The sequence below is a fragment of the Crotalus tigris genome, unplaced genomic scaffold (assembly GCF_016545835.1).
Source record: "Crotalus tigris isolate CLP2741 ecotype Arizona unplaced genomic scaffold, ASM1654583v1 scf7180000018097.2503214, whole genome shotgun sequence".
NCBI classification, from domain to species: Eukaryota; Metazoa; Chordata; class Lepidosauria; order Squamata; family Viperidae; genus Crotalus; species Crotalus tigris.
The window spans coordinates 901,702-971,134 of NW_024096820.1; the positions used below are offsets into that span (position 1 = coordinate 901,702).

General features: G+C 48.8%; 2 protein-coding genes and 1 long non-coding RNA gene across 7 annotated transcripts in view; 2 read left to right on the forward strand and 1 right to left on the reverse strand.

Annotated features, from left to right (window-relative positions):
- The first annotated feature begins 489 nt into the window (after positions 1-489).
- On the forward strand, positions 490-35,392 carry ERCC6 (ERCC excision repair 6, chromatin remodeling factor). 4 transcript variants are annotated; one of them, XM_039347657.1, is made up of 22 exons: positions 490-1,386; positions 2,448-2,893; positions 3,464-3,587; positions 4,781-4,928; positions 5,863-6,478; positions 13,229-13,357; positions 14,127-14,192; positions 16,211-16,369; positions 18,842-18,977; positions 23,706-23,876; positions 24,728-24,904; positions 25,292-25,408; positions 26,639-26,734; positions 28,223-28,441; positions 28,669-28,779; positions 29,217-29,336; positions 29,615-29,709; positions 30,116-30,261; positions 30,352-30,921; positions 32,252-32,429; positions 33,575-33,680; positions 34,729-35,392. In XM_039347657.1, the coding sequence occupies exons 2-22, from the start codon at positions 2,451-2,453 to the stop codon at positions 35,155-35,157; spliced, it is 4,356 nt and encodes a 1,451-aa protein (XP_039203591.1). In that variant the 5' UTR covers positions 490-1,386; positions 2,448-2,450; the 3' UTR covers positions 35,158-35,392. The 4 variants fall into 4 exon arrangements, with proteins under 4 accessions (XP_039203591.1, XP_039203593.1, XP_039203594.1 ...); XM_039347659.1 differs by having other exon boundaries at positions 490-817; XM_039347660.1 differs by having other exon boundaries at positions 490-664.
- LOC120309935 lies at positions 16,378-21,942 on the reverse strand. Of its 2 annotated transcripts, XR_005557227.1 has the most exons (4): positions 19,742-21,942; positions 18,982-19,581; positions 18,463-18,563; positions 16,378-17,815 (listed from the first exon to the last, which is right to left on the reverse strand). It is a non-coding gene; the product is annotated as an uncharacterized LOC120309935 (long non-coding RNA). The 2 variants fall into 2 exon arrangements; XR_005557226.1 differs by having other exon boundaries at positions 18,982-21,942.
- A 12,312-nt stretch (positions 35,393-47,704) lies between the features above and the next one.
- The window catches only part of DRGX (dorsal root ganglia homeobox), a 26,241-nt gene continuing 4,512 nt past the window's right edge, over positions 47,705-69,433 (forward strand). Inside the window, exons 1-7 of the mRNA XM_039347721.1 lie at positions 47,705-47,754; positions 50,344-50,456; positions 50,966-51,073; positions 53,121-53,239; positions 53,365-53,466; positions 56,599-56,771; positions 58,512-58,624. Coding sequence (XP_039203655.1) covers positions 47,705-47,754; positions 50,344-50,456; positions 50,966-51,073; positions 53,121-53,239; positions 53,365-53,466; positions 56,599-56,771; positions 58,512-58,624 — 778 coding nt within the window. The remainder of the gene's footprint in view (positions 47,755-50,343; positions 50,457-50,965; positions 51,074-53,120; positions 53,240-53,364; positions 53,467-56,598; positions 56,772-58,511; positions 58,625-69,433) is intronic.

A 69,433-nucleotide genomic window follows, 5' to 3' on the forward strand; every position in this document is an offset into this window, starting at 1 on the left:
TTCCCAGAGCCCGGAGGGGCTGGCGCGAGAGAGCCGCGCTGCTCGAGGATCGGAGCCCCGCCGACCCCGCTTCTGCCGCGGGCACTTCGTTGCCCGGCAACCCCTCCTTCCTCTCCCCCGGTGGGAGAATCCGGGCCGCTCTCCCTCCACGCGGGTCAATGGGGAGGGGCGCCGTGGGGGGAGAGCGGCCCTGCGCGTGGAGGGAGAGGAGTCCGATAACGACCTTCCAACCGGGCGGGCCCTCGGAGCCCAGCCCCCCCCCCCGCCCGAGAGCCGCCGCCAACGCCGGCCCTGAGCGCCGCTCAGCCGGGAAAACCCGGAAGGGAAAGAGCGGCTCCCCAGGCGCCTTCTACGGCCCCGCCCACCGGTAGGCGGAGCCCGGGCCCAGCCAATGGCCCACCCGCAAACCGGAACTCGGCGGCCTTCGCGCAGGCGCTCTGGTCGTTTTGTGGCTGGAGCGCGTGGCCCGCCGGAAGTCGAGGAGCCAAGGGGCGCATGCGCAGAGTCCTGCCGGGTGCCGCGGCTGGTTGAAAGCGGCCCTGGGATCGCGTAGGCCTCGCCGTTTCTTCTTCCTCCTCCTCCTCCTCCTCACCCCGAGCGGAGCGTCGCGGAGGACCTTCCCCGGGTTCCCCTTCGCTCCGACCCGGGGCTCTTCAGCTGCTCCGTAGGTGCCGCTTTCTTGGCCGCCTCGATCGTCGGCTCGCCTCCCGCTTCGGTGCCCGAGTGGCGACCGTCCAAGCGGGTCTTCCTTCGGGAGTCTGCCCGGCCGCCCCTGGCCCTGCGGCGGAGAGAGGCAGGAGGCGCAAGAGGAGGGCAGGTAGCTCTAGCAAGCGAGCCACGCCGCATTTGGGGCCCTTGAGGTGCCGGGCTGGAAAGTGGGCCCGCCTCGCAGGGCTGTTGTGCAGGGTTAGCCGTGGTCGTCTCCTTGAGTTGACCAGAATCTAACAATAGTAATTATTTATTTATCTATCAGATTTATAGCCTGTCCTCTTCGCCATCTGATAAGGATGCTTCTTCTACAATGGGGCTTTTTAGTTAGTGCTAATTTTTAAAAGACTTTGGGCAACTTTGAGTCGAACTAAGTAAAGGTGGGGTAAAAATCTCATCACCATCATCCCCGCCACCCTGGCAGAGTAATGGGTAGGATTAAGCTGGGTCGTTAGTTGGAGGGGTCTCTTGTGGAAGGGGCACTGCCTGTCAGGGCCTGGGCTGGAGGCGAGGGAGGAAGAGGAGAAGAAACAATTCCAGAGGAGGAGAAGGCTGGGATGCTCCACGCCTACGTTGGTGCCACCAAGGAATCTGTGCAGACTTGCCCAACAAGCCAACACACACACACCCACCGGGAGACTTTCATGCAGGGCAAACGCACCTGGTTCTGCAGCACAGGTACAGGTATTTTAAGAGCGGGTTGGGCAAAAGGGCCAAGGTGCTGCTATTCTGTAATTGCAAACATGGCAAAGGGGCAGGGGAGAATGGGTTATTGTATCCTGGAGACATTCTGAAATAAATGCTCACTTTGAAGGGCAATGCTCTATTTTTTAAGAAGGGGAAACAGTGTTCAGTATGAGGAATCTTGTGACATTATCCTTTCTGTGCATTTATAGGCAAATTTCTGAAATAACAAATACGGAGTGCTTGTTTCTCACATTACAACTTTAGTCATTTGTGTACATTAGGTCTGTAGTCCAGAGGTTAACAACATAACCAGATTCTCATTCCTGGCCTGGCGTCTCAAATTCATCATTGCTTGAGGCAATTTGCTCCCTAGTGAATAATGTTTCTGGAGTTAATTGTGTATCATGGTATATTATTTATTTTAAAATAAAATTAACTGGATGACAGTTTTCTCCTTTACATCAAATATGCCAAATATTAAGTTCTCTTAGCAATTCTGTAAGAGCAGGTGCTAGTGTGTTGATGTTTAAGGCTGCAGAACAGTGGTATATACTGAGATTGTAAACCTTCCCAATATGATGCTGTAGTGGCTGTTGGATGAAATTGGAGGTTAGATTAGGTTTTGAAGTTGTAAATGTACTACTTTTGCTGATTTTTGGCTTGTTCCATGAAAATTCAAAATTAGAGCAGTGTTTTAATATTTGAGGGGCTCCTACAAAGATAAGGGGGTCTAACTATTTTCCAAGTAAGGCAAGACGAGGAACAATGGATGGAAACTAACCCAGGAGAGAAGTAACCTAGAACTAAGGAGGAGTTTCCTAACCGTGAGAGCAATTAAACTTGCCTTCAGAAGTTGTGGGTGCTCCATCACGGGAGGTTTCCATGAAGAGGCTGGACAACCGTTTATCTGAAATGGTCCAGGGTCTCCTGCTCGAGCAGAAGGTTGGGCGAAGACCTCGGAGGTCCCTTCCAACTCTGCTACTCTGTGTTCTAGAGATTCTGCTCGAAATGCAAAATCCTAACCTGTCTTTTTTCCTTTTGCCTTTGAACAGAGGATGCCTGCCCAGAAGCTCCCGCCGGAAGGAAGCCTTCGAGCCCAGAAAGTGGGTGACGGCAGCAGCAGCAATGCCAGTAACAGCCGAGCAGATGACGCGAATAAGCCGGGGGGTGATTGGGCGGTCCATGAAGACCACCTGGAAGACCGCGGGAAGGGGCACGCCTCAGAGAGCAACGCGTCGTCGACGGGGGCTTCTTTGGGGACGCTCCGAAAGGGGCCCACGCTGCTCATTGACCGGCAGCAGATTCGGTCGGTGGCCCTCAGGGACCAGGCGCTTGAGCTCCGAGGCCTGGGAATCGAGGTCTACGACCAAGAGGTCTTGGAGCACGGAGTCCTTCGGCAGATAGACAAGGCAATCAGCGAAGCCGCTAACGTGGGCCCAGCCCAGGATGCTGCTGCTGCTGCTGAAACAGACGGCCAGGCGGAGTGGGAGGATGTGGGGTAGGTGAAAGGAGGTTTTACTGTGTGTCTGGGGGGGAGGGGTTGCTCTCGGTCGGAACCGGACAGGATGCTTGGAACGAAGCAGCTGCCTTGGAGAGCAAAGCCTCTGCTTCATCACTGGGTAATGTCTTCTGAAACTTTGCAGACGGGGGGGGGGGAGGCGTCTGTGCTGCTAATCGGCCTGTGGTGGATTCAGTCGCTGACTCCTGGCATCGTTTCAGCCTTTTTCCACCCTAGAGAAAATAATGATTTCAGACCATAAAATGCCACCTCCCTGGTAAGCAAATACTAAGAATACAATAATTCCAGTTCGTTTTGCCTAACATTGTGAAAATATTAAGGTGAAATTGCTGATTTGGATAAGTTGCATTGAATTCAGGGTGATAATAAATATTTTGTAAGCTGAAGTTTGCAGATCACCCTCTGGTCTCGCTACAAGAGCTCCATTATCAACATGGTAAGGCAGATTGTTGCTCCACAGAAATAAAAGCATGTTTGTATACCTTATTAATATATTTATGATCCACTTTTTAATCCAATTATTTTAATGTAGTTGTATTTTATTTTCAGGCCGTGTACATCCTCTCCAAAACCATCTGCTACAAACCATATGGAGCAAATTAGACCTCAGACTGCTGCTAATAAGGATAATAGTAGAAAACCGGATTCTGGGAAAGAACAAAACTGCAACAAAGTAATGGACAATTTACTGCTTGTTTATGACATTTGTTTTAATTATTTTTTGCTGTTATAATGATCCATTACAATACTTGTGGAAATGCATTTGAAATTTTAATTTTGTATACATAGTATCACTTACTGGTAAATAATAATTGGTGGCAGATTGTTTCTAATTCTGAAATCCTCACAAAATCAGCAGCTATTACCTGGTTTTGGGGTTAACTAAATGCTTAGAATACGCCCTGGTGAAAAGAAGTGATAAAGCCTTGTTCATCCGATCCTTAACATTTCCATTGAGAAGCGATTTTTCTAAATGTTTCTTGTTCTAGTTCTTCAGTCGTTGTGCATAAAGTCCTTCGCAAGTTGTAGTAGTGTAAAGTCATATATGCTCTGTCTTCATGAGTACCTGGCCGACCCCTAGGTTAAAAGACTGGACGCTTGGTCAGCTGCATCAAGGAAGATGCCGCGGTGCCGGTCCATGCTCAGAAGCGCCTAGAAGGAGTGAAAGATCAGGAAGGCTATTCTGAGAAAAAAAAGCCGCAATAGACAGCCTGGGGAAAAATCCTACAAAACGGGTTTTATATCTGTTAATTAAGAGGAGGAGGGGAAGAGGTAGTGAAACCGTTTATACTTGTCAGGAAAAAGGTGGAGGTGGCTTTCTTAGGGTTTTTTTCTTTCTTTCTTGACATGTTAATCTATTTTTCTTTTTAGCTTGCGTTAGCTTTTATTGCTATAGTGAAAGCTTTTAATAAAAAATATGATTAAAAAAAGAAATCCTAAAAAGTGGGTAGGAGGGGAAGGATTTCCTTGTGTCCTTAAAGCAAAAGTATGAGTGGCTTTCAACCTCTAATATGAGAAGAATTCTCCTATTAAAATGTGAATATTCAGGTTTATCTAATCGTATGTTTTTGCATTGTACATAGTAAATGTATATGTATTTTAAAAAAAACAAACCACTGGATTTCACAGCCATTTGAAAATGCTGCCCGTAGTAGTGAATGGGGAACTCTGTTGAACGAAGAACATTGAAAGCGTCTTGCCTTAAATCTGCCTACGGGGCCAGAAACATAGGTAGGGAGAGTAGCTTTTCCCCGTACATGTTACTGTATATTTTCCATTGCTGACATACAGACCCGTAGCAGACTTGCCGTGTGTAGAAAGAGGCTTTCCCCCACTCGGCTCGTACTAATTTTTTAATCATTTCAGGAGCAAGAGTTTAAAAAAATGAAAACGAAGCAAAAGCACCTTCAGAATGCTGGTGAAGAAGCAGGTCCTGATGACAATGGAAGAGCTGCTGCTGCAGTGGAAGAAGGCGAGACTGAGGAATCCAGGGATGAGTTTGGAGGCCGTGTTGGTACATGCTGGCTTTAAATGAAAGTTTGGTAGTTGAGTGCAAATGAATGCGCGAATATATTTCAGCGGATGGTTCTTTAGAGAGATTTAGCACTGTTTTAATTTTGCACACCTGCAAAATGGGGCCTCTGAGTACGCATGTGGGAATTTTTCACAAATGAAAGTCAATCTTGGGATGGCTCAGAAGGGAAGCTGTTTCCTCTGGAGACTAGAACATTGGTCTTAATAAATTGCAAGTGTTAATCAAATGAGCTGAGCTGTAGAAAATTGTTTAAGTTGACAAAAAGCATGATTGAAATATATTTTTCATCACAATACTATCTGTCAGCAGTTACCATTATGCAAAGTAGAATAACATTGTTTTAATGGAGCAATGTTTATCTTTTGAGTATTGGTGGTTATCTATGTATATTGAAATACATAAACACCCACTGGAGACTTGCAGAGAAAATACGGCTTTGCCTTTTAACAGTTAAAATAAAACTGAAGGTTTGAACACCAGGAGGGTTGTTGGGCAGAACAATCTGTCTGAAAAACTTCTAAGCCCACGGTGGGAAAGGGCCGCTTAGGCCTCTTACGTAGAGTTTGAAATGTCACGGGCAAAGGGTTAGCCAGCCCCGGCAGAGCAGAGCAGAGCAGAGCAGAGACAGGGAGGGAAGGAAATCTGTAGTCCTCCCTGGGTGATTAGTTGCCCTCCTAGACTTTTCTGGTCGATAGACACTTTTTAGCCGGAGTTTGCCTTTTGGTAATTCACATCCGTTATTTCCCAACCTCTTTCCCGGGATGATGGGAGGATGGTTCTTGCTCTGCTTCACGTGGATGGCTTTTCCAGCACGGACAGCGATTGCACTCACGACCCTCCCTTGCCCTGATTATTGTCGCTAGGGAGAGGAAATTCCGACGCAGGTCTTTAAAATGAGAAGTGTCTCTTTCAGCTCCCGGCCCTTCGTTCCTGGGGAGGATGCTGAGGTCAGCGCAGGAAGAGGCGGAATGGGAGAAGCTGATCCGAACCGGCCAGATGACTCCCTTTGGGACGAAGATGCCTCAGAAGCCAGAGAGGGGGAAGCCTCGCAGGGTGATGCTGAATGAAACTTCGGGTTTTGAAAAGCTCCTGGCAGATCAAGCAGAGCTCTTGCTGGAGAGGAAGAAAGCCCCGTCCCGCAAGGGAGGCCGGCCCGGAGCGCCCTTGCAGGGTCCTCGGGCCAAATCCCCCGTCTCTGTGGCCAAGGGCCAGAGGAAAGAGGGCCCATCCAAAGGTGGCAGCCCTCAGCAGCAGCAGCAGGCTCCCCGGCTGCCGGCCAAAGCCAAGCTCCCCTGGGGAGAGCAGGAGGGCTGGGAGGCCTCTGGGGAGGAGGAGGAGGGTGACGATGTGAATCCCGTCTCCTGGGAAGACTCCCTGAAGCAGGAAAGCCAGCATGGGACGGATGAGGAGTTCTTCCCAAGCTCTTCTGAAGGAGACGAAGGAGAAGGAGAAGTGGGCGTTACTAAGAAGCGGAGAATAAAGAGATACAACGATGATGGCAATGAAGACTACTACAAGCAGAGGTTAAGGTCAGTGCAAAACACATATTTATACTGTGGAAGGTCCAGATTATGGGTTAAATTACAGGGTTTAGCAACCACAGCTGGGACTGGCGACACAGTTGCCAAGTGGGGAATCATGCCAACACAACTCTGCTTGCAATTTTATTTCAGCTTTCTTTTTGTTTTCCCACTCCCCCGCCCCAGGGAATGCTCTCCCCAACCCTGGGATGATGATTATAATAAGGGAATTAATGCAGTCACTGGAAAGGAAGGAACTACTGTGCAGTGGGGAATATGGATTGAAGGAAGGCACTCTAGCATCATTTTCCTAGTACCCTTGCAGCTCCCTGCCCTGAGTAATCCCAGTAAACAGCCGAGGCTACCACATTCCTTTTGATACATATTCCCCAGGGTGTGCCTGCTTACTCTCTTGTAATTCTTTCATCTCCAATCTCGGGGGGGGGGGAGAGAAAAAACTAATGAGGCAGAGGAAAAATGCCTTAAAGAGATTGTGTGCCTGTTACTCTCTTGTAATCCTTTTCTCTCCAGTCTCTCTATTTCAGGATAGACCAAAGTATTATATTTTTAGTGGATGCTTCTGTCTCAAAAGTGTAATTAGTTGAACGTTTGTAGTAAATGCAAAGGCATAATTGTCATCTGGTGGTTACAAATTTGATATTATAAAAGAACTGCCCATCTTGGATAGACAAAGTTAGCCATTTTTATGTGCTTTTTCCTCTTCCATTCTTGCCTTTATTTGTTCAGAGACTCCAAAGTTCTTTGAATACTTATTTCAGTTGTGTGGTTCCAGTTATTAGAAGGTTATTGGAGCTCACAACCTTGGAATTTAAGTCCAGCTTGATAGATAATTGAAAGGTTATGCTCTAGACTTTTTTTTTTTTTAAAAAAAAAAAAAATCAAAATATGAAGTTTAATATTTTAAACTTTTAGTTCAATATTCCTTCTAAAATAACAAATAATAAATCAAAAGTCTTTTTGAGAGATTTTGCAAGGAATTAATACATACATTAAATGTAAAATATTTGTTATTTTATTAAAAGTTAGCTTTTTTCATTAAGCTAGCTTAATATTAAATCATTTTTAATTCAGTATTTCATCAAGAGTAATTTGTTTTGATTGAAAGTTTTAATACGATCCACATTTTAAATCCATTCCAGCAAATTTTTTTTAATAACATTAAGACTGTAGCAATTCATCCTTTGTAAAGTCATACGTTTCCTGCAGTTGCTGAAGTTACAATAAAAGCCTAAATGAATTTTAGATATCAGTAACTATAATTGCTGGGGGAACATTACATCTGAAGTGTCGTAGACTCTCACACGGCTGTTCTGGCTGTCAGCCGGCATCTGTCCACACGGCTGCCGTTGTGCTACAAACCCCCCCCCCGATGAACCCCGTTAAGGGAAATGCTCCTAGGTGATTAAAACCGGAGTGAAATTGCCAGCCAAATAGCATTTCCTCCTGCTTGCATTTTATTTCTTGATTATAGTTGATGAAAACAACCGGATGGAAGCCGGGTGGGCTTGGGTTGAGCCCTTCTCGAGGCTGTGTGGGGAATCCCACTTCCTTCAGAAGAAAGAAGGAGAATGAATTTTGCTTCCCACAGAGAAGCTTTCAGGATTGTGCTGGGGAGGGAGACGGTTCTTCATCATGATTAAAATATTACGATGGTGAAGCTTGACAGCCAGCTGGGTGTCTCCCCTGAACATCTGAAGCACGAGGCCAATTAAAAAACCGTGGTTCCAGGGAGACAGGTGGGAGACAAGCAAGGAGGAGAAAGGGCTCCCACGTGGCCCTGCGACAGACCCGTCCTGCCGTGGCCAGGAGGGGGCTGGGGGTGGGGCGGTTTCTGTCGCCACGTGTCAGGGTAGCCACTGGTGTCAGCCTGCGGTAGGTCTGATGTGGGGACTGCCTGTTTTATGATTTGCCAAATATCGAATATAGACTCCTAGGGATGGAAGTCTTCCAGTCCAGCCCATGGCTCAAGGCCGGAGTCCTTACTGCGCCCTGGACAAAGTTTTCCCTTTGCCCTGTGGCCACGGTCAAGAGAGCCGCTGAGGGGCTGGCTGGACAGAAGTTTGCCGCTTGGCTAAGCCCTCTTCTGTTTTTGGAAGAAGATGGATGATGCCCAAACATGTGCTGGTTGGAAGAAGAGCCTCTTTTTTAAGTAGTAGGAAATTTGTGTGTTGAATGGATACACTAGTATCCTAGCCTCTCTACTCACAAAGGACTATCTCCTTTTAAAGTTCTTTTGAACCTCTTTTAAAAGAAACACAATGCTTCAAGAGGCACCTAAATGTTGCATTTTAAGAGCTGGGTAATCCAAAAGACCAACAGCTTCATAAAACTCAGATTTGGAGTAGGAATCCAAATAGGCTTTCATTCCTAATTTTTAGTCATTTTTTGTTTGTTTGTTTGTTAAGTCGTGTAATTTTGATAGCATCATCTCAACTGCCAAGGAAGCAGCAATTAGACCGACCTAGTGGAAATCATAAACAGATCCGAAGACTAAATCGTTCTCTCGGTTTCCAAAATGATAATGATCATTAAGGGATTCTTGTCTTTTTGAAATAAAAAAGTATTGTCTTCTAGCAACATAAACTATATATAAACCCAGCTTGATTCCTGGGTATATTTTGAAACATCAACTAGTTCGTCTTTCTCTTGTTCTTGCAGTACATTAAAAATATAATTCTGCTTAATTCTATCCTTTTATAGCAATTTGACTAAATAATACGCTTTGTCTTGTTTATTGCCAGGTGTCTAATCACATGAAAATAGACAGCTGTGAAGGTTAGACACAGAAGATGATTATTGAAAGCATTATAAAAGTAGGAAGGAATCAGCTTCAGTAATGATTAATTAGTTTTAATTGTGGTTTTGGAATTTTTGATTCCTAGCATATGAATGATTGATTTATCATGTATGGTTTTGGTTATAATAATTATAAATTTTAACTTAAATTGTGGACTTGTACAATTGTACAGTGCTCAGTCCGTTGATTGTAATGATCTGTAAGGCCAATAAATAAATTTAAAACAGCCGTTTTGAGTCCAAAGAAATCATCCAATTATACTGAAATTATGCTGTTCCGTCCAGGAGTGTTCCAAACTTAAATGTGTTTCAACTTCTGGTGAGATTTGGGAGAATTCTTGAACCTAAAAGGACATTTTGAGTTTAAAACTTATTGTACACAATTATGCAATATTTTACAGTTAGAAAAAAAACTATTGATTGAAGAGTATTTCTCTTTGCCTGAATTAAATGCAGCAGTTGTCACAGAATTTTCCATAAGAAAGGGTTGATCAATACCCAAATAAAGTGCTGTTTTGATAAAGTAAAAAATAGAAATGATAGTTGTTGTTGTTGTTGTTAATAGCGAAGTCGTGTCCGACCCATCGCGACCCATGGACAACGTTCCTCCAGGTCTTCCTGTCCTCTACCATCTTCTGAAGTCCATTTAAGTTCACACCTACTGCTTCAGTGACTCCATCCAACCACCTCATTCTCTGTTGTCCCCTTCTTCTATTGCCCTCAATCTTTCCCAGCATTAGGCCCTTCTCCAGTGAGTCCTTCCTTCTCATTAGGTGGCCAAAGTATTCGAGTTTCAACTTCAGGATCTGGCCTTCTAAAGAGCAGCCGGGGTTGATCTCCTCTAGGACCAACCGGTTGGATCGCCTTGCAGTCCAGGGGACTCGCAGGAGTCTTCTCCAGCCCCAGAGTTCAAAGGCCTCAATTCTTTTGCGCTCAGCCTTTCTTATGGTCCAACTTTCACAGCCATACATTGCAACTGGGAAAACCATGGCCTGGACTATACACACTTTTGTTGGCAGGGTGATGTCTCTGCTTTTTAGTATGCTGTCTAGATTTGCCATAGCTTTCCTCCCCAGGAGCAAGCATCTTTTAATTTCTTGGCTGCAGTCCCCATCTGAGGTGATCTTGGAGCCCAGAAAAATAAAATCTGTCACTACCTCCATTTCTTCCCCATCTATTTGCCAGGAATTGAGAGGGCCGGATGCCGTGATTTTGGTTTTCTTAATGTTGAGTTTCAAGTCAACTTTTGCACTCTTCTTCTTCACCCGCATCAAGAGGCTCTTTAGTTCCTCTTCAAACAAGAACGTGAAGTTAAAAAAATGATGCTTCATTAGAAAGTAGTCAGATTTGAGATCCTGGTGCTTCAAACCTCTAAGATGTTATAAAGTGTGAAGTCCTTAGTAAATGTGTGTGTGTGTGTGTGTGTGTGTATGTATGTATGTATGTATGTATGTGTATGTATATATATATTCATAACGTAATTAACTGAGCTAAACCTTTTTGCTTATTTACACAGAGAAACAGTTCTTAACCCAGTGGCTCAGTTCAGACCCCCGGCCTAGGCCAAAAGCCTGCCCCTCCCTTTGGCTCTTCTTTTGGCTGGCGAGAACCGGCCAGGGTTTGAAATAAGTTCTGATGCTGCCTCTTAAAGCCCTTGAAAAGCCCCCAGCCCTGCGATGGCCGGGAGGAGCAGGGGGGCCCAAAGACGTGTGCAGAGAGCTCTCCTTGCTTGTCCCTGGTGGGCCTTGTGTTTATGAAGAAGGTGTTCAGCTCTCTTAAGTTAGGGAGTCTCAGGGAACACGGGGGGGGGATGCAAAATAAATAAATGTCATCCTATGAATTACTCGGTTTACATGCGTCATAACTCTGGGTGGCTCACAGACATCCCACGGCCACAAGCCCCAGCGACTAATAATCCCTGTTCCCTGAGCTCCAGGGCCATCTCAGCCCAGGGCTTGAGGGAGGAACTCAGTTATCAAGGCCTTTGGGAAGGCTGGGAGAGGGAGGGCTTGCCAAAGCAGCCCTTTGCTTCCCCTTCCCCCTCCTGTGCATTTCAGCTAGGACAGGGGTAGGCAACTTGGCTCTTTTATGACTGTGGACTTCAATTCCCAGAATTCCTGAGCCAGCTATGGTGTGCTGGCTCAGGAGTTCTGGGAGTTGAAGTCCACGAGTCATAAAAGAGCCAAGGTGGCGTACCCCTGAGCTAGGAGAAGGGGAGCCTGTGGGGGGGGGGGGCTTCGTTTTGCTTTTGCCTTGATGGATTTCTCCCGCCCATCCTCTGAATCTGAGCCTCCCTGGGCAGGGATTCACAGGAGGGGCGGCCGGTCCGATTCCCAGCTAGGCCCTCGTGGGCTCCCCTCCGAAAGAGGGTCGCCTTCCCCACAAGCGCAGAGTCACCCTTTGGACACGCCATGGTCTTGAAAAGAGGACAAACGTGTATTTTGAAATACCCCCCCCCCATATGTTACATTTTCAGTCATTAAAAAAAGCAACTCAAAATTTCAAAGCAGAAACCCCCCCCCCCCAAGATTTCTGTTTGCTTTTTGTCTCCCTGCAAACGTTCTCCTTTTGTCTTGGAAGAAATTGCTCTCTATGTTCCCTTCGTTCTGGCCCCAGGCCGGTTCAGACTGTACATGGAGAGTGAGGTGGAGATGTGTCTCTGATGCACCAGAGGGCACCCTCTCTCCTCATTCTCTGGAGAGTGTGGAACTTGGTTTTTTTTTTAATTAGAATTTATGCATGTTATGAGTAAAACTAGGAAATCAGTCTGCTCTTTCACCAAATACCTAGTTTCCACTGAATAAATTAATTTGAATTTTTATGAGAAATTATTTCTTGTTCCTCATGTAAGGGCAAAACTCTCTTATACATAGTACTTTTGTATTATGAGACAGTGTTAGTTCAAAGTAGGTTTCTCCCAGAGAACTCACTTGGCGTACAATAGTTAAGGCGCTGGACCAGGATGGGGCCACAGGAGTTTTAGTCCTGCTTTAGGGATGCAAGTCAGCTGGGGCCAGTCTCCCGGCCCTAGGGAGAAGGCAATGGCACGCCACGTCTGAAAACACTGCCAGGGAAACTCCACGGGTTTGTCACGTAGCTGCCAGGTCTTAAGACTGAGTCAAAAACCCACGTGAGGCACGGACGTCCCAGGGCCCATTTTGCTTCCTCGGCCCACCTCAGATCGCCATTCTCAACGTGATCGGGGCCCTGTTCACTTAAATGACCAGACTGTGAGGTCGGGCTGAAGGAGTTAAAAGTGTTTTCTGTCATTGGCACTAACTTAATTCAGCAGACATTTAGTAGTACATAATGGCATTTAAATTTAATAAATAAATAGTCACGCTGCCCAGAGTGGTTCAGGCAGCATGGCTACTATTTATTTGTTAAATTTATACGCCATTATAAATTTAAATCTATATGCCTGATCCGCTCTGGAGAGCAAAATGCCTCGGGCATGAAGTTGGGATGAATGGGAGGGTGGCAGGGATGGGAATGGGACAGGCAGGCTGTTATGGGGAAAGCCCCCAACCCTTCGCATCGGGTGGGTCGGTGTTGGCCACGTTCTGTCTCGCCTGGCTAAAAGGCCTCTGAGCCTGAACATCGATTGATGCAGAATATTTAGCTCCAGTTCCTTTTCCTTCAAGGAAAGATGGTCCTGTGGTGGCATGGATTCCCCAGCGGTGTCCTTCCGTTACTGGGCTTCATGGTTAACCTCTAGGCTGCTGCTTATTGTGGGTCTGGATATTGTAAATGTTGATTTGTTTGGCTTAAACGTTTGTCCATTTCCAGAGCAAGCCTGCTGTGCTCTGGGAACAGATGGTGATGATGATGATTACATAAAATAACCCTTTTCCCGTTTACTTTTTCTTCCCCGTGAGCTGCCTAAAGGATCAGGTTCTCTGACTTTAGTAGTGATGTGGTGAATTCTTACCGTGATTTCAGGAGGTGGCACAGAGAGCAGCTGAAAGACCGAAAAGGGCGCCGGAGCCAGGGCGAAGAGTCTGACGAAAGCGATGAGGAATTTCTGGAGGGTTTTAAAGTTCCAGGTTCCCTCTTCAAGAAGCTATACAAGTAGGTATACTAAAACTTGTTCTCAGAAGCTTTATTTTAAAAACCTCTTGCTTCTTTCCTAGGGCCAGAATAATTTTGGGGGAATCTTGAAGGACTGGAAATGGGGTTCTAGAAGAGCTCGCTGTCCCCGGTGGTTGCAGCTGTGGGTCCCCTCTGTCGAGCACAACCGCTCTGGTTAGCTTGGCCGTATTTAACAATAGTGGCCCGTGGTCTGAAGTATGTTTGAGAAGAGAGAAATATCAGAACATGGGAAATTCAGAAATGGGGAAAGCACTTTAAAATGTTAGGGGTTTGAAGAGTGGGACTTCATTTTATAGGTTGCCAAGGAATGGCTGAAGGTGGAGTCGTTGCAACCGGACTAATTTTGTTGTTGGTTTGAGAGGCTTTTTTCTGCTCATCCAGGCAGCTTCCTCGGTCAGCGCAAGCCAGTTAGGCAGAGAGAGTCGTTGGAGACCCTCTGCCACACCGACCTCAGGGAAGATCCCCCCCCCCCCAAATGCCTTGCAGGAGGGAAGCTCCTTGGATGGGCAGCAAAACGTCTCTCAAACTAGTAACAAAACAAAACGACTCCAGTGGCCACGACTGCTCCACCTTCAGACAACTCCAGCTGGATGACTGAGAATCTTCCATCAACATATTGTCAAGGAATATTGGGGGGGGGAGGGGAAGATAACTTAGCTGCTGTCTCTCCTTCGTTCTTTCATAAATGAAGGCTGTGCTGTTATTGACCAGCCTGTCGGGATTAGATTATTGGACTGGTCTTTCTTAGGAAACGATGTGTGCAACACCAGAGTTTTTCCCACATGAGGAAGGTGATCCTTGAGTATCATCAAAGGTATTTTAAACTTTTCTTTCCCCAAACCTTTGCGGTGCGAAGCAGAATTTTGGAAGTCGCTTCAGCGAAGACTGCCCCTGAAAGAGGGTGCAGGCACAAATAAATCACACCTCAGATAATGGGTGAAAGTTGCTGTCATATGTAAAGTCGTCCTATTAAGATTTATAATCAGTGTGTTTAATTTGCAGGTCCACCAGCCCTTATTTTTTCTGGTAAAGAAATGTTTCGTTTTGCAAAATATACGGAAGTGCTCTTTTGTTTATTTACTGCAGCCTGGACTGTATTTGTTGTGGAAAAGAGTACTGGTGGGTGAGAGAAAGTTACAAGAAACCAAAGCGGACCATGTTAGGTCCCTGGCTGGAGTGAGCGGCTGCAGATCCCTCTGCCCTGCCCTAGCGCTTTCAGGGATCGGGGCCCTCCTGACCTTCTGTTGACCGTCCCAGCAAGCCATGAGACGTACTCACCACAGTTGCCCTTCAGAGTCGTCAGATGAGACTTTCAGAGCTCTTGTCCTTGTTCCCACAAATTGTTCTTGATGGGCAGGGCAGAATTCGTGGAACCTCACTCTCCCTCCTGGCTGCCTGCTTCCCTCCTGCTAGAAATCCATATGGTTTCCCCCCAGCCCCCACCTGAAGGGCTCCCATTCCAGGTGGTCCTTGTGAGAAACGCCACTTGACACACTGCGCCTGGCTCACGTTTCCCCCTCTTTCGCTCTGTGTGTGTGTGTGTGTGTGTGTGTGTGTGTGTGTGTGTGTGTGTGTGTGTCATGGGCTCTCACTGTTGAGCCCGAGGGCAAAGATTGTCAGCGCCACAATCCCTTTTAACACAAGAGCCACTGAGGGGCGGGAGGGGAACGTATTTTAAGTAAATATGAAATAGATCTCTGTTTTCAAACTTCAGTTGATTAATTGATTGTTTTGGTCATGGGTTTGGAATTATTTACTTGCTTTAATCTGGAGAATTGCCTCTGTTTGGTAAATCTTCCCTTAAAATTTATTTACCAAGTAGGGGCCTCCTGCTTCTGCCTATTTTAATTCAGCTGAATTGACTTGGAACTTGTGTCAACACTTATTTCAGTGTTCTTTTTACCCCAAGCCTCCAAGGAGAAGCTTCATGGATGGTAAACCTTGATTTCCTAACCATGATTGCTGGTAATCCACACTTGCCTGGAATTGCACAACATGTTAAGCCCTAAATTGTGGTTTATATATATACTGCAGGGCCTGGACGTAAGCTTAGCTAAGGCCAAATAAACCACAATATGACTCAGCAAAATGTGGACTCAATTTTGTTCATAAACCATGTGATGTTTTAGCACATGGTTGGACACCCTGGGCCTCAAATTGTCATTTGACACACACTCTCTCTCTTCCCCCCCCCTTCTATCTCTTAACTGTTTGTTGATTTCCTGTCATTTTGATGCAAGAAATGGGTAAAAGGGAACTTACTTTGTAAATTAGAATTTACTGCACCTAAAATAAGAAAATATTAATGCCCCCCAAAACCCCTGAGGAAAAGCGGAAAAACTCAGCCCAGTCTATGTGATCCCCTCCATCCCTGCCACCTGTTTGTAACCCCCTTTCATCAAAAACATGTGGTCTGTCTGGAACCCAGCCATCCGCTTGCCATCGAAGTGCAATTAATAAAACATCATCTTAATTTGAAGAAACCCTTTTACCCGTTGTCCCTTCCTTTGAACAGACCGTGTGGCTGCTAGGAAGTCAAACGCTGTTGTGTTTCAGCACCTCCCCCAAACCGAGCAGGCTGCTAAAAACATGGTCCCTGCGGGTCCGATGAAAGACAGGAAGCCCTTGAAGGGTCACTCATATTAAACGTGAAATCGCCCTTTAAAGAAAAGCCTGTGTGTAATTCAGAGCCCTTTTAGCTGGCCACTGCGGCCCGCCTGCCAGACTCACGCGGATGCTGCGCTAGGAAAAGGCAGGTCGTGATGTCCAGCTGACCCGTCTTCCAACGGTCTCTCACGTTTGCTCTCTCTCCTCCGGCTTCCCTCCTTGCAGGTACCAGCAGACAGGTGTGAGGTGGCTGTGGGAGCTGCACTGCCAGCAGGTGGGGGGGATCCTGGGAGACGAGATGGGCCTGGGCAAGACCGCCCAGATAATTGTCTTCTTGGCAGGCCTCAGCTACAGCAGGATCAGGACGCGCGGCACAAATTACAGGCAAGTGCTCTTTCTCCAGACCGTCAGTCTGTGAAACCCCATTAATATTTCATTGGATGTATTGCCATAGAGAAGAAACACATTCATTATTAATGATATTTCAATTACAATATTTCTTTAATTCTTACTGGGGAACGTCAAAGCATTTTTTTTATGAGACAGTGGAGCTGGAGGGCAGGAAAAATTAAACATGTAACACTCTTAATGAATTCCAGGCATTGATGCTTCGTTTTGTAGCTGAGCCTCACCAGATACTAAGGGCCAATAATGCCCACGGATTGCTGGCCACATTAATAGTTTACATCCTATGGACTCTTCGCCTGGTTGTAACCCCTTTGGAAGTCATATTGCAGTTTTACATGTAAAGAGCGGCTCTGTGTTTATGATATTGATGCGTGTAGTTAGGCATGCTCCAGGTGAGAAGGTAGAATATATTTGATAATGCCAGCTTGAACGAATGCAAAATATAGTGTCAAATTCCTGTAGAACTGACGGCCTGCTTGCGAGATGGGTGGCGCTAGGAAATTCCTGGGAGTGGCCCCCCTTCCTCGCAGGCTGGTCTTGGCCCAGCTCTTTCTGCCTCTAGGGAAGGAAACCGGGCCTTCGTGATTAGCCAGGACTTTTCAGGTTGGATTAGGGATTTTAACTTTTTATCAGCTTAACAGTTTGGTTTTTTTAGTAGCCGGGCCTCGAAGCAGAAATGTGTTTGTTCTCTAGGCAGAAATTTGAACGTAAAATCAAATGAGTAATAATAAGGAGCCTTCTAGATCAGGTTTGTTGCTGATCGGTCCCGTGCTGCTGGTGTCCTCCTGCCCCTCCTCTCCCCCGTTTCCGTCCTCCTGAAGGACGAAGGGCGGGCGCCACGAGAGACACTGGCATTAATAATTCATGGAAGAGGATTTCCCGGGGGGGGGGAGGGAACGTATAGCGTGCACTGGGCACTGCAGACCAGCCAACTTCTGTAGATAGTTGCCCAAAGAAGTTTTCTGTGCTTTACTAGCCCAGTTTCTTGCCTTGTGACAAGATAAACTCCACTGGGGGCTGAGGAATTCTGGGAGTTGAAGTCGCCGTAGTTGCCCACCCCTGGGTCGGGTTCAAGCTGGCTTTGGAAAAGGCCAGGGGGACACGACACCTGATTGATGACTGAGGAAACCAAAGGATACCAATGCAAAGTCAGCAGGTGCTGCGTTGATTACATTGGCAATAAACAGTAAAAACATTGAAGATTAAGATAGCAAACCTCAAATCAGGAGAAGGCCGTCTGAAACATTTTGGTCTTCATGGTTTCCCAAAAAAATAAGAAAGAGGGATTGAACTTAATCTCTAGAGGGAAGCTCTTCTACGGTATTGATGCTGCTGCTACAGAAAAGGAATCCAGTTCAGATGTGTTGCAGGGAGGATGGAGGGCTCGGCAAGGAAGCTGCAGTTGTGGGCCACAAACAGTATCTGATGTGACATGGATAAGGAAAAAAAGAACAAACTCAATTATAATTTGCATCAATAGAAGCCCTCATTTCCACCCAGGAGGAGAAAAAGTGATTGTTGTGTCATAGTCTAACTACACATTTAGTATTTTGCCAAATTACGAGCATCATATCTTGGCGTGGAATTTAAAAAATTGCAGCAAGTTTTGAGAGGAGAAATTTATCTTAAAAAGCCGGGAACCTCCAATCCCAGAGCTTTTACAGGCCCTGAAACTTGTTTTGCTTGCACTGGATGGACAGGGTATAATTTCCTGCACTTTTTCATCCTTAAATCTCAGTGCCCCCCCCCCCACACAATAGGTGTATCCAGCAATTCGGGGGGGGGGCGGGGGGGTGGAAACCCTCAGTTTCTGAAAAGGGAACCCTGCTAGTCTAGTGGAAGGGCTGGTGGGTTCCCTTGAGGCCTGCCTCTGATCCCAATTCCTTTGTGCTCGTTCATCCTGGAGACGAACCGATGGAAGAAGAACAAAAAGTTTTATTTCTCATCCAAGAAGCTTCATCAGTTCTGATGAAGAACTGATGAAGCTTCTTGGATGAGAAGCAAAACGTTCTCTTCTTCTTCCTCAGGGGAAAAAAAACAGCCCAGTTGCCTTTTGAAGAAAAAAGCACCTTTGAGATTATCATTGGATGTGCCTAGGAAAAAGTCTTCCTGGTAAGTGCGTGCCGTACTTAAACGTGTCTGTTCCAAGACCTGACTAGGCAGCTGCGGTCTGTGAAAACAAAATTCAATTTTGCTTTAACTTTAGGAATGCGCAATGACTTTCAGTATACAGTTCAAACGTTTTAGCAACTTTCTGAAAGGACGGGCGTCGGGTATTTTCACTAATGTTTCTTTCCCCTAAAATGTTTAGTGAAAAGAAGTATGATAGGAACGCTCTTTATTTCTGATAAATTTGATAAGGCAATCGTTTCCTACAGTACAGAAGCGGTCATTTCATCTTTGAGCTGGGGCCCTTTTTAACCCTTGCGCTCCTCCCGTCTGCTCCAGGTACACAGGGCTGGGCCCCACGGTGGTTGTGTGCCCAGCCACCGTCATGCATCAGTGGGTGAAGGAGTTCCACACCTGGTGGCCGCCATTTAGGGTGGCAGTTTTGCACGAGACGGGCTCTTACGCTAATAAAAAGGTACCTGCTTTTTCATTATTCTGTGACTTCAGCCTTCCAAGCTCTCCTTGCCTTTATTACGTAGTCCCATATAGGAGCAGTTCTCATTTATTTCAAATATTGTATCATTATTCGTGAAGGCTGCTTGTGCATATTACCCATAAGCAGTCATTTAGCGGTTTCTTCTTTTTCCAAAGGGGGAGTGTGTACAGTCACAGCCCTCTGACCTGGAGGCGGGGTTGGCTTTACGCGTGGGCTGCTTTAAGACCCAGATGGCCGTGTGCCGGGTCCCATGAGGCAGGCCGTATTGAAGAGCTCACCGCCCGGGTGTAAGTCAGGCTATCAGAAAGAGCTTCTACAAGTCTCCCGCTTCCTTCCCTGGTCACTTCTCCAGAGGGGGCTTTGTCAGGACGCTTGACTGTTTGGTGTCAGTTTCACAGCCTTCAGAAGCTGCACAAAAAGCCAGGGTCGTTGGGCAGTGCCTTTCCACAGTCTCGGACTTTGGCTCCTTTGCTTCAAGCCTTGGTCAGTGAGGCCCTCTCTTTTGGCCGCTCTTTGTAACTTTCCCATAATCCCTGGGTGGAGGCATTTGCGGAGCTCCCTTATTAAGCCGTCCTTGAGATGTCTGGCGAAAAAGGGCATTTGTGAAGGGAATGCAAGAACAAGATGTTCAACAAAACTTCTAAAAAGTTGTGTTGAAACTAAAACAGATCGAGGTAATAATATTAAAAAATTAACCCAATTGGTCAAGCAGATGTACAGAGTATCTCAACTGGGATTATCACCTGTTAGATATTTGTAGGTCCAGACGTCCAAATTATTCCTCTACTGCAGTATTTTCTTATGCCTCTTATAGCTTTAGGTGCATGTATGGACATCGATCCCTGCACATCCGGTGCGTTAATAATAGCCAGAATTATAATGGTAGTCATCACTTAATGATCGATCGCTTATGATGAACCTCCTAAGAGACACTTAGAAACCAGTTCCAGGGTGCTGATGGCCACACACACACACACACACACACACTGCAGTCACACAATTGCATTTGGGGTGCTTGGCAGTGGGCCCACATTTACAAGCCTTTGCAGCTTCTCATGGCCATGCGACCCCGATTTCCACCAGGTCTTTTGCTGGTTTCTTTTGCTGGTATTTTCTTTTGCTGGTTTCTGGCAAAAAACAAAAAACAAACAGAAAAAACCCAACAACAATCATAGTTTATAAGGTGTTTGTTTAACAACCGCCACATCCAATTAACAATTGCTGGAAAAAGGTCCTAAAATCAGGCAGGGTGATGTGGTCACAGCCTCTTAACAACCGCCATGACTTTATGACCTTAATGCCGGACTCACGTACAGTCGTAACTCAAGGACCGCCCGTTTCATGCGGAACCTGCACAGAGGCTGAACCCTGAAATGCTCCATTCCGCCAGCCAGGCCAGGGCCCAGGTGTTCCCGCCCCTCCAGCCGTCCTGTGAAATGTGTGCCTGCAAGTCTACCAGCTCAGCAAAGGCTCAGCCAGGCCATCCCCCCCCCCCCAGGCTCTTTCTAAGCAGTGTGAAGGACACCGAAGGTTTTGGCAGGAGGGGGGTCCAGCCGGGCCTTTCTCCCCTTTTCCTTGGCGGGGCCTCCCTTCCCTCCCAAGGTGCGTATTTCTGATGGGCACCCAGTTGTGGAACGGTGTGGAATAAAGAAATTAACTTGGCAGAATTGAGCCCCCCTGAAAGGAGAGGCTGAAAGGGGGAAACACAGGCCGGGAAGGCCTTGGATAGCCCCCCCTTCCCCCGTGAACCCCCTGGAGCCTCTTCCTTTTCAGTATTTAAAAGCGAATTTTACATCACCTTAAGCTGAAGTGGAGAAGTGGCCGTGATGAATGGCCTCCCCGTGTTTTCCTTCATTGTCAGCACAACTCCTTGTTTAATAAAGTTTTGGCTTGAAGGAAATTTTAATTAATTACAGCTTGGGTAAAACCCGAGCTGTGGGGCTCTGCTATGCTGCGCCTGCCGTGAGCGGCCTTCCCCGGCCGGTGTGGCTGCTCCCCTTCTCTCCACCGCCTGCCCGCCTGGCGCTGCTGACAGTGTGATTTATGACTGTTGTTTTCTACCTGCGCACTGATTGCCCTCTAGGAGGGTTTGCTCTCCTGAGCCTCTCTGTGAGAACAGCAGTGCTTTCGCAGAACATCCTTTAATGACAATGTTGCAGCCGCTTCTCCGAGTCAGGATAATTGCAGACGTACCCTATTAATTGCAAAATCTAGGAGAGGTTATGCATTTACAAGCTTTTAATTTGAAATTGCCTCAGATGGTTTGTTCTTAGTTCTGAGCAGAGCTCTTGGTGGGGTTCTGCCAGAGACCGGGACAGGAGAACAGGAAGGGTGGGAGAGGGCCCGCCTTCGTTCCCTGAGGAGACTGGCTGTCAGAAACGCCACCGAGGGGGAGCTGGCCGGGCTCGCTTGGCTCACTGGCCCTCCGGTGTCCTCCCCCGGAAAGGCCTTAACTCACAGAGCCGGTGCTGCCATGCTGCCCAGCGATGGGTAGATAAAGCTGACTGGAAGCTGACTTGGGGCCCGCCCAACAGTCAGGAGGATTTCTGCAAATAAGATATTTTTTATTAAAAATGTTTGGGGATGCACACTGCAAATTGTCCTACTTTGCCTTCAAGGGTAATAATAGCAGAAGATGCAAGTATGGTGTTTAAATGGCTGGAGGTCCTGTTTTAAGGATGACTTAGTAGTGGGTGCCATCATTGAAAGGGTTAGACTGGATGGTCTTTAGAAACCCTCCCAGCCCATACATTTAGTGGTATCTATGTTTTCAGCCATTTTTATGTTTAGCAATGGTTTCCCAGATCTGTATATTCCTCTGTCTGAAAATTGGGGTTGAAATCAGGTTAAGAGTAGAGTAAATAGAATAGAATAGAATAGAATAGAATAGAATAGTTGGAAGGGACCTTGGAGGTCTTCTAGTCCAACCCACTGCTCAGGCAGGAAACCCTATACCATTTCAGACAAATGGTTATCCAATCTCTTCTTAAAAACATCCAGTGTCTGCACACCCACAACTTTTGGAGGCAAGCGGTTCCATTGATTGATTGTTCTCACTGTCAGGAAATTCCTCCTTTTAGTTCTAGGTTCTAGGCTGGTTCTCTCCTGGATTAGTGGCTTCTTATGCCTGCCTTCAGGTGCTTTGGAGGACTATTTTGTTTATCTCTTGTAACCTTATTTGCTAAAACGGAAACCAACTTGCACTGCTTTGAGAATAGGAAAGAAAAGATTTGAAGGAAACAGAAGGCATTCCTGTTAAAGCAAATAAGTAGCTTGGATGTATTTATAAACCTATCTGTTTTGGGAATTGCTGATCAGGGTCTTAATGTTCCTGTTTACACAGCCAAAAAGATTATAAGAAGTAAAGAATACTTAGCTGCACTAATAAGGGTAATTTTCTTGAAATCGACTCTATTCCTTGACTTCTCTCTTGTAAACTGTGTGTTTCCATAATTGTAGATATATTTGGAACACCTGCAGTTTTACCACAAGCTGGAATCAAAACAATCGTCTGAGGGCCAATTTCCAATTTTATTTTTTGTGCCGCTGCACAGTAGAAGCTCCCACTGAATTCCGTGGGATGCAGCAAGCAAGCTGCAGGGAGGAAAACCGGCCCAGCCCACGACAGAAACAGTACTCGAAGTTGGGCAGCATTAATTCCCTTCTCCCCATATTTCTGGCCCCCTTCGCTTAAGGTTAGCAAACATAAAATGTACAATGATGGCAGCGGTCATGTGTGAAAAGTGCCGTCTGTGTGCGCATTGTATACATTTGTGTGTCTGTAGAGGTACAATTTGTCTTTAACTGGCCAATAAGTTAATGCAAAATTATAGTTGTCTTAAATTGGGCATCACAAATGGATCGTTTTCTGCTCCACTGATAGCTCTGGTTTTCTTCTGGGCCTGAGAATTACTTGTAAATTGAGATTCCTGCTTTCCCAGAAGCCTTTCCTTTGTGGGCTTCTTCTTCACCAGCGTCTGCCACATAAGGCCATCTGCCCAGCACTTGACAGAAGAGACGCACCACGCTGAACAGCTGTAAAATGCCCCAGGCGTGTTCTTGAGTCGACTCCTCCGTCGTCCTCCGCTTGCTGGCTTTTCTCTGTACTTCTTTCAGTTGTGTTGTGAAAACCATCAGCTCTGCCCTGGCTCAGTGGCGTTCCATCCCCCAACCGCAGTCGAATGTAATGCGGCCCCATGGGGAGCCTGCTGGGTACAAATCTTGAGCGCCCCTCTCCCTCCTCCTAGGGCCAGGGGTGCCTCCCAAGGGCCTCTCCAGACTCAGGTTCTCCTCGTGAGCGCCTGGCACGAGTAAAGTGAGACGGCAGTTCTGGCTCGAAAGGGGACGGGGACGGGGCTGGGATGCAAAGAGACGGGAGAGCATCTTTCCGTAAGAGACGAGGAGGGAAGCAGGCCGTGGGGTACCTCCGGCCTCTGTCTTGGGCCTGGTGCTCTTCAACACCTTCGGAAATGGTCTCGATGAGGGGCTGGAAGGAGAGCTCGCCAGACTGGCCAGTGACCCCAGGCTGGGGGGATTGCCAACACTTTGAGAGAGAGGCCCAGGATTCAGAAGGATCTTGGAAGGCTTGAGCCTTGGGCCCTGTCCAACAAAACGCAGTTCAGTGGGGAGAAAAGGGGGGCTCTGCCTTTAGGCAGGTGGTCGTGGACCCTTCGCTGTTTAATGATTTTAAAACAAATGTTTTTGCAGGTGAAGCTGATACGTGAAATTGTGGCCTGCAATGGAATCTTGATAACCTCCTATTCCTACATCCGCTTGTTGCAAGACAACCTTCAGAAGCACAACTGGCATTATGTGATTCTGGACGAGGGACATAAAATCCGGAACCCCAAGGCTGCAGTTACACTGGCATGCAAACAGGTAGGATTCTGTAAAAAAAAAAAAAAAAAATGGGAAGTATGGTGTACCTTGCTTGGATTGAGGGATTTGAGACCTCTGTTCCGTTGAATGATGTCCAAGCGAGGCCCAATGTAATGCCTTGATGTCTGTGCATATAATTTAGAGGTAAAGAATACGTAGAGCATAACTTCCTTTGATTTTAATTGAAGTGGGTGTGTTCATTTCCCCAGTGAGGTTAATGAGTGTAATTAATGAGTTCTAGTAATCTTTGTAACTAAAGTTTTTCAAAGTACATTCAGCAACAACAGGCGTTCTGTCCTTATCTCTACTTCTGTAAAATCCTTTATGACACTACTCTTTGCATTGAATCCATTTATCATCGTGTTTAAAAAGAGGATGGTTCAGGGAAGGGGAGAAGAAGAGACCCACTGACTTTCCCAGCCTCTCCAAGGAATATCTTGGTTTATTCAGAGGGAATTCAGTGATAAACTCACTCTGTATCTTTACATATTATTTGAATTTTAGGAAATGGTTTAATTAAATAACATCAAAATAATGCTTTGAATCTGGTAGCTCTAAATATCAACCATACTGATTCTTATGTGGTTTTGTTTATAAGGAGTTTTTTAATATAAATTAAGAGAAAACTACCTGCCGTGCGTGAAATTGCGTAGGAGGCCGTGGGATTGGGAGCGTTTGGGAAAGTAACCAGGATCTCAGAAAGAACGGCCCTGTTAGGTGGAATCCCATTCTGCCCAGCTGCTGCGATGGTTTTAATCTTCAGCAGCCCTTTCGAAGACACCGCATCCATCATTCCAGCAGAATTGTGTCTTTTGTTTCAGGAATCACAATTTCTTTTCTCCCTGTTGCAGTTCTCCACCCCTCATCGGATCATATTGTCCGGGTCACCTCTGCAAAACCACCTGAAGGAGCTGTGGTCCCTCTTTGATTTTGTGTTCCCAGGGAAATTGGGGACCCTCCCTGTCTTCCTGGAGCAGTTCTCGGTCCCCATAACCATGGGGGGGTACTCCAACGCCTCCCCGGTCCAGGTAACGATCGGGAGGGGGGGGTGTCCCACTGAAAGGTCTATCAAGGGTCCCCTTTGGAGACCCTCTCTCGGTTTATTGGCTGAAAATGCATCAGAATGAACTGCTGATTTTGGGTTTTATTGATTAAAACCTTTTGTTTATGGCAAGCAGGGAACTATGATATGCCACACGGAGGGGGGGGGAGATGGAGGTGGCAGTTGTGGTGTTCGTAACTCCTAAAAAGAAGCCTGGAAGTCACTTCCTTAAATACCTCTCCTGCTTTTTTTTATTATCCTTCACTTTTTCTTTTATCCTTATTTCCCCATCATTTCCATGCTGGAATAAAAGAAGTATGAGAAATACTTTCAGTAAAGTCACTGGTGCCTTTCTCCCCCCCCCCCCGCCCAGGTGAAAACCGCGTACAAGTGTGCCTGTATCTTACGGGACACGATTAACCCTTACCTGCTGCGCAGAATGAAGGCCGATGTTCAGATGACCCTCTCCTTGCCGGATAAAAATGAGCAGGTACAGTTTAATTTTGTGCAGTTTCCCTGTTTACGTGAAGAGAGGCTTTGAGTAACCCATTCCTGGGAGGAGAAAAGTGCCTGTGGACACAACCACTCCTTTGGTTCCCTCTGGTCAGATGCCACTTTTGGAGCCACGGAATGACCTTAAGGAAGGTCTGGCCTAGCCAAATAAAACGTTACTCCTTAAACTTCAAGCTGGGAGTAAATTCAGATCAGATCCCTTACAGACCAATTGCTCCTTGTTCAAGTAAATAGTAAGAGCACTTAGGCTCATATACCTCCTTCAAGGTCACTTTGCAGCCCTTCTCTGAGCAGTTTACAGGGTCAGCATATTGCCGCTACGCCTCCCTGCCCCCCCCCCCCAACAATCTGGGTCCTCATTTTACTGACCTTGGAAGGATTCCGGAAATAAGCCTTTATCAAAGAAGATCCCAGTGATCTTTTGACCCTCATAAACATACTGAGCTGCATTTGCAGCTGACACTGAATTACAGTGTATAGCACTATTATTTATTATATGGCCTGTATTATTTTGCAGGTGCCTCCCAAGAAATCTGAAAATAGAGTGTTTGTTTGATTTCCATAATTGCTCGTCTCAGTGGGTTCTCTAGATAGCCTACTTCATAAAACATAAAAAACAATTTTCTGATATACCATTTTCACTCATTTAAATTCTCTTTTATGTTTACAATCTGCTGCCAGATATCTGAAAAAATTTAGAATGTGTGGTGAAAGCTTTATGGACAGTTACCTTAGGAGAGCAGAAATCTGTTCAATTTATAACCTTCTTTTGTATTCCAGTGAACACTTGAGTTAGTTAAGTTTAAAAACAAAGGTTACAATTAAAATTCTGGTGCCCTGAAGACTGAGAAGAGGGTGGTGGAATTTGAGAGTGACATCTCTTGGCAGGAGATTGCCACATTTTGTGGGTAAAGCACTCGGATATCCACAGACAGGGGAACTCATCTCACAAATTGGAATTAATTAAAAGTTATGCTTGCAGACAAAGTGGGATTCCCTCCTGCAAGTCGGGCCTGACATATTGTGAGTTCTGGCAGGCCAGCCGAGGCGTTCGGAGATTGGCACCACGGAGACGCTGATCCCAGTCACGAAAGCCACAATTTGTAAACTCTGGGAGAGGATTAGCGTTTGTCGTTTTATTGCTTTAAGTCCATGTTGGCTTATAGTACGATGTGAGTATAGTAATTTCTTCAATGTCTCTGTTTAGGTATTATTTTGTCGCTTGACGGCTGAACAGCAACAACTTTACAAAACATTTATTGATTCCAAAGAAGTCTATCAGATTCTCAACAGAGAAATGCAGGTAAAATGCAGTAAAGTAACCAATTTAAGAGGTTACCCAAAGAAAAGTGTTGATGTTATTGCCATTTGCAGTAGAACAAATTAAAGGCCGGAGCTTGAAGAAAAAGTAAATGGAACTAATTTAAACTAACACTGTTCGCTGTCTGACCTTTCTGTCCTCTTCATTCGGGGTTCAGGCCTGGACCTGGGACATGAATGGCACGGGTTGCTCTCACCAGCGACCCACAGCGGGATTTGGACACCCGACCTTCCTGCCCCCTTAACCTCTTTGAAGGGCTTCGAAGGGTCCCTCTCAGTCTCTAAGGAAGGAAGGAAGGAAGGAGATGTCACTCCTTCCTGAGTGGACAGTCCACTCAGTAGCCAGGGCAGGAAAGGTTGAGTTCCAAGATGTGTGTGTGTGTGTGTGTGTGTGTGTGTGTGTGTGTGTGTGTGTGTGTGTAGGTGTAGGAAAGGTCACCAGACAATATGGGACACACTGCCATTAATACGAGAGTGATGCCCAGCTGCCCATCTCCCTCCAAACTGAACCGATTATGGGACAGGCGTCTTAATGTGCTACCTGGAGGCCGTGAGGATCCGGGGGGGAGAAACAGGTTAACCCTGATAATCAGCAAGACAGACAGGATGGCTGTTAATTCAGAGGCCGACTGAATCTAAGATGGTGCCATCTTTGCAACATGAGGATCGTGTTCCCCCCCAAAGCAGCTGGTCCACATTGGGAAGTTCTTCTGAAGTGGGAGAAGGTGGGAGCCGTGAGCAAGAGAGAATTGCCAGCTGCAGCTAATTACTCTGCATTAGGCCAGCTCGTTCCAGGGCTTCAGGCTCCAGCCGGACACCGGAGTTCCTCCTTCCCAGGTCCGGCTCTCTTCCTGCCTGGGGCATGAAGGCCAACTGGATGACCTTGGAGGAGCCATCCAGGCACACCTTGTTTGCTCTTTTTCATTTACTTCCAGTACACACATTTCCATCAAGATCGTTTGCGTCTTCGCTACCTTTTAAAACTTTTATCTGTTTCTCAGTCTCTTTCATTATGTTGTCTTCAATGGTCGGTTTCTCTATAAAATGTATAAGTTTCTACCTGCATTTTTCCTGGAGGACTCGTTTTCTTAGATAACATTCAGGTAGTACTTTAAAGTATACAGAATTTTGTCACGTATTAATTATTTTTTTTAACAAACCTGCAAGGCACATTTCATAATCTCAGGGTGTGTGTCGTGTGTTTTGTGTACAGAACTTACTCAGAGCTTCTGCAGGAGTCGGGATTTGCCCACTGACTTTGCCTTTCAGGTGTTACTTGGGGGACATATATGCCCTTCTGTGGGCAGAGTTTTGATACTGATATGGCACTCAGCAGATAAACCCCACCTGTCTCCTGGGGCTCTGATCAGAACTGTTTTCGGAATCATTATTTGTAAATGGATGTATAACCCCTCTGTCAGTCAGATAGGGCTCCATAATAGGGCTTTGCTCGGCTGTGTTTCCTATGCAGATTTTCCCTGGACTGATAGCCCTGAGAAAAATCTGCAACCATCCAGATATCTTTTCTGGTGGACCTAAGATCCTGAAGGGGACCCCCGAGGAAGACTTGAGCGAAGAAGACCAGTTTGGATTCTGGAAGCGTTCTGGGAAGCTGATCGTCGTGGAGTCTCTGCTGAAAATCTGGCACCGGCAGGGCCACCGGCTGCTGCTCTTCACCCAGTCCAGGCAGGTCAGTGTCAAGAGACGAGACGGCTGGCAGGTTTGGAACTCAGGATTGGCCACGGTGTAAGTGCATTGGGATAGCTGCGTGGCTGGAGGCCTCTTTTGTGCAAAAAGGCACTTGGCTTCATGGAGCTGCCCTCTGTTTGAGGCAGGCCAGAGCTGCTTCCCATCCTGGGTGCTGCTAAAGGCCGTAATGAGAGACCCCTGTGGGGGGTTTTCCCTTCCATGCTGCAGATGCTGCACATCCTGGAAGTGTTTTTGAAGCAAAGGAACTACTCCTACCTCAAAATGGATGGCACCACCACAGTGGCCTCCAGGCAGCCTCTTATTGCCAGATTCAATGAGGTGAGGAATTTGCGGTGAGGCCTCGGCGTAAGCTGCGTATACGTTTGATCAGAGTTAACCCCAACCGATCCGAACCAGTTAGCGGCAAATGCCCAGAGTTGTAAGATTTGCTAGTACCGTATTCCAAACACTTTATGCTCAAAATTCCCCATATATGGGGGCCTGTTCCAGGTAAGGCTCTGGGTTTTCTCTTCTTGGTCATCCTCTGTATCGGAGGCTTCTGCCCCTTTTTGTTGAGGTTTGTCTTATCCAATCCGTGATTGAAATAATGGGCAATAAAATTACATAGCGTGGAAACATCGATGCCCGCATCCCTAAGCTTGAAAAGAAACGCGAGACTCGCCTCCCGCTTGCGCTCCACTCCTTGAAAGGCGGAGGGTGTGATGGATCTTCGAAGGACGTTTCCTAGGGATGCTGTGTCTTGAAAATCTTTGCAGGATGCGTCCATCTTTGTCTTTCTCCTGACTACTCGAGTTGGTGGGCTTGGGATTAACCTGACAGGGGCCGACCGGGTGATCATCTATGACCCTGACTGGAATCCCAGCACAGACACTCAGGTGGGTCACTGGAGAAGAACCGTACCTTTAACAAAAGCGTGTTTTCATTGAGCCATTAAATGATTTTGAACAGCCCCACCTTCCCGTAGTCAAGGGGAAATAAAAGAACCCCGAGGGTTTAGCTGGAAAGCACGCTTCCCAACTGTTGGAGGGCCACCCCTGGAAAGTGGGGACGAGCGTTTGGAGCCCTGGGAGCCGTGTTCACCCTAGCAGCAACCCTGCCTGGTCCTTCTTTGCCCTCTGAAGGGGGCCTTGCCAAGCTGGTGTCCGTGTTCTAGGCCCGGGAACGCGCGTGGAGGATCGGCCAGACCCGAGATGTGACTGTGTACCGGCTTCTCACTGCAGGGACCATTGAAGAAAAGATCTACCACAGGTCGGTGCGAGGCGGCTGCTGGGCTCCTCTGCTGCCCTTCTTTCTGCCGGGTGTCGGTTTGAGAATCTGGATCCAGCCGCTTCTCCTCTTTGGGTTGCGTGGCCCAGGCCCCCCTCTGTCCTTGGCAGGGAGGACGAAACACTTATTGCAGTTGATGGTTTGATTGCAACCGCGGAACCCTTTTGAGTTACAGTTGCAGTAGACAAAAGACGGTTATTAAAAATGGAGCGTAATTCTGAATTTAAGCATAGCAAGAAGTGTTCTAAGTTCCTGAGATCTTTTACATGTCTGTAGTGGAATTGTCCATGTGTGTGTGAGAGAGAGAGAATAGATATAGCAGGAAAAATGTGTCAAGTTTTGAACAGAGAACATGTGTGTCCCTGATCACAAAATGTTGCTTTCCCAGGCAAATATTCAAACAGTTTCTAACGAACAGAATCCTGAAAGACCCAAAGCAGAGGCGTTTCTTCAAGTCCAATGACCTCTACGAGCTCTTCACCCTGAGCGCCCCGGACGGAGCCCAGGGGACAGAGACCAGCGCCCTCTTTGCAGGTGTGTTGCACCAGGGCAGGTGCGCTCGCCTAATAACACGTGCAGGGAGAGGCGTGAGCAGACGGTGACTGTTTGTGTGATGCCTTTCAGGAACCGGCTCTGATATTCCAGCACCGAAGCGGCCGTTGAAGCGTCGCAACGCCAACGGTTCTGGATTTTCCAGAAGGCCCCATGCAAAGCCGACCTCCGGGCAGTCCAATTCCTTCTTGGCAAGAAAACATGAAAATGCGCCCCTTGCAGCAGGGGAGTCGTTGGTCGAGGGAAGCTCAGCGCTGTCCCCTTGTCCTCTTCCAAAAGACCCTGCCCACATTCCCACTGCCAGTGCGGATTTGCTCCTGGGGACAGGAGAGGAGCCCTCGGGGCTGGGGGAGAGGCCGGGCCGAGGAGGAGGAGGCACATCGGAGGAGGGGAAGGGCCGGGAGAGGCCAGGCTCCGGGGGACAGCAGGGCGGCCGTCGGCCCGGGGAGCCAACCTCCACCCCGGGGCCTCGCAAGGGCAAACGGAAGAGGCCCAAAGGTTCTCGGGGTGCCAGATTCGAGGGGGTGCCAATTCCTCACCTGGTGAAGCAGAGAAAGTACCAGAAAGAAGATTGTGAAGCGGGACTGCGAGAGCCAAAGAAAAGCGATGATTACGTTTTGGAGAAGCTTTTCAAAAAATCAGGTAACTTTCTTCCGTTGTGCTATTTTGTTTAAAAATAATTCCAAATGTGACAGAGATCCAAATAATTTATTTCAGTTTATTTTTCCATAAAAATAGTTGCTGATAGATACAGACACAGCAGGGAAATAATTACAGTCTGGATGAGTTTGTGCACGTTTGTTTATTACTTTCTGCCTTTCACTCAGGAGCTGGAAAGGAGAAACTACGGCTCTCCTTCCTCCTACCCCCCCCCCACCCCCGATCGTGTCCAGTCGCAAGGACTGAGGGTTCTAAAACACATACTGTATATTAAAAATCAAAGGAGAAAGTGGACATCCTTGTTTAATGTATTGATAGAGCGAAAGTAGATGAAACCATTAACCTTTGCTTTAGATTTCGGGGTTACATGCAAGATCTGGACTCGTTTTATAAATCCTTTAGGAAATCCAATGAAGTGATTGTAGCACATGCCAACTTATCCTGTAGGGTTTATCAGGATGTTTTTCTGCGTGAGGCAACTGGGTCTTCCTTATTCATTCAAGCAGTCACATCCACCACCAGCTGAAAGTCACCTGATCCAGGTCTAGCTTTCATAAACCCCACTTGATTGTTTGAATCACAGAAGAAACCCTGCTTTTTAATCTTCAGGAGAACCTTGGCCAATATGGACCACAGATGGGCAGCTCCCCCTCCCTCTTCACCCCCCTCTTGAAGAGGGAGAGGGCCTTGGCCCCCCTCCCCTCTCCCGGGGCTTCACACATCCTCCCTGAGTTCTCAAAAATTACACAATTCCAGGCAGCAGTTGTGGAATCACCTCTACCGGTTTCTTTGGGAGCCTAGAGGGCGATCGATCTGGCCCTGGACGGTGGGATTGATTTAAATTAGCTAGCATTAATGCAAATATCGAACTGCCCCACTTGACATCTCTCTCCAACCCACCCAGAGAAACTAATATCCTCTCCAGAATAGCGAATCGGTCAAGGCAAGAAAGTCAGCCATGCACCCACCCGTGCATCAGGGTTCGTTGTGCGTCTCAGTGTTTCTCAGCCTTGGCCACCTGAAGAAGCCTGGACTTCAACTCCCAGAATTCCCCAGCCAAGGAGATACTGGCCGGGACAGATTGTGGCATTCTCCACATTTTGTCCTGGGACAGTTACTGGTTTTATTTTTGGCAGTCTATGGGCAGGGCCCCCTTGTCTAGAAGCGAGGAAGCCAGTTGAAGCGGGTCGGCTATGGCCTGGCACTTCTAGGCCAGCGGTTGAGTCTCACGGGCAGAGCGCCTCCTGCTCGCGCCCAGGCGAAGGGAAGGGGGGAGATGGGGGTTCTGACTCCTAACTCCTTCCTCTCCCAGGAATACACAGCGTGATGAAGCATGATGCCATCATGGAAGCTTCCAGTCCAGACTATGTGTTGGTGGAAGCCGAGGCCAGCCGTGTCGCTCAAGACGCCCTCCGAGCCCTGAAGATTTCTCGACAACGATACCGGGGAGCTGCTTCCACGCGGACGGATGACACCCCAGCCGGGTTAAAGTAAGCCTGCTGGCCCTCCTCCCTCCGCGTCCACTACGACGGCACTCCGCTTCATGGACCGGAGAGTCGGTCTCTCTCACAGTGTAATCTTATTTGTTGATCTGCTGCATCCAGGTGCATAACTTTTTCAGAGAGAAAGTGAATAGCCGGCCCTGTTGAGAATCCATGCGTCTTGCTGAAGTGCGCAGATTCTGTATTTTAGCCATTACGAAATAGCTATAGAGCTTCAGTATCTAAAAAGGAAGCTTGGAAAAAATCTACTGATGCCACCTAAAATATTGAAGGACAAGCTACCTTGATGCTCCTTGGCTGTTAGGCGAGAGAAATTTCCCTAATCTCGTTTATCTTTACATTATTTTATGAGATAAATTCTGGTCAGTGACCGTAATAAAAATAACCATTCGTTCATTTTTTTTTTGAGGTAGATAATGTCTTCTTATTTCTTGACTATGTTCATAGGACATGAGAACACTGGCTTGCCAAAAGCTTAAATATTCCCAGTTCCAAATGAATGTTATGTAGAAGTTACAGAATAACAAAATATCAGCGTTAGAAGGGACCTTGGTGTCCTCTAGTCCAACCCCCTGCTGAAACGGGAGACCCCGTACCATTTGAGACCAATGGCTGTCCAGTCTCTTCTTAAAAACCTCCAGTGGTGGAGCACCCACAGCTTCTGGAGGCAAGCGGTTCCCCTGGTTAATTGTTCTCACAGTCAGGAAATTCCTCCTTCGTTGGCTCCTTTCCTTGGTTAGTTTCCATCCGCTGCTTCTTGTTCTGCCCTCAGATGCTTTGGAGAATTGGTGGATCCCCTCCTCTCTGTGGAAGCCCCTCAGATATTGGAAGATTGCTATCATGTCACCCCTAGTTCTTCTCTTCGTTAGGCTAGACAGACTCAATTCCCACAACCATTGATAAAATGTTGTATATTTCTGCATGGGAATGAGATAGAAAAATGGCACTCAGGAAGTGGACAAAAAGGAAGAGACAAGTTAATAGACGTAGTTTGTGGGTAGAGGTCTGCAGGAGGTGTGCATGGGATCAATCTTCCTATATTTTATACAGTATATTATCAGTCTAATGTAAATGTATCTCCTTGTGATGCCATGAGATCAGTTTGTGAAGAATATGTTTCTGGTTAATTTCAGAAGCAGATTTGGACAGAAGAGGAACCCAAATTTCGTGATACCATCTTCTTCCTATGAAGCTTCAGGAAAAAAGTGCAAGTTGAAACATGAGCAGCTCATAGTGAACGTAAGAAGCCCAGTTCTCTTGACAGACAGTCACATCTTGCATGCAAAAGCAGCTGAGCCTGTCCTGCTGATTACAAGTCCCACTGTTGATCTTAGTTTGCATGGCCCCCTTTTGACTTCCACAGGGAGGTGGCACGTTAGAGGCGCCTTTTGATAAATGTGGCTACATCTCATGGATGGCAACTTCTTCATTTTCTTGTCTTTGCTATCAGTATCAACAGGAGGTGTGTTCTTTTTTTTTTCACATGACGCTTGGGCCTCAGTTCTAGTCATGCAGGTTTAAAAGATCCCCAAAACATGTTCCAGAAGGGAGAAGAAATAGGTCCTGGCCACCTTTTCGAAGCAGGTTTCAAGAGCCAGAGATGGTTTTCCATCTCCAGGGTCCTCCCTGTGTAGACACGGGGAGCTTTCCTAGTGGGGTCTGATGCAAGACCTACCTGGGGGTTTAACCTAGAATGCCTTATCAAATCCAAATCACACCTTAAAGGCGTACCTCTAAGTGGAATATATAGATGGGGAGGAAGAAAGAACGGAAAAGGCAAATTCTTCAGTCTGGTTTTCAATCAAGGAATCAAATTGACTCACTATTTCAAGACCCCACCAATTCAGGGGTCTTTTTTTCATAGAAGGATGAACACAACTCCTCTGGTAATTACTTCCATCGTAAAACTATTCTCATTGTTTGGAGGTCATAATGTTCTCCACTTGGCCAAATGAGTGGATTCCCCTTCAGATCCGCATCAGCCGAGGAAGGCCCGGAAGAGCTCTGCTCTAAGCAGCTCACCCGTTTGTGGGAGGGAGGGAGGGAGGGACCTGCAGAACGACTGGCATCTACTCAGTTCAGTTCATTTGTGTTCATTGAAGACTATATCTACGAAAGCGTGCATAAAATTGCAGTTTTGCAGCGTGTGCTTGTCCTGGGTTATAAAGGGGGTTGCCCTGCTGTTTGGATTCAGGCATTGCACAAATCAGGAAAAAAAAACAACTTTTAACGGTTTTAAGTTCTATGATACGAGAATTCCTCCCACCATTTTTGTGTGTTTTCGCAGGAGGGCGAGAGAGAGAGAGGAGGGGAGCAGGCCCGTGGCATCTCTCCCTTGGACGGGGAAGCAGGGGCAGCAGAGGCCTCTCCGAGCGCCTTGGACTCCTCTTCGCTGCTGGCTAGAATGAAGGAGAGGAACCACCTGACTGGATCCCAGCAGAGAGAGGATCCGGCCGAGGGGAGTTTTCAGCACACGATCCGCGGGGCCCCCACAGCCACCGAGCAGGACGAGCTGCTCTCGGATATCCGGAACTTCCTGGCTTTCCAGGCTCAGCTGCAGGGCCAGGCCAGCACTCGGGAAATTCTGCAGGAATTTGGCTCCAAGCTGACCACGGAGCAGTCCTGCATCTTCCGGGAGCTTCTGAGAAACCTCTGCACTTTCCATAGGAGGCCGAGTGGCGAAGGGCTCTGGAAACTCAAACCAGAATTTACATGATCGGGGCTGCCCCCCCCCCCAAGACTCCCTGCTGAGGCTTTTCGGCCGAGCGTCGTGTCTGAGGAGGCTCTTGGGCGCCCTGCCCTGCACACAGGGTGCCGCCAGCCTGACAGGACAGGAGTAGAAGAGGCCAGCTGGACGCTTTCCTTGATTGAACGGAGAGTTCAAGTGGATCTTAAAATGGTTTCCTAGCAAGCTTTCTGGTGAATGATGCAATAAAAATCAGAAGGTCTGAGCTGGGTGCCTAAATGAATAACACCTCAGATAACATTAAAGGGATTAGCCATGTCCATCAACAGTCTTAAGGAAGAATTGTCTTCGGAGCTGAGAAACACCAGCATCCCGTTAAGTGAAAATTCCTATGTCAGGTCACCTGGTTTGGTTGTGAAATTGTAATAACGGCAGACTTCTCAACATTTTGGAGCTACTTACCTGCTAGAGGGATGAATCTATAGATATTTATTCTCAAGAAGAGTTCGTCCTGGTTGCAAAATGAACACAATCGTACCAAGTTGTAGAAAGCAGTAGAAAACCTTGTCTGCTGGGTAGAATGGATCTGTTCTGCCCGTAGTAGTTTCTGGCCAAGGGCCCGTAGTAGTTTCTGGCCACCTTCCCCTTGGCCCTTTTCCCACAGTCTCAGTTGTGAACTCTTAATTATTCAAGCTCCCGATTCTGCTCAGAGGATTGAAAAGGCCTGTCGAGCAGCAGGGAAGAACGGCTGCCATCTCTCGTGTGGTGGACGCCTCTGCTTGCAGAAGCCTTTTCCTATAGCTGTACTCGCCACTGATTCATTCATTCTGCACGGCTGCACGTCTCGAACTATAAGCGGGCAGCCTGCAAGAGTTAAAACAACAAAATAGACAGTTGGCAACTGAGGTTTTCAAAGAATTCAGTACAGATACAATACAGATATTTCAACAAAAATTATTTCGCTAATTCTAGCAGGTGCTCCAACTCTCAAGCCCAGAAACACAGCCGTGTCTTCCGGGCTTTGTGAAAGGCCAGCAGGGTCAGGACCAAACTTACCTCCGGGGCGATGGGGATCCACAGGGCAGGCACGCAACACGGAGCTGGGCAAAGGCTCTCCTGCTCACAGCTGGTGCCCGTCTCAGGCAGGACCCCCAAATCGCACACTTGTCCTGTAAGGCCACCCCCTCCAGAACAGGAGATGGAGAATCCTCAGAAACGGGGTTCTAGAACCCAAAATCCTGTTCTGCCCCATGCAGGACGGCCACAGCGACACTTTGACGGCTCAAGGTGGAGCTGATAAGCCGGGCCCCATCAGCATGTTGATACAGTACTATTATAAATAATATCATAAAGTTTTATTTAGAAGGATTGTTTTTTTTTCAAGCGGTAGCCTTTACAAGAGGGAACCTTAAAAAATAATTACGTTGCTTTCTATAGGACAACAGAGTTCTCATTCAGTGCAGTAGTTTAAGCTGTAAACCCATAAAATACAACAAGCCTCAGTTCTCTTTAATTCTGATTTCCCCTCAGCCTCTTTCGTATTAAGACTTGTAGGAATTTTCTCCTCCATTATCTTGATACGTTTTTCCCCCACCCAGAGAAAATTCCAGAACGCCTGCTAAGGAAGTAGGAAAGGAAGAGGAGAGGGCTGTCCTTCTGTAGGCAGCCAGCCCACTTGCGTTTATCCAGGCCGCATGGATAAAATGAGGCCGGGCAGTTTTAGCACTGCTGTGAACGCTACCAGTTAAACTACCCGGGATGGAGAGGAGAGCGGTTTTGTTACAGGCTGTTCCCATCCCTTTCATCTTAATGAAGCCGCCGGGATTTGAGAACCAGCAAGGATTTCATTAAGAAAAGACTTAGCCAAGTCTTAGCAGAGACTTTGACAGACAAGGGTGTTCAGCAAAACGTCTTCCCATCTTGTGGCAGCGTTTGCAGGCGTTCAGCTGAGGAAGACGGAGTGATGCGCCTCCCGAACGTTCCCTCCTTCACTTTCCTTTCGGATCTTCCTTTCCATTCTTATTTATTTACACTACAGATAAAATAGTACAATTTTATATAAGCTATAGTTAAAAACCAGGTTAGAATCCAGGGCAAAGGGCAAAGGGAGTGCCTTTAGCCCACAAGTAACCGCTCTCATCCCCCTCCCCCCCAAGAGATGCCTGGTGCTCTTGGACCCCCCCCCCCCCAAGGCTAGTTGGCAGGGCCAGGTCTTAGCCCGGAGAGTGGGTGCCTGCCTTCGCCCTGCCCTGCCTTCCCCAAGAATAAATGTTTCTCTCTCCCTCTCAACTTTCTGAATGTGACACAGGACTTTCAGAAACAAGAAACACAGTATTATGGTGTGTTGCAGCCATCCAGAGGTTTAAAGTGACCGCCACCAATTGTCAGTCCCTGTCATTGCAAGAATCTCGTCTTTTCAGCTGGCATCTGGTGATTCATGAAGCCTCCATAACATTTACATTCAAGCACTAACAACTGACTGATAGGATTCTCCTTCTCGGCACACACAGACACACATTTAAGTCTGAATAAGTTCCTTATTTATAAAAACAAAAACAGCACGCTCATCAAACAGCATCTCTTGGGCCCAAGGAGGCCTGCCGGAGGAGGGCCTGCTCTTCAGCCTGGCCCTGATCCAGATTTTCACTAGTGGCTGGGACGAAGGAATAAAGAATTTGCAGCTGACACAACATCCGGTCTGATGCAAGACAGAAGTAGTCAAAATTCCTTCAATCGGTTAAAAACACTGGGCACAAATAACACGATTAAATTCGGTGGGAAAAAGTTCTGCGGTCCTCCACGAAGGAGAATCCAAAGCAGAGACTTAGGACAGGGACGCCTCGCTCAGTGGCCTACGTGAAAAGGATCTGGAGCTGGTCGACCGAGAGCCGGACGTGAGTCCACAGTGTGAATATACAGTGTCTAATCAAGGATAATGTGCAATTAACAATGGGGCCGTGTTTAATCAAGGATGATTTGTGATTGGCATCCATGGGGCTGAATGTAATTAAGGACAAGCCTGCGCGACAAGCGTCCATTTACACAGCCAAGGCAGGAGAGAAGGCGGGGGAAAGGGGGGTGGGCTGGCGACCCGAGGCTCTTCTCGCCCACCAGGCTGACCAGGAGGGTGCAAACCTCTGCCCGGAGGGTGCAAAACCCACCCTGGACTTGGGGGGGGGTCGTTCCTGTGGGGTCGGAGTGGCTGTAGAGCTGGACTTGTAGTCTGGTCTCTGAAAATGGGTTTATGACTGTGCAAGTAACCCTCGCATTACGACCACAGCAAGGCCAGAATTTCTGTTGTTAAGCAAGTCACACCCAGTCTTACAACCTTTTCCCCCACGGTTGTTAAGCGAATCGCTGTGGTTCTTAAGTGAATTCTAGTTCATTGTCAGTGGAAGACGGCTGGGAAGGTCACAAATGGCCTCTACCCCCCCCCCCCCCGGGTACCTGCCTGCCACCCCCATAGGATACGCATCCAGCACCCAGACTCTGACCCCGGGACCCCCAGTACGCTGGAACCGTTGTAAGGGCGAGGACCGGTTGTAAGTCACTTTTTTCAGAGCCCACTGTAATTTCAAATAATAACGGTTGTTAACCAAATGCTTGTAAGTTGAGGACTAGCTGCACACACCTTGGCTTTAATTCTGCTGGATTCCAGTCCCGGTGGAGATGCGCATGGGAACATGCAAAAAAAGCTACGCAGCCCAGGCAGGCCTTAGCCCTCCCAGGAGCCGGTACACCTTTTCCTGCGTGTCCCCTGCGGTGTTTGAAACTTCAGATAAAATGTCGCAGACCACAACAGGCGGGACTTCTCGGAGGAGGTCTCTGATTTCTGGCTCTTTGGCCCCCAGGATCAGGCCCTCTTCAACCAAATTGCAACATTTGGAAAAGAGACTCGCATTAAGACCGCGCGGTCCCTGCGGATCAGAGAGCGTGGCAGAGCAAGGCCTGCTGGCCTTTTGGTGTGGCCGAAGTTTGTCCGAGGAAGGACGGTTTGAAGTGCAGTCCGAGGGCTCCTTCCGTGGGAATTATTTGTCGTGGCCAGAGACCTCAGGAAGGGGTCTTAGGCGGGTGGGGTTTGGTGGCTTGAGGAACGGCATTCACAATTTGTGATATTTTATAATTAAGTAGCCTTGTGGGTTTTGTTCCAGTAGGTGGCAATAACAGGGCTCACTGCGATCTTGCTTCACAAGTAAGAGGAGGAGGAGGAGATTAAAGGTGGATGAAAGTGCTGAGAGGCACAGGGCTGGTTTGTAACAGGAATTTGTTGGTGGGTTTCAAGAAAAGGAAAAGGCCGGAGAGACGGAGTCAAGTAAAAAAAAAAATTTCTCCCACCCCAGTTCTGCCTGCCTCAGCCACAGAATTGCTGCCCCTGACATACTCTTGATGTAATTTAAGTTTTTGTGAAATGCTGAAACTCAGCACTAGACGGAGTTGGGGTGTGAGTGGCATTTCCAGAGAGTAAAAAATAATAACTTTCAAAATCTTGCAACAAACACTGCCTATATTGACTAGGACTGCGAGAAGCTTTAATTCCGAGATTCAATTTGAAACCAATTTGGTTGAAGTTCCAGATAGAATCTACTCTCCTAATTGAATTGGACCGTTGAATTGAAGGCTGCATTAAAGGAGATGCCCCAGTCTGAGTCAGTGATTGGGAAGAGTCAGTCAACGTTTGTCAGTTCTTTGAATCAAAGAATCAAATGAAATGCCTCGATTTTCCTAATTGATTTGAATGGTTAAATTGGATTAGATTGATGATCAACAATCAACAATTAGATTCAGATTGGAGCAAATTCATGTCTTCCAATATTTAATTACAGACTAGGACTTCCTCCAAAGTTGCTTTTTCCTAAAAGCTTAAGCATTAGGTGAACCATTCTGCTTTCTCAGTGCATCAGGAGCACCACATGTATAATTATTATTACGCTGAATGATCCTTTTGTGGACTCCTCCCCTCGTCTGTCTTCCAACCAGCTAATCTGCGCATTGCCTTTCGGGAGGGGGGGGGTTTCAGGAGAAAATATTAAGAGAAGAACTTCAAGAACTTCACAAAATCATGACGTGTTTCTGTGTCAAAGCCCAAACACTCTTGATGTTGTCTACTAGTTACATTTTTTTTTCTGCAGCAGGAGCATCTGCTACATCTTGCAATTAAGCAAAGTAGTCTGATACAGCCCTTGTCACCGCTCAGGTGAGTCCAGGTACTGAAATGCGTCCAGAAACACCTGACTCCACCGTAAGGCTACACGAACATTCCATATGAAAAACTATCCATGTCTTGTGCCGTTCGTTGATAGCAACAATGCCATTCATTGGCTTCATCCATACTTTGCATCCAAGGCAACTGCATTCATTTTTCTTATTAGTATTTTAACGGGGTGAAAATGACTCAACACTCTGCTCATGTTCAAGATCTCCAACGGCATCTCCCCCTGAATTCAAATCTTCAGCACTTCCCTGAATTGTTCTATTATTATTATTGTCTCTGAAGCACATCAGGGGGCATAAAGCGATGCCCCCCTCCATAAACCAACACAACACAACCGCTTTATATGTGCGGCTCTCTGAATGTTGTTTTCCAATCTTTTATGTCATAAAAATTAGATTTTTTAATCATTTGAGAGTGATACCACGACACCGAATATGGCAGCTCTGGCTTCATGTTACTATAGTTTTAATTCAGGTTAAAACTATAGTACTAAATTACAAAGCTGATAAATACCTGTTTTGGCAAAAACATCCCCTCTGCAGCGCAGTGCCATCCCTGCCACCCGCGTTGCCCTTCTAGGGTGTTTTTTTTTTTACAGGGTACTTCAGTGTCCATTGCAAAGTGAGGAGTGGGGGAAATAGGTGCAATTAAGACACAGTGCCAATTGATTATAAATATAATATTATTATACAAGCACTTGCTTACCCACTCCAGGCAAAATATTCACGGCCAAGTTCCAGCCTTCAACGCCACACTGTAAATTATCAGTTTTCCATGCACCACACAGCGTCATCTCATTATGCCCCATTAACACCAATAATTAAAACAAAATATATTGGAATTGTTTATCCTCAACTGTATAAGGAAATGAAGTCCATAATAATGGGGGGGGGGGTGAAAAACATTCCACCTAAATTTACCCCGCTCCAGCTATTTCTAAGTTTCAGCAGGCTGAGCGTGTGGCCCAAAGAACAAAACAAAGTAAGGTGATTAATTCACAGCCAAGTTCCAAGAAACAAACTTCTGCAAATGGGAAGGAACCAGTTCGGAACGTTTTAGGGAAGTGCAGATAGGAAAAATTAAAGAGGAAATGCATTTTTAAAATTGAGATAGAACACCCTAACGGTAAGAGCAACCAACCATTGGAACAGCTTACCTTCAGAAGTTGTGGGCGCTCCATTGCTGAAAGCTTTCAGAAAGAGACTGGACAACTATTTGTCTGTATAGAGTCTCCTACTTGAGCAGGGGGTTGGACTAGAAGGCCTCTGAGGTCCCTTCTGAGTCTGTTATTCTATGTTCTATGACCCAAAAGGAAGAAGAGAGCCAAAGTCTTAGAAAACTGAAGGTGCTGTGGGGAAATTGGAAGGGAAGGTGAGAGATGCTTTCTGATGCACCGACAGGCCACTAATGTGTGTCTTGGACTAACTCCGGTCGGTTCACCCGTTAGAAACTTCCATTTTGTTTTGGCTAATGAAAGGGAGGCAGACTCCAGGAAAGCCCCTCTCCCTCCCTTATGGAGCCTGTAGAGCTGCACAAAGGCCCTCTAAGGCTGCCCCAGGTGGGGCTGGCCCAGTAGCTTCCTTCTAAACAACAATCCAGTGTCTTGACCTGGCATTCAACTTCGTTAGCAGCTCTCTCTTTCCGTCTTTCTCATATTCTGGAACCGTTCCTGTATGAGAAACCTTCTCTTTTTGGTCCAACTGACAGCAAAAGCGGTTAGTTGATTTAGCACGGCTTTTAATCCGTTTTCCTTGGTAGGATTATCACCGTGGAATAAATGTCTAATGGAATCTCTTTCTCCTTCAGTTCCTTATTTTCTCCATTCACCATCTGCTCCCACGTAGGTGAATTATTCTTATAAAAGCGAAATAAAGTCAGTTGCCAGAACAAAAGCAGAGAGTTTCCCAAGAAGAATGGAGAGCACCTACTTCAGTCGCTGGCCAGGATAAAATTCGGCGAGGATAATTATCACCATATTCCTCAGATGAAAAATCTCTAGAAATGACTGTAAGTTGAGAAGAAGGTGTTCCCTTTTGCAACTAGCTGATTTAAAAAAATATATGTAAGTTTGTCCAATGTGTTTTGTTATTTATTAACTTTAGGCTGGACTGAAGATAATTTTTTTTTTTTTTTTTTTTTTTAAAAAGCCTGTTTAGCAGAGGGTGGCATTTTGGTAGAAGCTGCTCTGCTCGATGAAGTGAAATGAAGCTCCTTCCATTTCTGTACAGCACAGGCAGCCCTCGGGTTACGACCACAACTGAGCCGAAATTTTTTGTCGCTGGGGAAGATGGTTGTTAAGTGAATTTTGCCCCATTTTACAACCTTTCTTGTCGCGTTTGTTCAATGAATCACTGCAGTTGTGAAGTTAACAATACAGTTGTTAAGTGAATCTGGCCTCCTGATTGACTCTGCTCGTCAGAAGGTTGCAAAGGGGGGTCACGTGACCCCCCCAGGGACGCTGCTGGGACCGTCATAAGTACGAGCCAGATGCCAAGTGGCCGAATTTTGATCACGTGATCCTGGAGATGCTGCAAAGGTCGTAACTGTAAAAAAAAGGTCCTAAGACACTTTTTTTCAGCGTTATCATAACTTTAAACGGTTACTATATGAACTGTCATAAGTCGAGGACTCTACCTGTGCTATCTTTCTTTAGTGACTACAAGTGGCACAGAATAATCATAATTATCCTGGTTTAGTTATACTTTGGTTTGATTCATTTAAATAAACCCCATTACCAACAGCTTACTTATTCAAGAGGAAGGCAGTGGGTCGTCCCGGGGCAGCCTCGGCTGGGGGGCCTCGGGGAAGTCTTGCTGCCGCTGGCAGCCCCCGAGGGGTCTCTGGCCAGGCAGCCGAGAATTCCCGCCCTCCCCCGGGCCCTTCGACCGGCTGGGGGTCTGCTTCTCCCGCAGGTCAGGCTGCCGCCTGCGAGGGGAGGCCTCTAGCCTCGGCTTCGAACGGCTCCCATTCTGCAAGGACGCATTCACTGCATTTCATCTCCGCAACCTGGGTGTGACTGGTGAGTCTGATGGTGGCGTTTGGTGGCCTTTGCACCCCTACTGAAAGGCTGCCCGTTTGGGGGCTCCGTTGGCGGAAGACTGTCAAGCCTGAAGACTTTGCCTGCTCAGTTTGGGCACTGCTGGTTTTTCCAGTCATGCAGAATGTTAGTACCACATTACATGAACACAACCGGTCCTGGCTTCTTTCTTTTTTTTCTCTCTCTTTTTAACTGGTCAGTGTAATGGGCAAAGGCTCCAGTGCCTGCTGACCTGGGGCACCGGGAGAACAACAGCATTATCAGCACAAAGAAGGCTCAAAACTGGTGCGTGGATCAAAATTGGACGGAAGCCGCTTGGAGCCGGCCATAGCAGCCTTGTGCCTCCACCGATGGGATATTTCCACCCTCTCTCTTACTTCAGAGAGAGAATGGAATATCTGGGCCCCCGTTGGACCATTTCCTATGTTTTATCGCAATCTAGTAGCTGATACAAATAACCAACATATGAACCGGTTGTTATGAATATTTAGTGAAATTTTACCATTTGGAGTTCACACTTTCCATGCGTCTGACAATCCCTTTATTTTACTATATCTACAGCTCACGGCATATCAGCATGATGAATAAGCTGCGGTGAGCGCTGGCAGTGTGCAGTGTACGGAGTTCAGAAAAGATGTTGCTTATTTTAATCACGATCTCTCGTGGAAGCGTTAGTAGCCTCTCGCAGAAGCTCTCCAGGGGCCCCTGAAGTCCCAGCCGAGAAAGGCAGCTTTGGAACCACGTTCTCCAACCTCAGCCACTCCAAGACCAGCTCCCACTTGGAGTCCACCCATCTCTAAGTTGCTGAGATCCAGAAATGCCACTTTAGAGTCTTTCTGTCTGCAGAGAAGTTTTTATTTCTTGCATGAAGAGATCAATAATCACCTGTGATCTCCTGAGACATCAAGATCCTTTAAGAAAGATTCACAGAAAGTGAAACAGATTTAAAGAAGGGTGATGATGGCAGAGGATCAGAGAGAAAGAAGAAATGAGGATCTTTTGCCTTGATAAGAGAAGACGGAGAGACAGGATGGGGGTGACTGGGATCACTGAATCCCTACAGACAAAGGCCAAAAATGATCCCCATTAACCCAGAGGGAGGAAAAAGAATAATGGAACGAAATGAATATTGAGAAAAGCTTTCATTTCAAGCCAAGATTGGAGAGTCTTTTGCTGTGGACGATGGACTTTGAGTTCCTAAAGGGGAGTTCAGTTCAATAGCCAGAATGTCAGGATCCTCCTGGCTCCAGGACTCGAGCCCTCAGCACGTCAATCCAAAGCACGACATGGCAACTGGACTTTCTTGTTTTCTTTGAAGACATTTCGCTTCTCATCCAAGAAGCTTCTCCTTGAGCCCCGTTGTTTTCCCTTCTGGGTGGGTGCAGTGCATGACCCTGGCCAAGGCCCCTTGCTGAAAAGACATCACAACAGTCCTCCCTGGGATTGGCTTCTCTGCCTCCTCCTCTTGCTCCAACTTTCTTTTTCTTCTTATATTTGCACATTTCCCACTGCTCTGCTCTTCAGGCCCTCCCTCCCTCTCCCCCCTCCCCCCCGCAGAAATCATTGCAATGCTGCCCATTTGTCTCCTAATGGCTTATTTGATCAAGATTCCATTATTTTTATTTTCTTTTATATAAAGGCATGTTTTTTGTAATCCATTTTATGGTCCATTTTCCCCCCAAATTAGAGTTCTTTTTGATATAAAGTAATAGTCAAAAAATCTTTTAACTACATCATCCTAATAAAAATAATCCAATAAACATTTCCTAACTATACAAGAAATAAACTAAACTCGATATCCAAAACGTGGATGCATCATTAATGTAGCAATAAATCAGGATCTTGGAGAACTGGATTGGGTAAGGAGGAAGGTCGTCAGCTGCCAGAGGAGAAGGTCATTCCTGACTTGGCAGCTGGCTTCTTCCTCTTGATGAGAAGGGTATTAATATTGCTTAATTTTAACAAAACAGAATCACAGAGTTGGAAGGGGCCTTGGAGGTCATCTAGTCCAACCCCCTACTCAGGCAGGGAACCGTATGCCATTTCAGCCAAGTGGCTATCCAGTCTGTTCTTAAAAGTCTTCCGTAGTGGAGCACCCACAACTTCTTGAAAAGCCCTGTTCTAGTCCACCCTCCTGCTCAGACCATTTCAGCCAAGTGGCTGTCCAGTCTGTTCTTAAAAATCTTCAGTGACGGAGCATTCACTGCTTCTGGAGGCAGGTTGTTCCACTGGTTAATTGTTCTCACTGTCAGGAAGTTTCTCCTTAGTTCTAGGTTGCTTCTCTCCTTGATGAGTTTCCATCCGTTGCTTCTTGTCCTGCCTTCAGGCGCTTTGGAGAATAGCTTGATCCTCCTCTTCTTTGTGGCAGCCCCTTGTCCCTAGACCTTCTTTTCTCTAGACTAGACCTACCCAATTCCTGCAACTGTTCTTTGTATCTTTTAGCCTCCAGTCCCTTGATCAACTTTCTTGCTCTTCTCTGCACTCTTTGTAGAGTCTCCACATCTTTTTTATATTGTGGGGACCATTTTCTTTCTCTATGCATGTATCTGTAGCACTAATGTCTCCCATTAATTGCTCTTAATGTTAGGAAGAGTGCGATTTCTAGATCTTAAACTGAGTTGTCTTTGTGACACTGAAATTCATAGCTAAATTTATTTGACAAACATTAGTTGACCCACTGCACTATTTATGAGGCTTACAGCATTCATTGTCTTGATCCTAAAAGTGCCCCTGTTTTAGGATTTGCAATTTTTTTTCCAGGTCATATGCCAAAAAAGTAGTGAGCCAGGACGACAGTTAAATTCCATTTTGTTCACATTTCATAAAAGTTAAATGTACTCAGTATGATTGCTCTTCAATTATCTTTTGAATAATTCCTCCTTCTGTCTTCATAGGTATTATAATTTGATAACTATATTTGGAGGTGGCCTGGTTGGCAAGTCTCCCCTCCATTCGGAAGTAATTTCCATGGATTCTCTTGTAAGGGTGTTTGGAGGGCAGCCCTGGAGCCTGAGTCCTTCCAGATTTGCTCTATAGCAAATGTGCACAGCTTAGGCATGTTACTCAGAAAAGATCTCTCTCTATTTGATCAGATGTACTCTCAAGTGAAGTTGAATAGGATTGCAGCCTTGTTTTTTTCTTCTTTTTTGCCCAATTCACCACCATCATCAGTAACCATCAGGTGAGATGGGCTTGTCGAGAGGGAATAATTGGCCCAAAGTGGAATCCATAGTTGAGGAGGGTCTTGAGATTGTCTTCCAGTCTAGCTGCAATGCCTTCTCCTCCATACTTTCTTTAATATATATGTCTTACTCTGGACCATTTGAAGAAAATAATGGGGTGTGGGAGTTTACAACGATAAATTAATCTTCCACTACTGAGGCTCCCTTGCTCTCATTGTGACTTAGATTTCTTCTGCTGGGTAAGGACTTATGTGCATTCCTACATCTTCCCAAAATTTTATATCTAAATAAATAGATGTAATATAATATCCAAATAAATGCTACTTGGAGATGTGAAAAGGCTCGTCGCTAACTCAGTAAGGGAGCAAATATTTTGTCTGCCTGCTGCCTTTCTTCCCAAGGGGCCGAGGGTGCCAAAAGCAAAGAAGGACCAGACTGAAACTGCCAGTGGCATTTTAAACAGATGTGCTTTGTCTGAAACTGGGGAAACGGTTTGGTCCCTGTCCTCCCAGGAGGGCCTGCGAGGGAGGGAGGCCCCAGTCCAGACTGCGCTTGTTCTGAAAGTTAGCAGCAGCTAAGACACTAACCAAGAGCGGGGGGGGGGGCATTTTTATTTCAGTGGTTTCGTTCTGTTATGGGGATGCTCAATACCGTTGACATACTCCAGTTACTCTCTCTGACCTTTCGGCATCTGTTGGCTGAGATTAAAAAGGAAGTCATCCTCCCTACTTCAACATGTAACTAAGGGATGTTGTGGGCTGGTGCTTGCAGTTTCTCCTCCTCCTCCTCCTCCTCCTCCTCCTCCTCGTGGCTGAAGGCCCAGAGGCTCTTTCCGGGGGAGAGGGAGGGAGGGAGGGAGGGAGGGAGGAAGTGCCGCGCAGCCCCTCCGCCTCTCTCCAGCCGCCATCCAGGGCACCCAGGAAGCACCACCGCCGCCCTGGCCCGGCTGCGTTGGGAGTGGGGCTGCTGGGGTTCCCGCTCCTTCCCTTCCCTTCCTGCCGCCACCCCGGAGCCCTCCAGACCGCCTTGGACGCGTTTTAATTTGGGGACTTGTTCCATCCGTCATTGAAGCCCGGGCTGTTAAGGCAGAGGGTCATAAAGAATGAAACATAGGATCGATTCCTTCATTAAACTGATGATCCGTATATGAAGCCAATTAACATTATGAGTCTGGTGAACATCAAGTGTGAAAAAAGGTTAGAGAAAAAGAAGAGCAGTCACCTTGGTCTTCGGAGAAAGAAAGAACGTCTTTCTGTGATAAATTATAAGCGAGTCCAAGCGGGACAAATCTGCAAATTTGACTAATTGGAAAGTATATTTTACTGCGCACGGATCAAGATAAAATATAAACTCTTCGTTACTTGTTCTGGCGGTCAACGACGCTGCCAAATAATAGGGAAATAAAAGCCGCAATGAAAGCTCCGAATTAACAGCCGTCATAAACCATCAGCGTCTCCGCCGCTGCGCCAAACTCGACTGGCCGGAGACCGAGTCAGCGAGCGGGAGAAGTGGCCGGTCTCAGAATGAGGCGTGGGGACTTTGGGGGGGGGGTTAGCTTGCGACTTCTGGGACCGGAGCGCCCCCCTCCCTCGGGAAGTCTCTCAATCATCCCCAACGCAAGGGCGCTCCCGGGCTTCGGGCTGGGCCACTTTGTAGCGCCCAAGGCAAGGGGTCCATTCTCCCGCCCCCTTCCCACGCGTGCCCCGCCTTCTACCGGTACCAGTAAAGGGCAGCTGCGCCCCAACAAAGGCCAGGCCTTTCGGTCGTCTTCCCCCCCCGCCTCTCTCGCCTCCCCTCCCCCACCCAGCGCAGGGGTCAGTATTAGCCCGGTAGCCCAGGCAGGGAGCGGCTCCGGCCACCTTCCCGGGGTGGGCTGTCCACGAGGGATGCGGCCGTCCAGAGGTCCGAAATGCCCCCTCCTCCCCCACTACTGGACCGTGAGCTGCCCCGGTCCCTGGGCCCAGCGGCCTGTGCGGAGAGCGGGGCTGCGGATGCCCGGACCGGGGCTGGGGGAAGGAGCCCCCGCTCTCCACGCCCCCCGCCCCGCCCGGATTGTCACAGTTTAGCAGACGCGGCGGGGGCCGCCCGAAAGGCGCTTGAGCGGCGTCGGGTCCAGCGGAAGCTTCCTCCGGGGCGGTTTTGTCCCGCAACTCCTCGAACGAGGAAGGGCCTCAAGGGCGCCGGGCAAGGGCCGGGACCCCCGAGGCAGGGAGGCGCCAGGCTTGCTTCGGCCTGGAGGCCGCCGCCGAGGCCTCTGTCCGTGGTGCTGAATCCGCTGAACCGGCAGCCTCGCCCAGCGGCGAGCCGCGAAGGGCGGAAGCGAGTCGGGGAAGCGGCCGAGGAGGCGAGCGAGGCTTTTCCTCGCCTCCCTCTTGAAGGGGGCCCGCCCGAAGAGCGCCCCCCCTCCGTCCTCCCCGGCCAGAGAAGGGAAGGGAGCGTCTCTCCCCGCCCCGGGCTTTGCCGAGCCAAACGGGATCCACTCTGACCACCCCGCCCCCCCCCAGTTCTGGCGGTGGCGATCCCGAGAGGTCAGCTCAGCCCTAAACCTCCTGCTCCTTGTCCGGCTGGCGAGTGAAGAGCAAAGTCGCTTTTCCCGTTCAGTTTTTGCAGGAAACCGCGAGGAGCGAGACCCCCATCCAGGAGGAGCAGTTCTGGCCAAAGTGGGGGGGGGGGCTTTTCACGTCTAGGTCTGGGGGGGGGCTCCGCGGATTAAGATAGTTGCAGGAAGAGCTTCTTTTTCATTTCCAAGGCTCCGAAGTGTTAAATCTTGCTTCTCCAATGCCTCTCTCGCCCTGTACTGGCAAATTATACTCTTTTTTTTTTCCAGAAATCCCAGTTTTTGCGACACGCCTCGCTTTTCCAACTTTTCCGAAAGGGGATTGTTCCCAATCGAAGAGAATAGTCAGATACATTTATCAACAGTTGTTTGACTTGCATCGTCTAATGCATCTTGAGAGGGTCAAAAAATCAACTTTATTTTCAGTGGTGCATAAATTAATTACACGCATTTAATAACCCAAATATCATTAGATCCCCCTTTCACGTCGTAAAGGCTTTACGCCAGGGAAGCGCTTAATAGGGCGGGGGGGGGAAGGGTCCACCAGCAGCCCATTATCTTGGTGTGCCGCTATTACGGAGCCCATTACGCTCCCCACCCCGTTCCCCTCTCCTCCGTTTGATGTCTTCTCATCCAATCCGGCGCCCCCCGAATTCACGCGTTCAGCTGGAGGCTTCCGAGCCTCATTTCCAGCCAGGCTTCGGGGCTGAGCCGCCTCTCTCGCCGCCGAGTCTCCAATGCGTTTTAAAAGTAATTGCGGAGGGCCCCGCCGCCTCCCATTCGCAGACGGGAAGCGAGCTTCAATCCGGAGACCCCTCGCTGCGAACAAAATCAAACCTCGCCGCGGAAAGGCGAGGCGCCTCCTGGAAAGCCCACCGAATGGCCCATTAGCGCTCCCGGGGAAGAGCGCGCCAGCCGAGCCCGAGCGCCAAGGCCGGCCCCCGTCGGCGAAGGGGCGGGGGCGGGCCGGGAGGGAGGGACCCGCGGGCCCCGGAGCCTCGTGCGCGTCGAAGGGCCTGGGCGAGGACGGGGCGGCGGAGTCGGCCTCCCCCCTCTCCGCCCCTCCTACGGCCGGCGCTCGGGGTGCTGACTGAGAGATGACGTCGGTTCCCCCCGCCACGCACCACGTGGGTCATCGGGAAGGCCCGGCAGACCTATCCAAGTTCCTCGCTCCGTGCAGCGCCGGCAATAATCCGATTAAGGCCAATTACGCGTGAGATTATAAAAGGCAGCGCGGGGAGGCTGAGCGGGCTGGAGAGAGCTTCGCAAAGACAGCTGCCCGTTGGCGCGGCTCCGCCAAGGCCCGCGGCTGCCCCGACGCCGGCAGCTGCCGCCGCGCCGGTTAGTAGGGCCTCGGCTGCCTCATCCGGCGCCGCCGCCGCCGGAGCCGGGCGCCCTTTCCCGGGCCGCGGCAGGGGAGGCCCCGTCCGCCCACGAGGCCCGGGGCGCGGCTGCGGGGGGGGGGTGCGGGCTTTGCGAGGGAAGGAAGCGCTCCGCCCGGCCGCGGGAACTCCCGCCCGGGAGAGTCTCCGGCTGGGAGGGCTGAAGCCGGATGGGCGGCGCCTCGGAGCGCTCCGCTCGGGGCAGCCGATCCCCGGAGGAGCCCCGCCCGGGGCCGCCCGCGCCTGTTTGGCCGTCGGGGCGAGGAAGGCCGGGTCTTCCCTCTCCGCGTCCCTTTGCCCCGCTTCGGCGGCCGGGCGACTTTTCCCGGAACGAGGGCCTGGCGGAGGCGAGCAGGAGCGGGGAACGGGTCGCCCTCTGCTGCCGGCGGGGTCCGCCTGGGCGAGCGAGCCCGGCCCGCGAGAAGCGGCGCCCTCCCGTCTGGCCAACCTCCCTCGTTTGTCCCGCAGTTCCAGCCCGTTCGGCCGCCGCCGCCTCAGCCGCCGCTTCCGCCGCCGCCTGCAGCGCCCAGCCCGGGCCCGGCATGTTCTACTTCCACTGTCCCCCGCCGCTGGAGGGTGAGTGTTCGCGAGCAGTCGCCACCGTAAGTAGGCGCGCAACTTTCTTCGGCGGGCGGGCGGGCGGGCGGGCGGGCGAAGCGCTCCGGGGCTGCGCCTTGGCTCTCTGACGGCCGCGGGAGGAGCGCGGAGCTGATCCGCGCGCAGGAGGCTCCCGACCTCGGCCTGAGGCTTGGGCGCGGCCGCCGGGGAGAAGCGAGCGGGCGGCCTGGCCGTTGGGGAAGCGGGACCGAACGGGAGTCGCCTGCCGCTCCGGCCCGGAATCGCGCGTGTCTGGCAGCGAGCGGGCCACCTGCTTCCCGCCGCAGTCGGAGAGGCGCGCGCGGGCGCTGGGAGGCCAGGCCAGGCCCGGAGGCTCTCGCCGCCTCCTGCCGCCCAGATGCTCCCCTTCGCCTCTGGTCGGGAGGCGGCGTCGGGGGCGGCTGGCCCGGGGGCGACATAAATCTCCCCTGCTGGAGCAGGCCGGGAAGGCGCCGGGCCCGAAGAGGGGAGGGAGGCTTCCCGCGGGAGAAAGGCGACCCCTCCGCCTCCCCCCCCCCGCCGGCCTTTCTATTCCGGCAGATGGATCAGATGTAAACGTATTTCCAGCTCTAAACACCGGCGGGGGCGGGAGGCCAAGGGCAGGCAGGGCTTATCCTGGGGCCCGGCCACCCCGTCCCGAGCGCCTGCGCCTCCGACGCTCGCCGGCACGAAAGCCCGGCGGGGTCTCGGGGAAGGGGCCGGGACGAGCAACGGCGGCGCCGCCTCTAAGCGCCCCGTCTCCAGAGCGGCTCAGCTTCCGCGGAGAGGTTTGGCCTGGGAGGCGGCAAAGCGCGCTTCCGTCCCTCGGAGACGGCGGAGTCCCAGCGGGCGAGCGCCCGGGAAGAAGGGGGCGCCGGGCCTGGATCGAGGCCTGCGGTTTCTTCCCTTCCGGCCCAGCCCGGCGGCTCCCTCCGGCTAGACCTGGGCGAGCGAGCGGAGCCTGGGCCGGCTGGGCAAACGCGAGCGTGGCCAGCGCAGGGCAGCGCAGGAGGGGCGCCGGCCCGGCCGTCTAAGCGGGCCGCTCGGCCAGGCTTTCCTTCCCCGCAGGACGCCTTTGGGCCGCGCCTGCTTCGCCCCGAACGGGCCTCCTTTGCAGGCCCCGCTCCTCTGCAAACGGGGCCGGAAGGCAGACCGGGGATCCCTGGGCACCTGCGGCCGCGGCAGGCCCGAGGAGCGGCGCCTTAGGAGGAGGCGGGGAGGCCTTTGGGCAGCGGTAGCCCCGGACGAGGCGAAACCAGTCCGGCCCCTGCGCGGTTCGCGGGCGCCTGGAGGAGACGGGAGAGGAAGCCGGTGGGAACCCGGGACAGTCCCGCGGAGGCCGTAACGGGGGTGCCCAGACGGGCTCTGGGGGGAAGCCCTGGGCGACGGGGCGGCCGCCTTCGTTGCGCCGTGCCAGCCCGCGGCATCTCCGGGTGTCAACCGGGGCCTTTTGCCTGAACTCGGGCCAGAGTCAGGCCCCCAGAGGGGAGTTCCCCTCCGCCCATCGGATCGCTCGTCGGGGCCAGGTCGCTTTCTCCCGCCCGGGGGACGGAAGGGAGCGGCTCTGGCTTGGACGCTCCCAACCGGGCTCAAGTGCCGCGGCTCAGCGGGGCAAGGGGGTCTTGGCCGTCGCCCCAGTGAGCCCAGCCCGGCACCTCGCCCCCCCCGGCCCCTCAGGCGGGCGGGCTCCCCTTACCCAGGAGCGCGGCCCCCCTCTCGGCTGGAGCGCAGCCCGTCTGGCAAGAAAGCGAACCCGCCCTGCCGGGAAAGAATCGCGGAGCTCCGGCTTCTTTCCCGGCCGATTTCATCTCTGCCCGCCCCTTCCCCGACGCGCCAAGCGCGCCTTGCCCGTCGGAGCGGCCCGAGTTCCGCTCGCGGCCGCCTTTCTCTGGGTCCGGCTCCTTCACCGGGACCTGAACCGCGAAAGGCGAGGCTTCCCCGCTCGGGGCCGAGGCGTTCCGCTCTCTTGCGAGCCTCGGAGCCCGGTCGGGGCCCCCGGGGGCTGCCGTGAGAAGGCGGCGGCGCCAGCCTCGGCCGTCCCTCTGAGCGGGCCTTTCTCCCGGCTCAGGTGCCACGGCCTTCGGCGGGCCCTCCACGGCGGACTTCGAGGACGGCTTTCTCCGTCGGAAGCAGCGTCGGAACCGGACCACCTTCACGCTCCAGCAGGTACCGGCCCGCTCCGCCTGAAGGAAACCGTCCTTCCCCGCGGGGGGAGGGGGCGCCGTGGGCCGGGGTCGGGCGGGGATGTGGCCCGGGACCCCCGCCCGACGTCGCTGCTTGTCTCCCCGCAGCTGGAGGCGCTGGAGGCAGTGTTCGCCCAGACTCACTACCCGGACGTCTTCACCAGGGAAGAGCTGGCCATGAAGATCAACCTGACCGAGGCCCGCGTGCAGGTAAAGGAGAGGGCGGCGGCCCGGTGATTCGCCCGTTCCCCCTCCCGCTTCGGCCCCTTTTCCCCTCGCGCCCTCCTGCCTTGGCCTCGCGCCGCCCGCGGGCAGGATCCATTTGCACATTTGGCCAAAGGAAATAAATGAAGCCGATCTGTCATTTTCATGATGCACTTTAATAACATCAACATAATGTGGAATATTAGATTAGGTTGATTAATCGGTCATTCATAATTAACCAGTGATAATGTTCTACACTAATTTGTCCGTGTCTCCGAGGTACTAAATTACATCAGCGCCCATCCATTTCCGTGCACGGGAGGGTCGCGGGAGGGGGGAGGGGAAGGGGCGGGAGGGGGGAGGGGAAGGGGCGGGCGGGGCGCCCCCGGGGAAGGAGGGGCGGAGGCTCCCGCGGCTCTTCCTTCAGGCGAGGCTGCCGTCCGGTGAAAGCGGCTGACGGAAACGAACGCTTCGGCTCGGCCTGACTGAAAGGGGGACACGTCGTTGTGGGTCAAGCGAGGCTCCGTTGGGTTTGCTTGGTCCCGAGCGAGCTTTAGCCGGAAGAGCGGCTCCGTTTCTTCCCCAAGCTCGCGCGTCCGGGCGCCCCCGCTTCCCTGGGCCCTTTGGGGGGAGGGGCGCGTGGGGGTTTTTCCTTCCCAGAAGATGGAGAGAATCGGAAGCCCTCTCTGCAGCAACTCCGCCAGGCCTTTCCTCGGTTTTCCCCCTTTCTGGCTCTCGGAAGGAAGGAAACGCGCTAAAACAGAACCACAGTGAGCAAAACGTGTCAACGGGCAGCTCCTTTCACACGGAGCCTTTGGCCGCGGAGGAGGCGCCGCCTTCTTCTCCCGGACGCGTCCAGGAGCCCTGCGGATAGCCGGCGGAGAGAAGGGCGCGGGTCCTTCCGAGAAGCCTCCCTCGGCCCAGCGGCTCCCTCCCGCCGGGAGCGCTTTCAGGCCGGTCCAGGCGAGGCGGCGTCCGGGGCAACCCCCGCAGGCCGGGATGCTCTCCAGGCTTCCCTTCAGGCCCCGGGAGGAAGGGCGGCCGGGGCTCCCAGGGCATCGGGGGGGGGGAACAGAGGGGCCGGGGGGCTTTCCAAGGCTCGGCCAAGCAAGGCCCGGGGGAGGGGCGGCGGCGGCGGCGGCTCCTGCCTGCAGGTGGGCGGAGCGGAGCCCCCCCCGGGGACGAGGCCACAGGTGCGCCGTTGCCTCTGGGCGCCCCCAGGGAGCTTCTGCCTTCGGGGAAGGCGGGCAGGGAACTGCAGCCCAGGGCCGGTTCTGGAGTCTGGGCCGCCGCTTCCACCCGGCGGCTCCCGAGACGAAGCCCGCGAGCCCCTTCGGTGCCGGACGCGGGAGGGATTCCCCGGGAGAAGCGGCTCCGTTTCTTTGGGAGGCGGAAAGGGGTGACTCGGCGCTCTCCTTTCCGACCGCGGAGCTCGAAGAGGCAGAGCCCCGTTTCAAAGGGAGCTCCCTGCCCTGGACGCCCCTCTGGCCGCGCCTTTTCCCTCGGCGAGGACGCCGCCCTGGGCCAGCGGACCTCGGAGGAGGGGACCAGGTGCCCAATAGTTCCACATCTGCGCACGCGCGCGCGCGCGCACACACACACACACACACACACACACACACACACACACACACACACACACACCCCGGGGCCTCTTGTTTAGCAAGAGCCAAGCTTTTCTTAATGCTCACATATGTTATTTATGGGGCTTTTCCTGCCTGCTGCTTCTGTGTCCTTTTTATGTGGGTGCTCGGGGTTGAGATTATGCAAAGAGCTAATTGTAGGAAATATAATAGCGTGCCTCTCCTTCCCCTGGGCCATGTTAGTATCTCTTAAAACCCAATGGCTGAGCAGAGATAATGGAATTCACTGCAGTAAATTGGGGATTGTAAACAAATTATTTCTTCCATAATCAGATTACGCAACCGTGATTATTAAATCTGAACATGAATCACTGGTCATGTGCTGGGAAATTAAAGTGGTTATTATTATTATTATTTGGACACTGAAATCTCCCTTCTGCCAGTACGTGGGAGCTACGTCGGTTTGGAGTTTTCCCTCCCACCATTTTAGCAATTGGTGCCTAAAGACTGAGCTGCAAATTGAGATAAATGGGACAATTATGGAGCATTCGGAAGATCATAACTTCTCCCTGAAAGGTGCAAGGGCGAGATAGGGGTGGTGACAATGATAACGTTTAGCCTCGTTGTCGAGCCTTGTGCGGGCAGACAATAGAGTCGGGGCTCTGCTTTCATGCTGGGACCCCCGGAGAAGAAGCTCTGCTTACACGGCTGCCCTCCGCTCATTCAAATGTGATTAATGTGCTGAAAGGCCCGGCCTTAATCGAAGATGATGTTGTCAAACAAAAACTAAATACGAAAATAAACGGCTTCATCAGGCTCTTTCTTCAGAAGCCGGCAAACTGTCATTGCAAAGTCATTAAAATATGATAATGAAAAATAGCTCAATTAAGTGTTGTTATAGCTGTGACCTTCATTCAATTAAGGCACAAGGAAGTGTCTGCAATTGGCTTTGCATTTAATTCCTAAATTTGGAATGCAGATAAAATCATTATGCAGCCTTTGCTGATACATGCAATTAAAAACAGGCTAAATAAAAATTGAGTGATAATAAGAACAATGATACTCAGCACACTGTAATCGTCTTTTAAATGGTGGGTTTCCTCGCCCCATAGCTAAGAAAGCCCAATTGCCACTAATAAGCACAATAACGGCACAAGTTAAACCAAACTCCCAGTTTAAAATAAGCACATTCCGATTTGCAGGAGTGGTTCTTTGAAGTAGAATGGACAGTGTGCGAAGGATTCAAACTACATTTAAGCCTACTTTTTGCAGACATTTTTAATAAATTTGTAGTTATGGCGGCCTTACAATTGCACAACTAGATACATGTACATTCATACGCATACATCTATGCATATATACCATTTATTTTCTCCTATTCTTTGAAGACTATTAGTCTTCAGACTACTGGCACATGAACATGGTCGTTTCCTAGAACCTCAGCTTTTTTAGAAGACTGTCAAAAGAAGACAAATCCACGTGTAGGATTTCTTTTCTTTTCTTTTTTTTAATGTTCACGCAAGGCTCCTCAGTGCTTCTCTCCCACCTGACCCAGGTCTGGTTCCAGAACAGAAGAGCTAAATGGAGGAAAACAGAGAGAGGATCTTCTGATCAAGAAGGTTCTAAGGAGGCTGTGACAGAACTGACACCCCCTGGAAGAAATTTAAGCTCCCCCTCCCCCGTTGATCAACCTAGGAATAAGAAAGAGAGCCTGGACCTTCAGCAGAGGTAAGCTTCGGCTTCCAGCTCCTCCTGCGATAAGGATTTGGCTAATTACAGGCCCCTGGGCAGGGGGCTGAGGCAGAAAGGCCGAGGGAGGGAGGGAGGGAGGGAGGGAGCTGTCCCAGGTGCTTCTAGTCTTCCAAACATCAAATTAAATCTAACAGAGGCACCAACTAAGGGGAATAAATTGATGTTGTGTTGATTTAAAAGAAGGAATGTCCTATAACACCGAAGAAAATGTTCAGATGGCTCCAGCACAAGGTCGTACTAAGTAGATAACGTTAATGAAGATAGAACTATTATGGTCTGCTCAGCTTGGGGATTCTTTGCTCCCGGAAACATAGAAGAAAGTGAAAAGAGCTTTCATGCTTCTATGGAACACGAGAGTGACTAAGGGCACGCAGCGATGCCTAGGACAGCACTGAGGCAGAGAGAGATCTAGATATAAATGGAATGAGAAGTGGGGTGAAGATCCGGGAGTTGTGCTCTGAAGAGGGCTTCCGGGCTCGTTCTCCAAGCACCAGGGATGGCTTCTCTCCTAGCTTTCCCATAAGACGGTTTGCGATGGTGTTGAAGTCCCTTAAGTTTGCACACCGTCGTATTTTCTCACCTTTCCCATGTTCCTCCATGGGTGGAAAGTGGGTGGCAGGACTAGTCCTTATTTCTGTAATGTCTTTTAAAGTTTAATTTTGTTGTTGTTGCTGTTCCTCACTTCCTGACAACAGCCAGCTGTTTCCTTATTTTCCTTGCCAACCGCACTTCTTAAGTCAGATGCTTCTGCCCTTTCTCACAACTTCTGTCCCAATTTTTGCCCGTTTCTTTGTCTATCTTTTTGTGTTTGTGCGCCTTTGCCACATCTGGCAGGCTTCCTATCTGGCTCACCAAGAGAACTCCAAATGGACAAATTGGGTGGATACTTTATGCCCCGTGGGAAGATGCCAGAGCATATAGGGTGCTTGGATGCCAAGAGCTGCCACAAAGCCTCATGTAGTTGTCCTAATGTAAAAATGGTGGTTTTACAGCTAATGACCAAAGAGATCAGAATGAAAGGGATAATTGCATCTTTCAGAGTTGACACAGAACTGACTGTGGAATTCTGGGAGTTGAAGTCCACAAGTCTTAACGTTGCCAAGTTTGGAGACCCCTGCTCTAGCTCCTCCCTGCTACGGTTAAACTGCTCTTTGGGACGTTTCAGGATGGGATCTGCCATCTTGTAAATTCAATCCATTACTCCATATCCCACCCTCTGGAGAAAGAGAGCGCCTCTTTGTAGATCCCCCTGCAAAAATAGAAATAGGTTGAAAAACTAAGCACTAGATTAGTAGCAACAGGCAATCCAAAGAAGAGGAATTAGCAAATCATCTTCCAAAAGCTTAATGGAATTGGTAAGTTTCCATCCTCTCGAAGAAGCGGACTTGCCTGTCTGAGGTAATGGGACCTGGAGAAGAACTTAATGGTTGACCGTGAAGCCCAAGGGGGAGATCTAATGGAGGCACTCCAGTTCCGGGCCATTTGGTATTTAAAGGTCAACCCCAGCACCTTGAATGAGGCTCCAACACAAACTGGCAGGTGGCTGCTTTGGAACAGGTGTTCAAAATGGTGTGACGGTCAACATTCGTCCCCAGGCAGGCAACCATTTCTCAGACTCTTGATGTTCCTGAAGGCGGATAATGCTGAGACGACAGTGCATCGATCCGTTCCTGAATTGCTTGCTTGTCATCCCCCCTCTCCCCTCCCCCACTACAGCCTCAGCAGAGCAGTTGGTCCTTCTGGATCTTTCTTCCCTTCCTGTCTACCAGGGGCCCTCCTCAACTCAGCGACGTATGCCCAAGCCTTGTCACAAGTGGCCTCCCTCAAAGGTAAGAGACCCCGTGTGTGCAGCGTCTTCTCCGGCAATCGCCGGCCGGCACTCAGTTGAGCTGGGCTTCACTCACTGAGTGCCACGGAGCTGGCTGGGCTCTCTTGGCAGAGCCCGTGTTTTTAAACATTATGTTCGGACTGCATGGTTAAATGTTCAATTTTATTATTGCATGTTTGGGACCTAACTCTAAATGAAATTAAATTTTATTAATTTTTTAAGATGCAATCTTACTTGGGAGGAGATACAATTAAAATCAATGGAACAATTCCTTCTGAGTCAACATTTGTGCTGTTGCTATATTTGGCTAAGTGCCTGCAGAGAGAAACGGGTTCTTGGAAACAGAGGCCTGATCTGAGAGGCAGCTGGGGACACCCTGAGCTGAGAAGGAGAAGCCCTATGAAGTCTTGGGGGGGGGAGACAATCTGGGTGCCCCACCGGGTTTAGGATCCTCAGACTATTACTTAAAATGTGCTGCTGGGGAAGGACAAATGTCAGTGCTGGATTGAAAAGACCGACCAGGCCACTAACCTCTGCCACCTCCGTCCTGGGGGTTCATGTCCCACCTCAGAGTGACCAAGAGTTGGAAGGGGCCTTGGGGCGTAGGGTCCCCTGCTCCCCCTCCTCCCCTACACTATTCCAGGCAAATTCTGTCCCAAGGCAAACGTCCTGCATGTCCAAGATGCATCTTTGTGATGAAAGTTCTCTGGCAGAGCTGCTTTCCCTGCGCCCGGCTGCCTGCCCTCTTTTTGGGCAAAGCTGAATGGGCAGAGGGAACCACAGGAAGGCAGAGGGCCGTCCCATCAACGAGAGCCTTGATTCAGTAAAACCTCACACTGTATCCTGCCACAGAACGAATGTAGTCCTTGCCCTGTTTCTGGTGGACGTCTTTCCCCTGCCTCTTTCTAGCCTCTCTTTAAGCTGTCTGAAAAATCACCCTTTTGACTAAAGCAGCGTTTCTCAGCCGTGGCAACTTTGAGACGTGGGGACTTCAACTTCCAGAATATGCATAGGCTGGCTGGGAAATTCTGGGAATTGACATTCCCACAATTTAACGTTGGCAAGTTTGCCCTGAGGGATTTCCTAGGGAGCTTTATTTCCATCTTAGAACGTACCTGCTTCCTTGCCTCTCCCCCTAGCAGGTTTGTGTAATAGATCCGTCCAAAAGTCCTCAGTCTCCATCACCTCTGGATACTTTTTTAGTGGCTTTAGGGGGCTTTTATGGCTGGTGTCAGACCGTAGGAGAAGGCCCCACCCACTCCCCCCAGTCTTTCCTTGTGTTGTCCCTTATGAATAGGAGGAAAAAAATGAAAGGAAGCTACAAACTAGAAAGAGAGTAAGAAAAGGAAAATAAAATAGAGAGAACGTGAAAGAAAATATACTGGGAGAAAGAGAGAAAAGTGATGGTTTTTGATAGGAAAATGTTTCCTCCCATTCTGATGTTTCACAAGAATGTTGCAGTTTATTGAATGAAGGAAAATGTCCTTTGCGGCCGAAGGATGGGCTGCAAAAGATACAGCTTCTCTGCCGCAGCAACGTTGAGCAGGGACTGTGGCCCCACCCCACCCCAGGCAGGACAGGGAAATGCCTGGACGGGGGAGAAGCCCATCAGCTGCCTTGTCGAGGGAGGCTGGAGTGAGCTTTCAGCTCATTTTAATCAGGAGAGGTTTTCCTCTTGTTTGGTCAATGGAACAAATTGACATTTTTGTTCAAAAAGTGGCAGAAAGGGTCACTTCCTGTGAAGGACCCAAAAAATTCATAGCCTTGGAGGTTTTTTTCCTCCCTGATTGCCTTCAATGGAGCTGGAGCTGGCTGTCCTGCTGGCTGGGGGGGGGGGCCTGAAAGCTGCCCTCCCTCGAAGGCCTCCGGCCCACTGCTCCTCCCACCGACTGTTTCCCCCTTTCAGCCTGGCCAGTGCCGTGGGGCCTTTGACCTGGGGATGCCCTCACCTCGTGGCCCTTATTGTGTTTCAACAGGATGGGGCAATCTGAATGACTTTGCGGGCCTGAGCTGTGAGCTGCGATGTAGAGCCAGAGGCTTGTGGGGCCGCTCCAGGCCTGGGCAGCCGTGACAAGGTGACCGGAGCCACGGCCGGCCTTTGGACTTTTTCTGGTTGTTGTTGTACCTAGTGGACAGCTCTGCAGGTCTGATTTTCCTGGCTTGCCTTGTTCGTTTTCATCTCCCTTTGCACATAGGATAGGTGGAGATAGGAGCCCTGTTTGCTCTTGGGAAGAGGCCCCCTTTAGCCACAGATGCCTCCTTCCGGTGAGAGTCAGCTCCGTCTTTCCTTTGACCTTTTGCCCAGAGGCTTCGCTCTTGTCTAAGCACAATTGGTTCACCATCAGGTTTTCCCACTTCAGTACATTTCAGTATAAAATGTTCACAGAGTGCTATAGACTAAATTAAATATCCTCTGGATTAACATGTTCTCTTATCCACTTGAAGAAGTCTTCCTTACTTCTGTAAGTTTATATCAAGCTATGATATCAACAATTTTATCATTGCTAAACATTGGTGTGTTACTTAAAGCTTAGATTAAAGGCACGGCTAAAGTCAAATCAGCCTGGTAGTTGTTTGCGTTAAAGTCACTTGTGGGTTTATGCTCTGTTATACAACGCCTCCACAAGGCATAAATATTCTGATTCAGAGATTTGCTTTCATTGGAACGCCTGAACTGAAACGACAAATGGAGTCAAAGTGTCAGATCAAACTGGACATTGCTGGATCAGTGTAGATCAGCCTGGTCCAGTTGCCCTGGCTTCAGGGCAGGGCCATCGGAACCGAATCAGTCTGGTTCAGAGGATGGGATTCAGACTGACTCCAAGGATGTGAGTAGGGAGCCTCATCCAGGAAACTCTGTCTCTGGCCTCCAGTCTTGGCTTGGTGCACTCTGGGGATCGGAGTCCAAGCACCAAGTTCCAGGTCTGTAACTCTTACGAGCAGCAGCAGTGCTGGCTCCCTCTGACCGTCAGTAGGCTCTATTAGAGTCACTGCAGAGAGAGAGAGAGAAAGAGAGAGAGAGAGAGAGAGAGAAAGCAGCTGAAGGAGAGATGCCAGCAGCACTAGGAGTTCAGACTGCTTCTAGCTCCTCAAGTTTTTTTCTTTTCTTTTTTTTTCTGGGTGAATAAATTAAAAGAAAACTAGAACAGGGTGTGGGTTTTTTTAAATATAATTTTATATGCACAAGTAAATCCCAGCATTATATTCACACTGTGATTTGTGGGGCCTCTGGCAGAGTACAGGTTGCGCCAGCCGTTAAGTAGCAGCTGCACTCTTGCAAAAAGAGGCAGGGAGTGCAGCATTTGGTACCAGGCAGGGTGTACACTGGTTTTGTAGGATTGTTGTTATCCAATGTTGTTATGCAGGCACTGGAATAAAGAAAAGAAAGAATGGAGAGAGGGATCCAGACTGTACTTTTAGCCAAACTTCTCTGAAATTGGTGCATATTGAACAAGTGTTGTGTTTTTAAAATGTAAATATAGATAAAATGATGCTGCAAAATTGCAGATACATTTGCATTTACCTGCTTAAGCTGAGTGATGCTTCGCCAGGGAATTGTGGGGGCCGCCCGTGCCCTGGGCCTTTTTTGTCTCCACGGCCACGGGGAAGATGGAAGCCTGCAGACAAGGCAGAGGAGAAGCCAGAGCCTGGCTCAAATGTTGAATATTCAGAAAGAGCTTTGGGAGTTCTTTGACTTTGGGAGTTGGCCTCCATTTATTTTCCAGCAAGAAATTCCTTAGTGGGAACCGAAGGTATCTTGCCCCTTTTACAGACAGAGGTCAGAGTGGTGTACATATCATTTTTGATGGTGGAGATGCTTATTTTGAACCGATGGAAGTAATGTGTAAAAGGGTTATAATTTCTCAAATATTTATTTTAATATTTATTTATATTAATATTTATGTCAAAAAATCCTTCTTGTTTTAACTGAGAGGCAGATTAACACTGAGAAGCAATGCCAGGTGGTGATGTTCCCATTGCAGGGATCCCGGCAGGAGAAAAATAACCATATTTCTTTTAATGCAACCTCGGGCTGCAAGCGATGTGTTTCTAGAGTAGAAAAGAGCTCATTTGTGCATCCCCAGAATTTTGAAAGAGCTGGGCTAAGCAAATCCTGCTACGGTCTGTCCTGCTCACCTAATCCCAGCATTTTGCTTCCAAGGGACTGACTGAGACCCAGAAGGGGAGGGGAGAGGCGTCAGGTGAACGCCACCAGCATTGGTCATTGGGCCATGCACAGGCCTGAGAGTCATACCTGTCCAGGAGTGTATTTAATCTTGTTTTAAAAGCTCCACTGTTCTGGGAGTGGGCAGTTGGGAGCGTGTGTGTGTGTGTGTGTGTGTGTGTGTGTGCATGTGCGTGCGTGTGTGTGTGTGTGTGTGTGTGTGTGTGTGTGTGTCCTGCTTAATCCTTTAACCATCTGCTATTTTTCTATGCAGAGGCCCCTGGGGCTTCCCTCACTATAGAATGCAAACCGAAGATTTAATAATGGACACTAAAACTGCAATCCTTTACTTACTTAGCCACAGGCTTTATTGAAAGGGGTTTTTTTCCCTTTGAGGAGACGAGAGGCCCTCATCCCTTGGTGACCACACCCAGCGAGGGTTTCTCTTCCAAGCAGGAATTAACCCAGCCCTGCTTAGCTTCTGAGACCAGCCCCGTGGCCCAGGGCTGCCATTTCAGGGGCATCTGAGGAAGTGGGGTGGGGCAGTCAACAAAATCAAGATGGCAAGTGTGACCGCACAAAGGTTTGTCCTTATTTTAAGTGTGTGTTCCTTTTTCGCTGTTGCAAAATGGCAGAAGGAATGCCAGTGAAATGCAGAAGTTAGGGCCCAGCATGAACTGGTTTGATCCCGTAGAAAACTTGAATTGGAACTGAATTGCAAAAGGAATATAGGAAGGGGAAGGTTGAGAGAGTGTATCAAACGGTGTCTACGCCTTGTGGAAGGAAGGACCCTGCGTGGACTGAGAAGTATGGAAGGCCCAGGGAAGGATGCTGGCCGGGGGTCAGCAAGACTTTGCAACGTTCCCTTTCATAGCTGAGACCTTCCATCTCCTTGTCCTAACAGTTGGCATTCCTTTGTATCCCCTGTGTAACGTTGCTTGCCCTGGAAAGGAACAGCGTGGCCTAGAAGCAGGCTGGAACGGATGCGTGGATCCGAAGCTTTTGTTTTTCTTCACAAGGCAATAGACAGCACCCCCCCCTCTCCCCCCCCCGTACTCTTCCAAGCAGAGTGGCTGTTGCTGCTTAAAGGGCAAATCATATCAAGATTTCCCAACTGCAGCCTCCCCATGAAGATGTGTGTTCCCCGGCCAGCAGGCTTCAGCTCCACACATCTTGAAGTTGCTGAGATTGAGAAATGTTGCCTCACACCTCTTGTTTTATTTATGCACTAGGTAGAGACATGGACTGACCAGTATAAATTAGCAGGCTTAAAAGCAAGTGCCCAGTGCACTTCCTTAATGGACAGAGACAATTCATTAATTGCAAAATCATTAGTGGAGGCCAACAGGAACCTTTGGTTTTTCAGCTCTCAGAGAGTCTCTCTCTCTCCTCACCTGGAGCAAACTGGAGGGAAAAGCAGAATTCCTTGCTCAGGGCATGATTTGCACTGTCGTCCCTGTCCCCCTTCCCTCACCCCCTCATGGCGGCTGTTCCCTCTCTTTTATGTGGCTGCTCCTGCCAGGGTAGAGCAGCCTCCTCCTCCTCCTCCTCCTCCTCCTCCTCCTCCTCCTCCTCCTCCTCCTCCTCCGCCATTGATGGGAAAGCAGCTTTTGCATTATACATCAAAGCAGCCACGGGATCGATCAGGACCAGTCAGGGCTTTTGAGCTGCTCGGGTGGCAGAAGGGCTGCTGGACCCTTAATTGTGGTGCTTCTGAGGCAGAGAAAGGGCTGAGCTGTAAATTACTCTGGATTAATAGAATTTGTCAACTCATCCAACTCTTTACAGCCAGGAACCAAATGGGGGGGGGGGCTCCCAGTCATTTTGTGCAGGCAAAACCAAGCAGGGCATTTTCTTCTGGCTGGCGTTTTTATCATTTCCCCGCTAACACCTCCTTGAAGGCAAATTTATGTCTTCAGAGAAAGAAAATATTGGAAGTTGTTTCATGAATTCGTAGGAATTCCAGATGCTTTTGATTCAAATTCCTTGCTAGTTGATTCAAAGCCATCCTTGTATCTTCATTCTATTTTTGATCGTTGTGGAGGCGTAGTTCTGAATGGATCCATTTTTTTCAATCAGGGCTGCTCCTAAATCTTTGTATCAGAGGCTTGATCTGTTTTATGTGTGTTCAGGAGATATAGAAAGGGAAGTGGAGTCAGTTTAAAGAAACAGTATTTTATGAAGTGTGAGGGCTCATCTTTTTGTTTAGCAAAAAAAAAGTCAATTACCATAGCGAGCTAATCCTACCGTTAATGGAAGCAAATTATAAAAATAGTAAGCCACAAGATGGTTTCATACATCACGCTAAGCCAGTATATGGTTGCTTTGATTTTGAACATCCTGTTTCAATCCTGATATCATATGTTTAAGTATTCCCTCATCCGTGTTGCCCTTCTACAAAATGGTACATTTCAGACCTTCTCTGAAAAGTCCAGTAGACGTGGAAAAGAAGCTCTAGTTGAGCTAGTCGTATTGTAAAATCCTAAAACATATACTTCATGTTTTAAAAGCATATTGTCATTAATTTACTTGAATACAATATTTTACCTGCTTATTCCAAAGTTTTAAAAGATAAATAATATCAATTGTAATAATAATTTATATTATAAAAGGTTTGGACATGACTAAAAGATGTTTCCCTATTGGTGATACTTTAGGAATTGTAGACGCAACCAAGGCTTCAGGGCCAAACTGCAAATTAAGGAAGGGGTTTAAGTGAATATATTGTCATTTTGCAGTTTTAATTCCTCCCATAATATCCCAAGTGATTTAAAAACCCGATTTGCATTTCATTTCACCCTCAATGCTGGCCATTGGTGGAAATGAAACAAGAAATCCAGGAATCAGAGAATGGTGAAAATCTTTAAAAAAAAAAATGGTTTTGATTAAGCTCCTGACTTTTGAGTGGCTGAGCCCCTGGGAGCCCTGGATCCTGAGCCAGGGAAGGTTGGGTGAAGGGCAGCGGAGTTGGGCCTAATTTAGCCTTTCAGAAAATATCCCACTTGGGTGGAATAAGAGGCAATCTTGGGTGAGAAGTCAGATTTGGGAAACTGAGTTTTTCCTCATGACCAGAAGGAAACATCACAGGGAACTTTCAGAATGTACAATGTGTGGAGATGGAACTGGGCCGATATCAGAAAAGGAAATGAGGAATTTTGGAATTAAGCGTCCAGTCTGTGCGCGATAAAGTGAGCGGCAAGCCCTCCAGCTTTTTCCATGTGTGTGTAGCATCGGAGTGATAAGTACAAGGAAGAGCAACTGGAGTTGAATGGGGATTTTTTTTTTTTTTTTTTGCACTGTTGGGAAGCAGCCGGGCTCAACTGGGATTCAGCCCCACACCGTTGGTCTCAGGGAACAAGGCAGCGCTTGGTTAACTAGGAATCCCAACGAAACCCATGGGAACCAGTTTGCTTCCGGCCTCTTGGTGCGTCATATGGAAATTGTAAACACAGAAGGACTGGCCACTCCCATCGCCCCTTATCCCAGAAGTGCAGAAATTCCATTGGTTCTTGAACCGTGTGGAGGCTGGGATCCAAAATTCATTATACCCCCTTTTAAAAACTCACCTCTTTTAGCCCCCCCTTGCCCCTTGAAGTAGCCCCAAGCCTTCCCACGTGTGGGTTTTGGGAGCCAGAAAGGGGTTGTCTTGTCTTGCACCGGTAGTTTTGCATCCCTGCCCCAAACTCTTGGGAAGAAGAAATGGGGCAAGGGTGAGCTGCCTCTTAAAATCCAAAGCTGAACTGCCCAGGCTGCTCCCGTTTTCCTTGAGTGGCAACTGTATAAATGGGATCCTTTGTGAACCGAGCTATAATTCAAGTACCTGGAGTCAAAATGTGCTTTTGGCAGAAATGAGGCAGGACTAATTTAATTTTTCCTGTCAGTCTGTCTGTCGCAGATCAATTAAACTGTCAAGTGGATCAAATATTTCAGACTGTATTTATTACATTAAGTATTTATGTCCAAGCTCTGCCTTTCAAGCATGATGTAATACAGCAACAGTAGGTGCTCCAGATCAATTTTGCAGAATTTGCTCTAACCTAATGGAAAACTAATTGTGTATTTGTAATTTAGAATATAGGAGATGGCAGATTCTTGGAATGGATGAGCAAAGGCCCAGTTAAGAGACTGGGCCTGCAAGTACATTTTGTTGCAAGTGTTCCAGGGTGTGCTGAGAAGTTTGATAGAAGATCTACCTGCTTATGAGGTGTACCTCTTAGTTGGGGAGGAGGGAAATGGGAAATGGCATGCTGGCTTGCAAAGTAATCTCTGGATTAGAGGTCCTGGCGCTCTGTTTTAGGAACAGTGTGAGGATATTTGGGATAAAATTGGATTTTGGTTGTTTTCTGTGGAACATACTGGCCAGAGGAACCAAACTGCCAGCACCGTTGCCTAATTAATATCAAGGAATGCTGCATGGGACAAGGATATGACTACAGCTGGTGGTCTAATCTCCTCTTAATTTAGTAAAGCAAAGTTTATGTGAAAGTCTCAATGGATCAAGGCCGTGATGGGTGGTGGTCAATAGCCGTGAGTCCATCTGTTATAGGGCAATAGTAACAGAATGAAGTTGTGCTGTTATTCTCACCAAAGTACGTATTTTGCGTGGGGGGGTTCCTTCAGGTGTGCTTCCATTACGGTGGTGGAACCTTATTAGTCAGGGCAGGGCCATTGGGCTGCGCTTATTACATTGGTTTGGTAACCCACCGGACTTAAAAATGAAATACAGGCATTGCTTATTAACACGTAGTAGAATTTGATTTTCTTTAATGATTTTCTTATTTTTTTTGTCCCATGTTCACAATTTTCTGAAGTGATGCAACAAATCAATTAACATGCTTTATAATCAGAAATCAACTCTTGAGGGTATCAAATGCATGTAAATAAAAGGCCTCATTAGTGCCCTCCTTTGCACAGGGCAGAAAGCAGAAAGTATGGAAAGCAGCTGAAATATTATCCGCCAACCGGAAAGGCGCCCGGTGCTCCTGTGCCCAGGGGAGGAGAGGATGGGCGATACGGGGCGTCCTGGTGATGATGTAGCCCAGATGTGTGTCATCCACACTGAGAGGTTGGGTTTGGGGGAAGGAAAACAGCAGTTCAAGTTGATGGTTGTAGTAGCAGAGGATTTTAAAGAAAATCTGGGCGTCCCTAGGCAGCTGTTTTTCTTTTTCTTGTTCTCCTATCCTCCTGCATTGAAAGGGACCCCTCCCTGTTTTTTAGGATCCCCTCAATTGTGACATATTGCATTGTGAGGATGCTGAGTCCCTAGTACTTTTCCTACAGAGCAGAATTGAGGGGTGAGCTCGGACCAAAAGCTGCTCAAGCCAGGGAAAGTATTGTATTGGGTGTATTCGGATGCTCACAGAAACTAGCAGGAGCAAAAATGAAGATAAAAGAGAATTAAACAAATCAGTTAAAGAATTAAAATGCATTGATGAAAAGAAAAGAAAGTCCACCTTAGCAAACGTACCTCTGATGGAAGTGGAACCAAGCAAAGGTGCAATTAGAGGTATCAGAAAGCAGCCCTCTAAGGAGAGCGTGATCTTAATCCAAACAGGATGTTAGGTAAGGCCCAACCTGGCCAGACCACCTGTGAACCTCCCCACACTCTGCTCTTCTTCACCTCAGTGCCTCTAAGGTTCATCGTTTCCTTAATGCTGGAGCCCAGAGGACATCTAGACCCCAGCAATGGTTCCATTCCTCTTATTTGGTCTCCTTTAGCTGGCCACCAAGATTAAGTATCCATTTCTTTTCATCCATCCAATTTGTTATTTAAAACAAGATTCAGACAAAATGTCCTAAATACTCTGATTGCTGAAGATTCAGTCTGTCTGTCTGAGTAGATCTGGTTTGTGCTACTCAGGCACCAGAATCTTCAGAATACTGTTTCTGTGATGATATTAACAGGTCTTTTTTAATTAAATGTGCAACCAGACACAAAATCTGCAGTTACAAGAGCATTTAGTCCCAAGAGTGTTTGTGCATTAATACAAAAGTTTGCTGGGCTAGCTCATAGAAAAGAAGTAGCTGATCAACAATGTGAAATTAAAATAATGGACAATTCCCCACCCAGTATATGCAGTTCTGTTTGGGCAGAAGACAAAGGCCAGAGGAAACCCCCCCCCAGATCCACCGCTGAGCCCACCAGAGTCTTCCCCATTGTTTTGAAGATGGAGGAGGAGGAGGAGGAGGAGGCTTTTTGCTTTGCATGCAGGAAGACTCGGTTGGGAGACCTCTGAGGAGGGGTTGACAGACTCTCCCAGCGTTGCCATGGCTCAGCACAATGTGTCTAGGATTGAATCTGGAGCGTAGCTCAAGAACTGTGGCTGGTATAAACCACAGAACCATGGAGGCTGGTTCCCAAACTCAGGTCCAGCGCCTCTTTTCCTCCGTAATGGTAATTTGGCCTTTCACTTCCTACACTCGCTCATTTGTCATAGGTGCCCATGTACATTTTTCATGTTTCAGATTGGGGAAATTGTAGCTACTAGCAAAACCCTGAAGCGAAACATTTTCAAAGGAAAACAAAAAAACAAAAAAGTCCAGTTGCCTTTTGGAAAAAGCACCTTTGGGTCAAGATGACAGCCACAACCAGATGATTGAAGGCCCGCCCCTTTACATGTGCCATGGCAAGAAGCAGGAGCTTCA

Bases quoted from the DNA above. Each gene is read 5' to 3' on its own strand.
- ERCC6 (XM_039347657.1), top strand. From the start codon at position 2,451: ATGCCTGCCCAGAAGCTCCCGCCGGAAGGAAGCCTTCGAGCCCAGAAA. The intron at 6,479-13,228 runs GTCAGTGCAAAA...CCGTGATTTCAG, and splicing joins TACTACAAGCAGAGGTTAAG to GAGGTGGCACAGAGAGCAGC. The intron at 18,978-23,705 runs GTACCTGCTTTT...ATGTTTTTGCAG, and splicing joins GCTCTTACGCTAATAAAAAG to GTGAAGCTGATACGTGAAAT.